This window comes from Lycium ferocissimum, chromosome 10 (genome assembly GCF_029784015.1).
Source record: "Lycium ferocissimum isolate CSIRO_LF1 chromosome 10, AGI_CSIRO_Lferr_CH_V1, whole genome shotgun sequence".
Taxonomy (NCBI): Eukaryota; Viridiplantae; Streptophyta; class Magnoliopsida; order Solanales; family Solanaceae; genus Lycium; species Lycium ferocissimum.
In genome coordinates, this window is record NC_081351.1 from 39695114 (window position 1) to 39767202 (window position 72089).

Genomic DNA, 72089 nt, shown 5'->3' on the forward strand with positions numbered 1-72089 from the left:
TTTGATAATTCATTCAAAAGTTTATGCCGGATCCTAAGATAAAAGTTTGCCCATTGTGCATATGCCCCACCGCATAACTTTGCGATGAATTACCAAAGTTATGCTCGACCCGCATACTTATGCCTTACAAGGTATTTCAGACAGAGCCGGTCCGCATAACTTCGATAATTCCTTCACAAAGTTACGCCGGTCCCAGATAAAAGTTTCGCTCATTAAAAGTATGCCCCACCGCTAACTTTGTGAAGGAATTATCAAAGTTATGCTGACCCGCATACTTATGCCATGTTCCGCCGATACGTACGAGCATGTTCCCAAGATAAATGTGAACCTCATAAAAGGTGTGTGATGCTGTCCGCACACGCGACCCAAACCTTGTCTTGCGATTTTTTTTTAATTTATGCCGAGCGGGGGTTCGAACTCGTAACCTCATTATTTCGGCGCTTGCAATGCGAAGCAAGTAAAATTAAAGACCAAAGAATACTATGATAATTTAAAAATTACAAACATGAAAAGTAAAATTTAAAGACCAATTTAAAAGAAGGGCACTCCGCGCAAAAAAATGTAACTAGCATAACGACTGGTACAGATATTTAACTATATACTAGCTAGTGCAACGTTCAGTTTGCACCATAATTTATGGAAACCTTGATATCATTTCATACAATTCTTCTAAAGTAAACAATCGTGCATAGCAAAATCTTGTAGAGTAAATTTCCTAAAAGGTCACCCATGTATTGAGAATTGCTTACAAATATCAGTTTTGTTCTTAATATTACCCAACGATCACTATTTTCTCAGAATATACTACACACACAAAACCGTTCTTCTCTCCTAGTTGGCATATCATGTCACACAAAATTCTAAATTTTTAATAAGAAATTTAAATAACTCATCAAATTCATTTAACTCAACTCAAACCCATTTAACCAACAACTCATCACACTGATATTGATTGCTGAACTATAATTCTCACTTAGCTTGGGAGGGTGAAACACAAACACTACCCTTAGAACAATCAACATGCTCGACAAATTGTTTATGCGCTGGTGAAGTCTGAGATTAGGTGTTAATTAGGAGCAAGTGTGGGCTTTTGATTATTTTTGTTTGCTCGCTTGTCTTGGTTGTTGAATGCCAGTACCTGCTACTGGGTAGTATGATTTTGAATTTTTCACACTCAAGTCTAAAAGTGAATTTAAGGGTGCAAAATGCAAAAAATTCATAATTGGGTATAAAAGCTACTCTTCTTTGACGTCTTCTAATCAGGTTAAATGAATATAAGACATGATTTGGTTGGTTCAATGGGTTTGGATTGAGTTAAATGTATTTGATGAGTTAAATAAATTTATCATTGCAAAAATAGAATTTTATTTGACATGGCATGCTAACTAGGAGAGAAGGATGATATTATGTGTTTAGTATATTCTGAGGAAATAGTAATAGTTGGATGATATTCTAGTCTTAAAAGAAATAAAAGTGATATTTATAGGCAATTCTCAATACATGAGTGACCTTCTAGGGAATTTACTCTCATTATTTATTGTATTGCTATTTTTGCATTTTCGCAGAACAATTTTTACATTTTTATTTACAGCATAACTACCATTGTAATAAAACACTCTTGATTGTTTACTTCTTTTCAGGATGAAGTTCCTCCAATTTTCCCCCATTTTTTGCTCCCTTCTCTTTCTTTAATCATTCCAAGTAAATAATAGGTACCCGCGTAGGTCCTTGGGTATGGAGTTCTCATGTAGGTGCACGCCATGTGTTCATTCATGCCTAGATTTTATTTAAGTGGAGAAGGGTAGAGAGGCAGGCCTATTATCCACCGAGTTTAACCTTGTGCTATCCAACAAAAAAGAACAAATGGAAGTTTTCATGTATCTATTCAGCCAGCTGATCAACAGGAAGAGACAACATTAACTTTGCCTAAATAAAGAGTAAAACATCTCTGTTCTGGAAACAGGCAATTTTCTCACAAAAGAAACTGTAGCATTCTGGAAGCAGGAAATCTCATACAAGAAACTGTAGCATTTTGCAGGTGAGGACAAGGAGATCTGTTTGTCCATCAGGATGAGAGCAGAACTGGTTCAGAATACTTATTACCAAATTTCTTGTAGATACTCCGCGGGGACAAATCAAAGTTGAAGCCTAAGGCAGAGAGAGATCTCAACATGAAATAAGCTATTACAAGATCAGTTGCCGTTAATACTCACAGTGACTTGATCGTGAGTCTCGTGACACGGGAGGAATGTGGGAGGCTTTCTCTTTTCAGTCTTTTGTCTGTAAGTTGAAAGCGATGGGAAAAAGAGAGAATGGGTAAGTGGTTTCCCTGATCAAACTAGATGTTACCAAGGAACCATGCATGGCACTGAATAGGGAGCAGCCGACTACGCCAAACAAGTGAAATAGGTGCATAAGGATGTCGTGCTTAGCCTGGAATACAAAACAAGATAAAAGAACAAATGCATTAGCCAAAGACTTCTAATAATCACCATGGAATACGTGTAGACATAGTTCCACCAGAAAGTATATACCATCCAATTAGTTAAATCAAAGATCTCCACCAAGAAAATTTGATATATAGGAGATCCCAACCGCCATTTCCATTCTAATCCAACAGAATTAAAGGTTGTTAAGTGAAGTTTACTAAAACCTAGAATGACCCTATCAGTTAAGTTCCCAAGTGCATCGAGAGCCCTTCTTCCATCACTATAAATGAAGATGTATTCCCACCGACTGCTCTTCGATCTTTTCTTTGTAATTATGATCCCAAAGATGGGTCATGGACATCAAAACCAAAAACAGCAACTGTTATCCGAAAACCTTCTTTGCAGATAAGAACTAGGACAACTGAATATCAACTACAACCATACAAATACCTCAACATAGCGATGAGAGCGTACAGATAGAGGCAGGTTATTCTGCCAAATACCTAGTGGTTCTGATATCTCCTTTGCAACTTTTTTCAGCTCCATGACAGGTTGCTACAGGCTTGGAATACACTTCTATGAGTAATTTTCAATTTCCACGCATGTTGCAGTATCAATTCTGACTCAAAGTGCTACTCAAGATTGACAAGGAGCAGAAATCGCATCTGGAGAACCAATCAAAACACAGTTTCCTGATCCTTTAAATTTTATCTGCAAGGGTAAGTTAAAGCATGTAAAAGAAGATATGGAAATAAATTGTGTGGTTATTCCTTCAATTAGGGATTTTGAAAAAGCACTGACCTATTAGATACAATAGCCAATTAAACAACTGAAGAGAAAGATACATTTTGTCTTTGCGTGAGATACATAATTTACAATGAAAGAACCAGCCCAGATGTACTACAATTCTCAGATATGGCAAAGGATGGGTCAATATTTTCTTGACTTTTTTCCCCAACGTGCATGAAGAATATTCTATGACACCTAAAAAAATTTAATCCAGGCCAACCCACTTCCTAAAGTGCTTCACATTCTCAATCCTCTGAATTTGTACGTCATTTTTAGCATCAGATACTTTTATCCTTAGGTAGAGACCCTTGTGATGCTTCAAGAACTCACGCCTATACATCCACTTGTCCAAATACATGCCATTCTCCTTCATCAAACCAATGACCTCCATCACCCTTTGAAAATAACCACCTCGAAGAAAATTCAACAGCAAGAACTCGTATAAATCCCTGGTATTCAAGTTCTTACGACTTTCCATGTTCCTTTTAATATCTCCCCACAGGATTGTAATTTCACGATACATCCCTAAAGAAGAATACCCATTAAGCAGATTCATGAAAGTTGACACTGTAGGATGGATCTTCATTACCTGCATTTTTCGATAAGCCCTTTCGGCATCTTCAACCATGTGAGCCTTCATAAAGAAGTAGATAGAAGAATTTAAATCGTGCATCATAAAAGAAACCTTGTTTTCTTCTGCCCTCATTTCTTCAACAATATGGTAAGCCAACTCCACTTTCTCCATAGAGCCTAATTCTTTCAGCTTATTCTTGCTTTCATTTTCAGCAGGAGCTGACAATGGATCAGATGCATTTATGACCACACCTGATTTTCTTAACTGCTTTAGTAGTGCCTCTGCCTCCCTTAGCTTATTTGTGTTGCAATATGCAGTCAAGAGAGACATATATGAACTAGTGTCCAGTGGACTTCCTTCAGAATCCAAATCATCCAAAATATCATGAGCAGTTTCAAGCCAACCCATGCAAATGCAAGCAGCAACCACATCAGAGCACATTCTGGTAGATTCAACTGAGCCCTTCTTCTGGATGCTACAGAGAAGCTTTGACAGCTCATTAATTCTCCCACCCCTCTTGTACTGTATAATAAGACTGGCCAACGCTCTATTGCTAAGGACAAGTTTCCCATTCTTATACATAACAAGCACCTGACTACGTCCCACAATGAAAACAGACTCTCTTGATAATGAATGCAGAAAAATTCGTAATTTCAATCCCATCCTCAAATTATCAGAGCCGATAGCAACAAGACATGGTTTAGGTGGTTGTGTCTCATCTCCGTGTTCATGATGCGACACTTGAGATCTATAGATATCCTGTATAAGTTCAGAAGCAGCATCGATATCATTAAACTTGAAATGCAAACTCAGGAGACTTTCATAGAATTGCTGATAGCGGGGGACCAATGAAGCTGAAACCTGATCTATATGCTTCTTAAATTTCTTTAATTCATCTCGCATACCATTCATCTCATGGATCAAGGAAATAATTGAAATAGTATGAGCATCAGCTCCCACTCCAACTTGGGCCATTAACTCAATAATCTGATGGCCTTTACTGGATGATCCAAATCTTGCACAAGCATCAAGAACAAGATTAAAAAGAAGCGTATCGTGTTTATTTAACTCAGTACAAGTGGATTTCTTTGTGGTTAATTGTCGAGAACTACCGTATATCTCAATCAAAATGTTTGACGACAGAATCATTCCAGTATCAGTCTTCACCATGTGAAATATTATCACCCCTAGCATATCAATTTGTGGGAGAATTCCTTTGTGCAACATCAGTCTGAGAACTAATGATGCTCGAACGGGCATTTGAGCTCTAGCCAACGATAGGCAGAGCTTGGTCATTAACTCTGTGCGTATTAACTCCCTTTTTTCTTTCGAAACAGACTCTACCATATTGCATGCCTTTTTAAGCCACCTAGAATCAGATGAGTACGCCAACTCAGTTAGAAGCTTATCTACAAGAGAGGGGTCGGGAAAACCATAAAGACGTTTGAAATCCTTGTAGGTTACCCAAGCCTCCTCCAAGTTGTGATTCTTCAATGCATTTTCAAGCTTTCCCAGCAAAACAATGTTAGATGACACTCCCCAAGATAGTGTCTCTGGCTCTCTACTGGAACAGAACTGTCGAGAAAACAGCTCACTTTGTGGTTTAAAGTTTTGATATGAAATGGAGGACACCGTTCCCAAATCGTGGGACCCATACGTGCTATTACAGGTCAATCTGATGGCATTTGAAGCCACAGCAACAACGGAAGAGTAGCTTTTTCTGAAGATCGAGCAAACTGCTATAGCTTTTCTTGAGGAGCATGCCATAAAGATAACACCATCCAAAAAATCACGTGTAATAGATTATGACATTGTATCCTGGAAATAATAGAACATACCAGAATCTGCACAAACAAAGCAGAAATACAAAAGAATGAAGAAGGAAAATAGTGTGATCGCCTCAAAACTAAATTTGCCACTAAAATATATGACAGAAACCACTGCAGTCGCATGATTCTATCCAATAATAATCAAAGAAATCATGTTCAAAGTAGCATTAATTGCAGGTAGTGCAAAGATTTTAACAAGCTGATTCTGTTGGCCTTAAAAACGTTTGAAACAGTCTGATAAAAAAGAAATATAACTACATACGAATGCGCAAACCATTATGTTTTTAAATACTGCAACCTATTCTTGATGTAAATATAATTGGTTTGCGATGATTGTAAATTGAATCGGTTGTTCATAAGGATCGAAAACAACATAACAGAAAATGATTTTTCTGATAAGTTCCAAGTGCTAGAAATGCTATATAGGAGGGATTTTCAGAAAATTGACTAATGTGGGGAGCAAATAATTATGAAAACTACAAAGAGAACAATGATTCACTATTGCAACACAGTTTGCAATTAGTATTTCGGCATTAAAAATTATTGGAGAAAGAGATTAGGGTTTACATTTACAGAAAAGAGAGAGCAACGTGCAAACTAACAACTCAAGTTCGCTTCGAACTGAGGTTGTTGGAGAAACAGCTCTTGTTCGATATGGGTGCCTAGTCTCCCTTGTGTTTTTCTACTTTGCTCGACAGACATTGCCGCTTTACCACTGTTTGTCTTTCCCCGAATAGCCCTTCAGATTAATTAGTTACTCCTCCCTGCGGATTCAAAAAAAAAATAGCGTTCATTTAACTTTTTTTTTCTTTTTCCCGTAAATAAAGTATCCTCTTATCAAATCAAAAAAGAATTAATTTTATCTTTACAGTATGCAAATGGCTAAGTAAACACTTTTTTTTATTTGGAGAGAGTGTCTTTTATAGTCCATAAAACAACAACAATATATTCAGTACATTTTTTTAGTCCATATACTACAGGCTATACTAATTATACATGATTATAAAATTATAATACATAAATTATAGTATGCATTAGGCATACACTTACTGTTTTTTATTTAAGCGGTTGGTGAACCGCTAATTGTCGAGCGTTAGGGTAGAGGACTAGTAGGTTGCCGTGCGGATTTCTTTTTTCCGTATCAGGAGTATTAATATATTTTTGCATTTGCTTATGCTTAGATCTCTAGTACAATCTAATTGTTTCTTTCACTTCGTTTATCTCATCTCCTGTTGATGTTACTGCTACATTTTCATTTTTTCGTGAGTTGAGGGTGTATTTGAAACAGCCTCCCTACATTCACAAGGCAGGGTAAGGCCTGCTTATACTTTAGGGGAAAGGACACAAATGGTCGTTGGGCCATAAATAATGGACACAAATGGTCGTTGGGCCATAAATAATCTCATACTTCTTGGCATCGTATTCCCAAAAATTAGCCCTCAACTATTCCCGGTAGCCAAAATGCGTAGCAAAGTCGCCACTAACGGGTGGCCGATCCATGACCCCATCGCTTTTTCTTTTTTCTTTTTTTTTTTTTTTTTTAAAAAAAAGTCAGACTTCGCCACTAAAGGGCTGCTACAAAAAAATCAGGCTTTTTAGTGACAATTAAAATAATCGCCACTAAAGGTTAAATATCCCAAAACATGTATAATATGTGTATATTTAGTAAGAAATATCCCAAAAAACTCTGAGGCGATTTTTGTATATAATATGTATCGTTTGTGTATAAAAATATGTATTAGTACCTATCTGTAATGTATAGAAACTGTATAAAATATGAATCACTAAGGCATGTATGATTTTTGTATATAATATGTATCATTTGTGTATATAATGTGTATTATAGAATAGAAAATTGTATCATTTTTGTATATAATATGTATCATTTTTGTATAGAAAGTGTATATATAATTTCAGCATGTGTATATAAACTATATCAGTCTTATATAGAAAGTGTATCATACGTATAAAAAATGTATCATAGAAACCGTATCATTGTGGTATATAATATGTATCACAATTGTATATGTTAAAAATAAATATCATAGCATTATTGTATAATATGTGTATAATAAATGCATAATTAACGTATAATTTATGTATAATAAATGTAAGATTAATTTCAGCATATGTATATAAAATGTATAATTCTTGTATATAAAGTGTATATATAATTCCAACACATGTATATATGCTGTAACAGCCCTTTAGTGGCTACGTAAGTCGCCACAAAAAGTCTTTTTTTTTTCTTTTTTTTTTTAAGCGCTGGGCTGGCCAGCCTTGGCATTATTTTGGGCCGACCGGCCATTTTTTGGCATTAATTTGGGCCGACCGGCCATTTTTTTGCATTAATTTGGGCCGACTGGACACCTAGTGAAATGAAGCCCAAACAGTGATTAAATGTGGGATTAGCTTGGCTGAGTGGACACACAGTGTCCTTTTCCCTATACTTTACCCTCCCAAACCTCACCTGGTGAGATTAAATATTGGGTATGTTGATGTTGCTTTGTTTGGATGAACGGCTAATTATGTAATTCTTCAAAATTATATTACTGGACCAATCAGTTGGCATTGAGCATTACTCGTGTTGATACAGTTGCATAAACTACTATACGTTTTCTTGGTTAGGTAACCATTAGGAGTTTTCTTTAGTAACTGGAGAGATTTTTCCACTGAGTTCTGAAGAAAAAATCCCTTACTTTTCTAGGGACTTCACTTGTTTGTATATATATATTTAGAAAAGAGTCCCTTAGGTCTTAACAAAAATTCAGTTAGTTTAGTTTTAGAAGAAAAAATTAAAGAAGAAAGACAGAAGAAGATTGAATGAAGGAACTATATCTCTTGTTTTTTGTTTTTTAACTTTATATTTGGAACGATTCATCTGCTAAGTTAGTTTTATTTAATTTAATAAGTTTTTAAAAAGGAGAGTGAGGGGGGAGTGGGGACCAGAAATTGCTTTAGATTTCAAAAAATAAAGGAACAAAAGAAAAACATCATCCTCAGAAAGAGTAGGAAGGTTGGTGACATAAGAAATGACTTTCGTTGACATTTGCAATAATTGTTGTTATTTTTTGTCTATCTTGCTTTTACCTCGTTGTAAATATTATGTATTGTTGCCGGGGTGACAGGCACAAGTAGGATACTTTCATGCAACTTTTTAAGTTTAAATCGGGTATTAAATTTAGCAAAGATAATAGATCTTTTTCAAGAAATTCTTTTTTGCCAACTAATATTTTTCATCAATCACCGATGTAACAGTAAAAAAGAACCATAGCATAGCTTACCACAACTAGCTATCATACATGATACATCAAACTCAAGAGACTAAATGCCTAAAAAATAGATCTTTCAACAGCTAAAACATAAAGCTTTGAAGAAGAGTTCTAATTCCAGGCTTAGCTCTACCAGCAATCACAGGAAAGATATACAAAATTTCTAAAACGCTTGTAGCATGTGGTAATAAAAACATGCGCAAAACGAACTGTTGATTTAAAGTGAAGGGCAATAGAGGTACACTTCCTATTAAAGGTAGGCTAAATGAAACGGCATATAACGATTACAAGTTAATGTTACAACAAGATAATATTAGAAGACATAAACACCATGGATCTGTATCACCGATGCTCTCATTCATTTCATTTCTCCTAAATTCACTTTCTATCTGCATCCAGCTTTTTACGCCGCTCTTCATATGATGCTGGAAAATGTTCTAATGTTAGTGGATATCAAAGGTACGACTATCATCATTACGAGTATATGCACAAAGTCGTATGCATTTGGCTGTTTATACATGCATCTGAATTATGAAGCACATAGAAAAAAAAGGTACGAGGAGTAGGAGTAAGGTCTGCGTACACTCTACCCTCCCCAGACCCCACGTTGTGGGATTTCACTAGGTTGTTGTTGTTAATAAGTGAACTCAACAATTATGAGATCATAACAGTTTCATTCAATACATACTTTAAGACACTAACCAAGGACAAAGTTCTCTCTGAGGCACAAATTATTGTTTCAACATTGTTTAATTGCAAGAACATGTTAATATTGATGTTTATAGCACAGTCAAAAGTCCCAAATTCGAACAAGCTTTATCAAATGACTGAAAAGAGATAAAAGACCCAGAGGAAGAAGAACTCACGCTCAGTTGGTCGAGACAATAGAGGAATGTGGGAAGCTTCTTTCTTCTTAGTACGGTCACTTGATATATTGTTGTCTGAAATTGAAAAACTCAATCAGCTTATTTTGCTTACCAAGAAGAAACAACTTCTATTGCTTAGAAATATGCTATAGGTGGATAATATCTACAATAACTTTTAAGTACAAGTACTGCATGACCTACCAATTTCAACACATGATGAGTGTAGCAAAGCTTCATGAAAAATTGCGGATTGAAGTTTATAACTTCGGCATTCCCTCTCCAAATGTTCATTCAAAGCCTGCTTTGTATCTGGGAAAAATGTCCACAAAGATGTTTGAAGTTTTTCCAATAATTGCAACAAAAGTTGTCTAACAGAAAAAAAAAAAAAAAAAAAAAAAAACATATGGTATAAATCACAACCAAGAACTAATATCAAAAACTGATGTCTAATTTTTCCACGAAACAGCCCCTTCGCCCAGTCACAGGGAAAGGAGAGAAGGGACTACGTAAAATGAAATGATAACCATAAAAGCACTCTTCTTTAACATTATATATAATCACAAAAAGCACTTCTCTGAAGAGAGGCCACTATGTTATGCCACCCACCAAAAGAAAAGGAAAGGATGTATAACGAACGAACTACAGCTCCTTATGGAACAACTCCAGAAAAAATGAATATTGATGAATACCATTCAACAAGATATTTTTTATTATTTGGTACCACTTCTTCAAAATAATAGACTCACAATCAAGTTCCCTTATCAAACAAAGAAAAAAAGAACTCACGATCAAGTTGACAATATCATCAGTCTACAGTGAATACAAAACAACAAATGCAATAGTGCCAAAGCTCCTCAATGAGACTAGAGTGCTGCTAATAGCAATTCATTGTTGTTAATACGGGGTTATGTTTGGGACAAATGGCTAAAGTTGATAACTCATACAGCTATGCTGACAAGATCCACGAAATGAGAATGAACCGTAACAGACATAAAATTAGAACATGATTTCCCATATCTAACATCAAGTAAAATAAAAACAGAGGAAATTTAGATTTCAAGGATCCTAAAATTTCTTAGAAAGAAAAATGGGACCGACATAAGACTAAATAATTCTGGATATAAACACCATTCAAATACCTGATGAACAAATAAATTTGAGACCTTCGAATTCACAAGATTGAAGAACTAGAGGTATTTCTGGGGCCATTGGGAACTGAGGTTTCCGTGGTGTTCTTTCAATATCCAGTAGCACATCTATTACCTACAAATGAATGTCATACTTGAAAACTGCCTTAAGATAAGATAACTGAATTAGAAAACATATCCATAAGATCCACTAAACACATAAAGGTTATACATAGACAACCCTGAAAGCAATGTCCAATTAGGACGTTGAGGAGAATTTGAGAAACACGCGCAGTGCTTAGAAATATATCATCAGAATCACGATTACACAAATTATCTATTTGTTTATTCATTTATTTTAAGATTGAGTCATCAAAGAGATTTCCACAGAGCAGAAAGCCCAAATCATAAATGGCATCAGTTGACCAGTGATCTGGTATTATATAACATTATCGCAAACTCCACAAGCTGCTTCAGTTTTCATCACAAGATCAATGAAACTTTAGTTACAACAACAACATACCCGTGAAATCCCACAAAGTGGGGTCTGGGATCGATAAAACTTTAGTTATTGTTCTAAAATAACCAAGAGGAAAATCATTATTAGAACATAGATTACGTACATTAGGGGACTCAAGACCCTGGCCGATCAGAAATAGTACGGCAACCATGCACCGGATTTGATGCCAAAGGAAAGCACTACCTTTGATTTTCATAATCATGAGTCGATCAGCTTTGTAACTACAATAAAAAAATACATAAGGCGCGAAAAGCATTTCAATATGTATAACATTCAAAAAAAGCCAAATATCAGTTTATGTAAAAGATTTTAGATGATGAGCAAAAGAGTACATCATGTAGGAAGGTGTTCTAAATTGATGATAATAAACTGAATAAAGATCCCACCTAATTATTACTGACCATATCAACTTACCACTAAAGAAATACAAAATAACTAGAAAAACTATACACAATTAAGTGCAAATAAATGACTCTTTGTAGTTTTACTCAGGGGCGGAGCTAGCATTGTGGTTACGGGTTCGGCAGAACCCAGTAGCTTAGGCTCAAACCCTGTATTTGCATTAAAATTTTCATTTAATATGTATAAATAATCTATGCAAAACCCGGTAAGCCAAAAAAAATAAATATATGATTCAGAACCATAAACTAAAAATCCCGACTCCGCCTCCGAATTTACTGGTGCATTCTAGGCGAAATATCACTTCTAATGTGTCATGCTTCCAGAGATCTACCCGCTCATTACAACAAGCAACACAAGTCAACTAGTAGGTCAAATCTCAGTCATGAAAACAACACTCTGCCTGGATAAATGAGCTTTCCTCTGCAACTCCAGTAAGTTATGCATTGCAGCTAGAAAACTTAAACTAGCAGAAGCCAGTATGCTCCCATCAAGATATACTGAAACGTCAAAGAAAAAAGTATTACAGTAGAAGAAATTTTAGATGAAAGTAGACTCAGGTTTTGAGTATGTACCAGAGAAGGGTGACACAACTGGTAAGTGAAGAAAGTAGGCTAGACAGTTCTCACTTTTGTTTTTATGACAGTAGTGCTCAGACCAGCTTGCGCGCACCTCGCTATTCTATCTATTACCTGATACCTCCCACCAACACAAGTACTGGGTAGCTCTGTTCACAAAGGCTTAGACAAATGGGAAGAAATCACCTAGTGTTTTTTTGTCTCTGCTGGGATTTGTGTTCTCCAAGATTTTCATCCACTTCATTGACCACTAGGCCACACCCTTGGCTGCAAGACAGTTCTCACTTAATAGATACCTTTAAGGGATGGATGCTAATTTACGTATAATTTTTGTTAGTGTTCATAACTGAGGGATGATCACTGTGTACATGGCATTTCCCCCTCTGGTTTTCTATCCTTTCCCTTTTTCTCCTTTTCTTTCCAATATTTTCTTGAGACAGAGGATGCATTCAATAGGAATCTATCTGAAAGTACATATACCAAAAACTCAAAGGCACTTGCAGAAAGAAGACAAAAGAATGCAGATTCAGCTAGATTAGATCCTTAGATATTCATAAAATGTTACCAATAGTTACCAAAAAAGGAAAAGGAAAAATAAAATAGTCACTATCTAACTATAATACCCAGTTGCATATCTGTGCATAATGTATGTCAGGTGACAACACCATCAGAGGAAAGCAAAGTCTGGATTTCTCAATCTCCACATCGCATCCTGTCTTAAGATATAGCCTTATCAACTTTCATGGAGACAGATATAGTATTCCCTAACAACACCATTTATCTACTTAATGTAGCAACTTTTTTTATATTTTGAAACAGAGCACCACAGATTCAGAGAAGATAATTTCAGAATTAAGACCAAATCAGGAGAGGAAATAAGTTAAAAATGTCTAAAAATTCCAAGAAGATCACACTGGTCTATTAATAATCCTCTCTCTACAAGTAAAGGCTAAGTAGAAAAAGGGACACAAAGTAGGCAAAGTACGGTGTCAAGCTAATAGTAGAAAACCTTTCATTGAAGGGGAGAATTTCAAACGATATTATGTGCCGCCGGTAGTTGTGCACATTGCCTGCATCCATTTTGCAAAAATTTCTGAAATCATGTTCCCCTAAGAATTTTTCAGCAGCAGTTTCCATGGCCTGTTGAGCAATTCAAGAGTGTTAAGCAGAAAATTAGTGGAGTAAATCAGCATAACCAGGTCAACTGATTTCAGAAGGAAAGGTACACACAGTTATATTCAAATTTCCCTTCCAAAAGAAGTACTTGTACACTCTGCTCAAACAACTGAACCTGCAATTATTGAAAGGCAAACAGACTGTTAGACTATATCAAAGTTGACTTCAAGGGCATCCAGGACATACTTTTTCAGGTTTAGTCATGAGTGCACCTAATATACCCCGAGACTCACATCAACTTGATACAGTGTGCCTATGATAAGTTGCCAAATATAGTTCAGCATTGCTCATTTTCACAAGAAGCTGAGATCCCTCATAAGATTCAGTACGGAGGTGTAAGAGTTCCCCCCTAATTTAAATTTAATCTGTGACTAATACAAATAAATATTGTGGATTGTATTCAGAACCTTATGTACTACTTGAATGCTTCTTCCTTTTTGGGTAATGGTGGCGCACCTCAACTATTCCACCGGGTACCTGCTACCTCCCGCCAGCATAGGTACCAGGTCTGGCCACCAAAACTTAGGCAGATGGGGAGAAAATCACCTAGTGTTTTTTGGTCTCTGCTAGGAGTTGGACCTTGGTCTTCAAGATTTGTACTCACTTCATCGACCTTTAAGCCACACCCAGCTACATGCAAAATATTCTGTCCTGGGCATTATCAAAAGCATGATGCTGAAGTCTAAAGCATGACACTTTGGAAAAGAGTTGGGTGTTTTTAGATGCTTTTAACCAGCAAATTGTAACTATCATAAAGATATCTGGGAGCAAAAGTTATACAAAGCAGTACAAACCTTGCACTGAAACCAATTGGAACAGGAGACCATCCCATAATGCGAATGTCATTTGGCAGGACTCGGTTTAGTACCCTTACGTAATCTATTTCTCCTATATGAAGAAAATGTAAACTTTGTCAAAAGGTAAGTAATAACAAAATGAAAATAACAGAGTGATAGTTGGATCTGCTGTCCTGTTTCTCTGTATCTATGGTGCTGGCACTATCCTAGTGGCTTTTTTCAATATACAAATTACCATTATCAACAACAAAAAAAAAAAAAAAAAAAAAAAAACAGATTGATACGAGGGAAGCCATCTACAAAAAGAAATAGGAAGATTTGAAGCTTCACTTTCTTTTTGCACATCGTTCAGAAGTCAACGTGATATGGAAATATTTGTGTCTTCGTTTTTGGTGGAAGATACAAGGTCATTTATCATAGTGCCATCCAAGAGCTCCAACATAATCAATCTCTAAAACTGGCCACCTAACAGCCATAAAACTACACTAGTAGAACTTGCATAAAAAGAAAAAGAGTGGCAATGTTGGGGGAAGGGAGGGTAACTGATGCTTCCCAAATCACATTACAGTAAGTACATGTCAGATGACAATCAGAAAGGCTAAACATAGTAGTACATTGAAAGGAGATATCAGCAGACCACATGATTCTTCAACAGAAATTTCCCCGGAATACTTATTGTCCCCTCCTGAGTCCCTATGGCTTGACCTTAAGAACAGAGCAATCACCTGCAACAAGTATTTGTCATGTTTTAAAAGACAAAAACAGAGTGTTATCAAAGATAAAAAATGCAAAAAGGAATAAGGGCGATTGAGGCTTTAAGACAAAACACAAATAAAGCACGGGCTTTAATAAACAAAGGAGCAAATGAAGAAAAAGATAAAAATGGAATTAAAGAATAATAATTATAAGCATAAATAACAAATGTATGGAAAACAATTTTAAAAAATTACAATCAAGTGAAATTTTAATTGTTTACTTTAGCCTCTTCATGACAATGTCCATTTATGATGAGGTGTATGCCTTAGCACCTTGATGACTTCACTAAAGCACCGACTAAGCAAGGCGAAGTGCTCAACTTATTTTGCACCTAACTTCAGGGTTAAGTGAGCCTCTGACAACACTTAAAATGATATGGTTTCAGAAAACTATCTCAAAAGGCACATAGAAGAAAAGGATTTGAAAGCAAGGAAACGGACAGGAAAGGGGGGGAAAAAAGCTTAAACAAAATTTGACATGAAGGTGCAGAACACAGTTTATAACCCACTGACTAATAGTATTAAAAAATGGTATGTCTTGTTATGGATATATACTTGAATGAATTGCATATGAGCCTTTTATCTTTCTACAGGGATCTTTGAAAATGTTAAAAACAAAAAAAATTGAATGCAAAATATAAACAACTAGCAAATGCTCAAACATATAACAAATTAATTTCTCTATTCAGCTTACTTGGCCAACAGATGAAACTCCCTTATCGGTTCTACCACATCTTGAGTATTGCAATTCCTTCTTGTCTCCAAATATGAGTCTTGTCCTCTCTAGAGCTTTGAAAAGTTCACCCTGTATGAAGAAAACCATCAGCATGTGCAAAGCAAATACTCTATTGAGATGCTAAAGTGCAGACAATAAAGTCAACCAAGTGCAACCAGTGGAGAAAAGAGGCACCAAAACAACTTGTGCTAAGAATAGTTCAAATTGTGAAATACAGGCAAGGAAAATAATGATCTCACAAAAAAGCACCAGATCATACTCTTTCATTAGCTTAAGTCTCTCAATTTAAAGGTTGGAAAACATAGACAACAACAACAACAACAACAACATATCCAGTTGGATCCCCCAATGTAGGGTCTGGGGAGGGTAAAGTGTACGCAGACCTTACCCCCACCTTGGAAGGTAGGGAGGCTGTTTCCGAAAGACCCTCAGCTCAAAAGAAAACAAGGAAAACAAGGAAAAAGAGTCAGATACGGACAAGCAAATCAAAACCATGTGAAAATGAGAAATAGCAAGAGCAATAAAGTCATGATAAAACAAACAAAGATAGACAAGACCAACACATAGAAGCAGGATAAAAATACTCCTAATACGAGAAAGGAAACCTCGCGGCCCCCCACTAGCCCTCTACCCTGATACTCGACCTCCACCCCCTCCTATCACCGGTCATGTCCTCGGTAAGCTGGAGTAACGCCATGTCCTGCCGAATCACCTTTCCCCAGGCCTTTTTTGGCCTACCCCTCCCTCTCTTCAGGCCTACCACTGCCATCCTCTCACACCTCCTCACTGGCGCATCAGCGCATCTCCGCTGCACATGGCCGAACCACCTCAACCTCAGCGCATCTCCGCTGCACATGGCCGAACCACCTCAACCTCCCTTCCCATATCTTATCCACCACAGGGGCCACACCCACCTTATCCCAAATCACTTCATTCCGAATCCTATCTCTCTCCGGTACGCCCGCACATCCATCTCAAAGATTCGCATCTCGCCTACCCATCTTCTGGACATGCGCTTTCTTAACTGGCCAGTATTCCGTCCCATACAACATAGCCGGTCTACCCACCCCTTTGTAGAACTTTCCCTTTAGAATAGGCGGCACCTTCTTATCGCACAACACTCCCGATGCGAGCTTCCATTTCATCCATCCTGCTTCAATACGATGTGTTATATCGTCGTCAATCTCGGCAGTCCCTTGGATGATCGATCCCAGGTACTTGAAACTTTCTTTCTTCGGGATGACCTGAGTATCCAGCTGCACGTCCTCGTCCTCTACTTGACCTCCTATTACCGAACTTGCACTCTAAGTATTGCCTTAGTCCTGCTCAACTTGAAACCCTTCGACTCCAGAGTCTGTTGCCAAACCTCCAGTCTCGCGTTAACACCGCTCCCCGACTCGTCAATAAGCACAATGTCATCTGTAAACAACATGCACCACGGTACCTCTGTTTGGAAAACATAGACTATGATTAATAAAAAGGAGCAAGACCAAAACATGTAGAACAGATTGTTGCATGTACATGGTTAATCTATGTACGTTGCATTAAATGCTGGCCTAATTGTTAAAAGAACATCATCTCAGAGGAGAACATAAGACCTCAACAGTGGGATCCATTTGAGCCTCCGAAGCAAAACCATAAAACCTGTAATGCAGCGTGAGAACACTGTTACAGTATAAACAAGCACTTGCTAAAATTTGTATAAAATTAAAAAATGCAAACTCCATCTAAAATAAAATGGTAGAAACTAGAAACACAATGTACATGCACCTTCTTCTTAGTTAACACTTAAATCACACTTAATCTGCATAAGGTGAAAAAAGGTGACCGATCCACCTGCAGCCATTAGCACTCCAAAATGAAATAAGAAGATCCATCCTAATACTTCAAGGAACCACGAGACAATGACGCAGAGTTATTAATAGGGACCATTTGGAGTTAGGATCAGGATGCAGTTTTAGCAATCAATGCTTAAGGTGGTTTTATATAACCCTTTTCCAGGTGAAATAGATGCCTTCATATGTGTAGAAGAAATTACAATCACAAAAGTGAAGTAATGCCAGATAAAAACATATTCCGCGAATTAATACACCTCTTTCAATATTCTACCTGATGAATACCACAAAATTCTTTTTTTTCTTTTCCTGGAACTCTTTTATCTCAAATTGGAACTTTTTTTTTTTTTTTTGATAAGGTAAATAATTTTAAATAAGATTGGAACTCCTTAATAAATGGAACTCCTTAATAAAATTATATCCCATAATATTTACAAATATCATCTGATACGTGGCTCACTTTTGGCTAAAGTAATAACAAAATATGATCAGACAAGATGATGATTGGTTAGTTCATAAGATATCTTTTGTGATATCCTTATTGATGGGAACTAAGAAGGATGAAGCCTGTGAATTAACCCAAATAACAGTAAGTACTATTTTGTTGCTTAAATCCAAAGCATTCAGCTGCTAAGCCCTACTTAAAGATTAGATGCTTCCTAAAGAGGGCTGTGTAATAAGTATTGGTTTGTTTGAGGTCTGTTAAGACTTAAATAAACTCTCCTGTATGAGAAATCTTGTCGAGGTCAATGCAATATAAGCTAAACAAGAAATCAAGAATCCTTTCCTCTTTTTCTTCCAGTCTTCAAGATGCATTTAGCTTTTCTTCAACTGTTTCCAATTGTTACACCTCCTTTGTACACCTAATCTTATGCTATATTACATTTACATCTATCTTCTGAGGAAGACGGTGATGCACTAAAGAGTTTTGTAACTTTAACATTTAGTAATCCATAGAAACTTGAAGGATATTTATGTTACCTCTTATTTTCTTCTTTAGCAATCCACTGAAATTTGTGTGATCTCATTGTTACCTCTTATTTTCTTCTTTTGGTCCCTCTTGAGATCTTATATCCTTTGTGCTTAAGATTAAAGAGATGGTTTTACAGGGTTAAAAGAAATTTAAAGACAAGTAAAAAGATCAAATTTATCGTAAAAAGATCAAATTTATCTTGTCCAAAACAAAATATTAGTAAACTGAAAATTATCTCTTCCAAAATATTCAAAACCACTTTTAGCCTTTTCTGCTCAAACATTTTTGCTCCACTCCAGTTCAAACTTTGCTGCTACTTATGAAGAGCTAATCCTTGGCAAATAGAAAATGAAAGTCTTTCGCATGTTTCCAACTAAGAACTTTCTTTCTCTCTTTTCAGTAGCTACATTGACAATGCAATCCTACTAAACAATTAGCATGATGTATACCTTGGACCAAAATACATGACCTTCAAAGCAACATATCTTTTCGAGTGATGCATCATTGTGCCATAACCTATAAACAGAAGCAGGAACATTTCAGCAATCTCCATTCCAAATAACAGTCTCAAAAAATGAAAGAGGAACATTTCAGCAGACTTCCAGTTCAAATTACATTATCAACTTGTAAAGATAACTAACACGTTACACTCTTTAAAATAAAATGATAGCTCATTCAGTTTTATAAAAAACTGTAGCAAAACAAATTAACTCTCTTCACTAATTTTAACACTTAAATTATGCATCACATTCCAAAAAAATTCTTTTATACGAACCTAAATCTCTGAGCTTATTTTTCTTCTTTCCATGGCCATCCAAAACTCCGCTCTTCACAACGACAACGCTACCATTACCTTTCTCCTTTGTCTACATAGCAACAACAGCATATTAAAATGAGATTGACATAAATAGACAAAATAATAGCCTGCAAATGTATATTTTTTGTATATTAGTGTACAATATACATTTTTTGTACATAATGATGTATATTTTTTGTATACTTTCGCTAGCGAATGTAATTATTTTTGGCCGACCGGTCAAATGTGTAACTTGCCCTATTAAAACTAACAAAGAATATTATAAAGGTGTCTGGATATTAGGAAGAAGAAGCAATAACCTTTTGGCAACTGCAATTCGAAAGGCGAGCAGATAAATTAGCATTTTCGGATTCCAATTCCTGTGTTTCAAATTGAAAATTTCAACACACAGTAAATAGTGATTATGGAACATTAATTATTTGAATTAGATTTTTTTTAAAATTATTAACAAAAGGTTACCTTGATTCTGCTTCTAAGAGTTTCGAGTTCCGATTGAAGGGTTCCAACGAGGTCCATCTCCGACACCGGATTTTTAATGGAGCTCCCAACTTCAGATTCGGAGCTCCGACTATATTTATATGGAGTATGAGTTAAAGGATTAGCTTGATTTTCTATTTACAACTTTTTAAGTTAGCTAATCATCATTTTAATTATGGTTTAGGGTTTAGACAAGTATCCTTGCACAAAATATGATACTCCCCTCCTTTTCAAAGTTTCCACTTAACCTTTTCCCCGAAAATAAACTCTTTGTAAAAATTTGGTATTTGGATTAAATTAATTTTAACTAATAAGACTTTTGTTTATTTATTGTTTTGAGTAAACAGGGATATATTTGAGAAATTAAATTTAATTCTTTCTTGATTCTGTAAGTAAACACTTATTTTTAATGGAAATAAAAAGACTAGATGGCTTATTTTGAACCGAAGGGAGTAATTGTAACTAAATAACTCTATCAACTTTAATATTCAAAAGCGTGAGGCAACTACTTACTCTAACTGGTAACTAGACCAGTAAACCAATATAAATTGAGCTTAATAATTTTCATTTTAGTTGAGGTTGAGTACATAAATGTAATATTGGACTAAAGTAAGGCCCGTTTGCCATACAATAAAAAAAAAAAAAAAAAAATTCACAATAGTGTTTGGTTAGATTACACGTTTGACTTTTTTGAAGAAAAATTGAACATGAATTTTAAGTTTGTGGAAAAAAAATCACTCATAATAATTGTCACGGAACCAGAGGGAGTAATTGTTCCGTATGTGAAACTAATCTGGCTTGGATCAACATGTGGTATACCGATATCAAATGATTAATGTTCATTGAAATATATACGGAAGTAATATTGTGGCTCAATAATACAACAAAATACCGAAATCCTGAAGCCTCTACCGAGTTAGGAAAAGATTTTAGCGTGCCCCGACATACCTTAATACTAAAATACCGTTGAATACGAATATAAAGATAAAGATATCAGCGAATTCGTGATTTACCAGAGAAGTAAAGATATGAAATTCATCTTGAATAATGAATAACATGTTTAATTCGTGACCTTAGGTCCATTAATAATAATATGCATGGCATGATGCCTAAGTATACGTATACATAATATGTGACCTTAGGTGAGGCCCGATGCCCCAAGGTATTTAATAACAAACCGAGACCGAGATATAAGGCGATAACATGATACCGATTCTGATTATGATGATAAAGCCGGTAACTGTTCATAATAATTCTAAATATTCATACGGAGAATCATGAGATGCAATTCACAGTCTATATTGATTACGCACTGAGTTCATGATATTCAAATTAATCACCATGAACGAATTCTGAAACTATAAGCCTAGAAGATAACGATTCACAACTATTCAAGAAGTTAGGGCTAAACCGTATTTTGAGTCAATTTACTTTACCGATAAGTATGAAGAATGAGGCGTAGGGAGAATCATGAACATTCTCGAACGTAGATAGTTAGCCTCACATACCTTATTTGCTTCTCAATCCTCAATCCAAAAATCACTCGAGAAGAACCCAAAGTTCCTTGTCTCATAAACTTTATCGGTTGGTTTTCATGAAAACCCTAGGTTAAGAACAATGAATTCTATCTTAGATTATCTAAATAAATGATAGAATTTGATTAGAATGGGTAGAAATTGCTTACCTTGATGCTTGGAGAAGTTGAGAGGAGGGAACTTTTTTTTAGGCTTTAGAGGAATGAGACTTATGAGATAAAACGAAATTCACGTCTTTTAATAGTCTTAGTGGGTTGCACCGTTTGCGGTCCGTAACACAGGGTTGAGGCTGTGTTACGGTTCTGTAAAACCCGTAACGCAAGTGAAATTTTAAGTTTTAAGGTTGGGTTACGGTGATACGTTACGGGCCGTAACGCATGTTACGGTCCGTAACGATGAACCGTCCTTTAGTCCAAAAGTTACGAGACGGTGATTTTTCAAGCGTACCCCTTACGATATGAATGACGGAAAAACACGTTATAATATGTCCTTTGAAAGCGTAATGCGGGGTTTTCCGAAATATATGTTTGATTTCAACACTCTCTTTCTTGGGTTTCTAACCTCCTGAGTCATGAATATGGTTTAGTACGGATTTTACGAGGTGTTACAATAATTCAACTTTATCAAACTAAATGTATGTTCAAACACAACTTAATTTTAAAATACAGCCTTCTAACTTTTTTTTTTTAATCAATTATCACGGTTTTTATGTCTTAATGTCTACTAGATATCACAATTTTATTTACTTTTGCGAAATTGGTATAAATATATAATTTTCATAAGGTTCATGGCATGATAGGGTGAAGTATGCGTTGAATACTAGTTATAAGAGTACTAGTCATAATTCTTTCATTTGTTCTTGCAGTTATGTGATTATTGACTATGAACAAGAAGTTGACCGTAAATGGATGTTGATAAGATTTATTAGTCGTTAATCTTTTTAATATACACTTTCTACATGTGATAAGTTACAGTACTACTAAAATTTTGATATGAAAGTAATAGGAGTATTGATTTTAGCTAATTCCTCCAATCAAATATAGGATTAATTTTACCCTAAAATATATATCGAGATAGCCCATTTAATCCTCGAACCAGGCAGCCAACCGCCCCGGCTAGTAAACTTCAAATATTGAATAGCTAAACTTATAAAAGAATACTTTTCTTTTATGAAAAAAAAAAAATAATAATCAACGAAGAAAAAGAACACATGTAGAGATAATCAAAGCTTTTTCTGTTAGAATGACAGTTGGTAGACCATAACTTCCCGTTTCAAGAGGCGCAACCTTAGTAATCTCTGTCTATTTCAGACCCATTAAGTCTTTGTCAGATCTCCTTTCTTGTCTAACTGTTCCCATATGACTATTTCTAAGCTTCTTCCTCCAAATGCCTAACAAACTTAACACACAATAATTGTAACCAAAAACTTGTATGGTAGAATACTCCAAGAATCTGAGCCTGTTTTGTCTGTTGCTTATTCATTCAGTACTAGTGAGTTTGAAACTTGTCCCGCTAGCAACTAAACTGCAGTTTTAGGTACATTTATTACTGTTTCTTTCCTATGTTCTGCAATCTTTTTCTTTTGGAAAATATTTGCATGATAGCTCATTCAGTTTTATAAAAAAACTGTAGCAAAACAAATTAACTCTCTTCACTAATTTTAACACTTAAATTATGCATCACATTCCAAAAAATTCTTTTACACGAACCGAAATCTCTGAGCTTATTTTTCTTCTTTCCATGGCCATCCAAAATTCCGTTCTTCACAACTACAACGCTACCGTTACCTTTCTCCTTTGTCTACATAGCAACAACAGCATATTAAAATGAGATTGACATAAATAGCCAAAATAATAGCCTGCAAATGTATATTTTTTGTATATTAGTGTATAATATACATTTTTTGTACATAATAATGTATATTTTTTGTATACTTTAACTAGCGAATGTAATTATTTTTGGCCAACCAGTCAAATGTGTAACTTGCCCTATTAAAATTAACATAGAATATTATAAAGGTGTCTGGATATTAGGAAGAAGAAGCAATAACCTTTTGGCAACTGCAATTCGAAAGGCGAGCAGATAAATTAGCATTTTCGGATTCCAATTCCTGTGTTTCAAATTGAAAATTTCAGCACACAGTAAATAGTGATTATGGAACATTAATTATTTGAATTAGATTTTTTTTTAAATTATTAACAAAAGGTTACCTTGATTCTGCTTCTAAGAGTTTCGAGTTCCGATTGAAGGGTTCCAACGAGGTCCATCTCCGACACCGGATATTTAATGGAGCTCCAAACTTCAGATTCGGAGCTCCGACTATATTTATATGGAGTATGAGTTAAAGGATTAGCTTGATTTTCTATTTACAACTTTTTAAGTTAGCTAATCATCATTTTAATTATGGTTTAGGGTTTAGACAAGTATTCTTTACTCAAACTCTCCACTTAACCTTTTCCCCGAAAATATTAATTCCTAGTAACAGTTAGGTATTTTGATTAAATTAATTTTAATTAATAAGATTCTTGCTTATTTATTGTCTCGAATAAATAGATGTAAATTTAAAAAAATAAAATTAATTTCTTCTTAATGTTATAAGTAAACACTTATTTTGAACCAAAATAAAAAAATAAAGGGACTTATTTTGGACCAGAGGGAGTAATTGTAACTAAATTACCCTATCAAATTTAATGTTCAAAAGAATGTGGCAACTTCCTTAAGAGGTGACTAGACCGGTAACGTGATTTACCATATAAATTTGGCTTTAATAATTTTCCGGGTGTGGTTGAGTTGGTTTGAGGCTGCATAAGGAAAAGGTTCAAACCCCCCCCCCCCCCCCAACCCCCCAATACCTTCTTAATCTAGCTCGCCGGGTTTATCCACAAAAAAAATGTCCAATATAGTGTTTGGAGTTCCAAAAAAAAAAACACATTTTAGTTAAGGTTGAATACATAAATTGTTATTGGACTAAAGTAAGATCCATTTGTCCATACAAATTTTTCGGGAAAAAAAAAACATTTTTTTTGCGCGGATTGAACTTCTTGAGTCTTTAAATTTCAAGTTCTTTAAGTGAAAAGAATACTGAGGTTCTAGGTTCAGTCGAACTGTGCATAAAATAAAATAAAAAATAATGGGCGCGTGTATCATTTTTTTTTTCAAATTAAATGCTTGTTCTTTAAACACAGTTTAGACTTTAAAATAACCAAAAGTGTCCTTTAACTTTTTTTTTTTTTTTCTTAAGGAAAATTATTACAATTTTATGTCTAAGTATGTCTCGTAGAACTTTTCTAATAAACTTATAAATATCTATAGTTATTCTTTAAGAAAAGTATTTATTTACTTGCCTTGCAATTTTTTTTAAAAAAAAAATTTGGTAAATTTCTGCACGCGAAGGGGAAAAGTTATTTGAGGGGGTTTAAATGATATGAGGAAAAATTTAAAGGCACCCCAAAAGAAGGGCAACCCTGGGAATTGCCCAAAAAAAATGTCCACTATAGTGTTTGGTCAGATTATGCGTTTGATTGACTTTTTTTAAAAAAAAAAAAAAAAAATTGAACCTGAGTTTCAAGTTTGTGAAAAGAAAAAATCAGTCATAATATTCATTTTTTTTTTCAAATTAAATGCTTGTTCAAACACAATTGACTTTAAAATACCGTCATAATTCAAAGTCTCAAAAATCAAATAGCAACAAAAAAATACTATCGCTTATTTACAAGAAGAAATGCATTAAATAAAGCTAAATCACTTGTTAGCTTTCTTTGATTGTGTCCTGAGATGTTCTTTCACTTGTTCTTTTCTTTTATTCGTGTTCATTTGGAGTTGTGTGATTATTAACAAGACGTTGACAGTAAATGGATGTAGAAAAGATTTATTAGTCATTAATTTATTTAAAATATCTTACCTTCTACATAGGATACGTTATACTACTAAGATTTTGGTATAAAATAAATGTTGACTTTAGCTAATCTCTCCAACCCAATATAAGATCAATTTAATCCTAAAATTTATACTGGGATAATCCATTTAATCCCTTGAACCAGACTGCCAACGGCCATGAGTCGGTTTAGTAAACTTCAAATATTGAATAGCTAAACTTATAAAGGAATACTTTTGTTTTATGAACAAAAAAAAAAAAGAATAATAATAAACGAAGAAAAAGATCATCACATGTAGAGAAAATCAAAGCTTTTTCTGTTAGAATGACAGTTGGTAGACCATAACTTCCCGTTTCAAAAGGCGCAATCTTAGTAATCTCTGTCTATTTCAGATCCATTAAGTCTTTGTCAGATCTCCTTTCTTGTCTAACTGCTCCTATATGACTATTTCTAAGCTTCTTCCTCCAAATGCCTAATAAACTAAACACACAATAATTGTAACCAAAAAGTTGTATAGTAGATTAATACTCCAAGAATTTGAGCCTGTTTTGTCTATTGCTTATTCATTCAGTACTAGTGAGTTTGAAACTTGTCCCGCTAGTAACTAAACTGCAGTTTCAGGTATTTGTTACTGTTTCTTTCCTATGTTCTGCAATCTTTTTCTTTTGGAAAATATTTGCATGAAATTAGAGAGATGATATTCAAGTGGAATGGCTAAGTTATTGTATTCGAACTTGTAACATTATGTTCGAATTATGCATCAACTTGGAGATCAACAAACCGAATATTAGCTGCCATTTCAATAATTTGAATCAATCTCAAGGTTGATCTCCTTTTTTTCTCTCCTTCTCATTGAAGTTTTCTTGTTTAATATTCTTAGAATCATTGCACAACTTTCTGCGGCTTGGAGTTGGACGAAGTTGATTTAGCAGAGAGACGAGTCGGCTATTCCTGGCTCATTATCAGACAATCACTTACTCACAAACTTTGTGCGGAAAAATAGCTTTGTCGATATGATACTTCCCATATCCTACTTCCAGTATTAATACAGTTCACAATTCCTTGGTGAAATTGGTTACTTTTGAAGATGGATTTTACAACCGGAAAGTTATCAAATGAACACCAAGAACAACTACGATCTGCTTCAGAAAGTGCAGATCCATTATCAGTATCCCCATTACAGATATCTCCAAAATCACCATGCTCCCCGAAGTCCCCGAAGTCCCCAAAGTCCCCAAAATCTCCAAGGTCCCCAAGGTCTCCCGGTGATCGTCACACCAAGCATGGCTCAGACAGGGGAAGTCCCCTTAAAAATAAAAAAAATTCACATTCCCCAAGAGATGGTCGTCCAAAGAAAGGTAACTTAATAGTCTTTTTTTATCTCACATTTACATAGCAAATTTTTTCAGAACGTCGCCTTTCAACTATGGTAGTAAGAAATTTAGATAAGATTGTAATAGTCATAAACTTAAATGATTTTTGTCATGCGATTTCTCTTGTATATTTTACCTCTTTGCTTCTTGTTTATCATTATGTTGAAACTGCATTTAGTGAAAAGTTTGATTTTATAGACCCAAACAAAGTATTTGTCGTACTGAGGATTCATATGGAATTAGCTTGGGATTGACATGTAGTAATAGTTGTTGTTGTTATTAATCTATTAATCGACTCTCTTATCATGAGATTTGTGATATACAGGAGGATGTGGAGGTAAAGGCACTTGGGGTGGATTAATGGATACCGATGATGTCCATGCTATTGACCCCAATGATCCAAACTACACTAGTAGTGAGGTATTTTAGCCACTATTTTTCTTAGAAGTAAAGTTTCATAAATAGCACATCAAATTGACTTATCCCTTTTTATCAGGATATTGAGAGAACAACAAGTACTAAAGGTATGGTTGCAGCATTTGAGGAATACAAAAAGAAGGCAATAATATTAGTGGAAGAATATTTTCAGAATGATGACATAACATCCACAGCCAATGAATTAAGAGAACTTGGGATGTCTTGTTATGACTTCTACTTTATTAAAAAGCTAGTATCAATGTCTATGGACAGACATGACAAAGAAAAAGAAATGGCAGCTGTTTTATTATCTGCTCTTTATGCTGAAGTTATCAAACCCCAACAAGTCTACAAAGGTTTCAGTAAACTCTTGGAATCTGCAGATGATTTCATCGTAGACATTCCTGATGCAATCGACATTCTCGCGTTGTTCATTGCAAGAGCAGTTGTTGATGATATACTTCCTCCTTCATTTTTAGCAAAAGCAAATTCTTCTCTGCCTAAAGATTCAAAGGGAATTGAGGTGATTAAAAGAGCTGAAAAAAGTTACCTTTCCGCTCCTTTACATGCTGAAATCATCGAGCGTCGATGGGGTGGAAGTAAGAATAAAACAGTTGAAGATGTGAAGGACAAGATCAATAATTTGCTTATTGAGTATGTGGTAAGTGGAGAGAAAAATGAGGCTTGTAGATGTATTAAGGATTTGAATATGCGCTTTTTCCATCATGAAATTGTTAAGAGGGCTATTATCATGGCAATGGAAAAGCAACAAGCGGAAAATCGCCTTTTGGACTTACTAAAGAAGGCTGGAGAAGAAGGTTTGATAAACTCAAGTCAATTATCAAAGGGGTTCAATAGGATTATTGACAATATCGATGACCTGTCACTTGACATACCAAATGCAAGGGTGATTTTTCAGTCCATAATTTCTAAGGCAGCATCGGAGGGTTGGTTATGTATTTCATCTTTAAAGTCGTTATCGACACAACTTGAAAAGCAAGAAATTGATGAAAAGCTTGTGAAAGAGTTCAAATTAAAAGCTATATCCATGATCAAAGAGTACTTTTTATCAGGTGAAATTGTAGAAGTAAGTAGGTTTTTAGAGTCGGAGAACAGTTTGTGTTTGGCAGAGCTAAACTCGATATTTGTGAAAAAGTTGATAACTTTGGCTATGGACAGGAAAAACAGAGAGAAAGAGATGGCATCTGTTTTATTATCATCTGTCTGTTTTCCAGCAGATGATGTGGTAAATGGCTTTGTAATGTTAATAGAAGCAGCGGATGATACAGCTTTAGACATTCCAATTGTTGTTGAGGACTTAGCGATGTTTTTGGCTAGAGCAGAAGTAGATGAAATTTTAACTCCACAACATATGGAAGAAATTGGGAGTCAATTTTTCGAGCCGAATTCAATAGGGAACAAAGTTGTACTAATGGCAAAATCTTTGCTAAAAGGTAGATTATCTGGTGAAAGAATACTAAGGTGTTGGGGTGGTGGTGGAAGTAGTACAAATGGATGGGCAATAGAAGATGTTAAGGATAAAATAAGAAAATTACTAGAGGAATTTGAATCTGGAGGAGATGCAAAAGAAGCATATAGATGCATAAAGGAACTAGGAATGCCATTTTTTCACCATGAAGTTGTGAAGAAATTATTGGTGATTATAATTGAGAAGAAAAATGAGAGGTTATGGGGTTTTCTCAAAGAATGTTTTAGTATGGGACTAATAACTATGTACCAAATGACAAAAGGTTTTGCTAGAGTTGCAGAATCACTTGATGATTTGGCACTAGATGTACCAGGTGCTGAAAAACAATTTAAAGTTTATGTTGAAAGAGCTGAGGCTGAAGGATGGTTAGATTCCACTTTTAGTTTCAATAGACTTGGACATCCCATGGAAAATGGCTTTTGCTGAATGATTTCTAAGGTACATTCTATTCTTTTAGTTACTTGAGCACAGTTTTAGTGTGCATGTACATGTGAGATATGTTGCTCGGACTCTTCAAAAATGCTGCAGCTTCCGTGTCAGATCCTCCAAAAATGCACTATATTTGAAGGAACCGACACGCACCTGTTGGCATTTTTGAAGAGTTCTAGCAATATAGCTTTTGAGGGACATGATAAGATGATCCTAATAAATTATTACTCCTATTATCTTGTTACGCTGAGGATGTGCTAAAGATAAAATATATTGTTATGTGACATTTATTAGAACATTATCATATTTGCCACTAGAAAAAGTACAAGGTGAATGCAGATCTTACATGATAACTCTTGTGGTAATTAAGTCTATGCATATGAATGCATTTATTAGAACATAATCAATTTTATTACTTGAGAAATCAAGTACAAAGTGGATGTAAATGTTGCATGAAACTCTTGTAATATGGTATTAACTTGTGCATATAGGTGCAAATCGCGAGGTGGGGGTAAAAATACCTTTATCTCTAATTAAATGGTTAGTTTGAATAGTGTAGTATGTCGGTTTTCTTGCCTTCTTGATCAAATGAAAGAGATGTGAATTCTATTTTAAATGAACGAGGACTTGGCTTGACCTTATATTTTTGGGTAAAATACAAGAATATAACAATGATTCTGTAACTGGCGAATGCCCATAGAACGTAAGAACATGATTTTATATTTCTCCCTTTACAATAGATAAATATTAGGAGAGAAGTCGAGTTCAAGCATATATTAAAGTTCAAGTGGTTCCTATATTTCACTAATTCAAATTGTAGGTTTGTCTTTTCCTTTCTTTTCAGGACCACATAATGTTTAGCAACATCATCCAAATTGTTCTAGCAAATTGGATTTCTTTACATGGACAATAGAGATTATAAAGGGGGAGACAGTCATGAATATGCTCTAAATTAAAGTTGAGGAAGCAGAGATGAAAGCCTAGAAAAATGCTTAGCAAAAGAGATCAATTACTTCCATCATCTTTATACGTCCATGTTGATTTTTGTCTTAAGGCTAATAATTTAATTGTTACATGTACTATTGAATTTTTTAAAACTATAATGTTAATTTTACCATTTTCAGTTTTTTGTACAAGTATGTTGAGTCAAATAACCTGATTGTTTTTTCTTGCATTTGAATGACTGAGGTGCCATTGTAAAAGCTCCAATTAATCCAATGCAAGACAAACAGTCAATCTGAGCAAGGAAGGGTAATCGATCAAAACTTTACTTATAAATTATAAAATAAGAGAATTGGAGTTGAATAAGAAAATAAAATTAAAATAATCAAGGTTTATATTCTAGTGATGAGTTCGATTTCCCATTTGCCTCCCCTCTCCCCATCCGATCACATTTGATAGAATCATTTTAAAGGATCTACTCATAATTTGACATTAAGCAATTTGAAAAGAGCATTGCAGGAAAACACAGAACAATTATATTATATTTGAAGTAAAATGAAGTACAACAACAACCACGAGATCTAGATTTACTACATAAATTCAAAGCTAGATAAGATCAACTATATATATGAATTTGCAAAAAAACATTTTGCTCCATCTAGGTAAGTTTCACTTATTACAAATTTTCAATTCCTAATTTAGGTAATTTCCTTAATACCAGAAGTCTACTTGTTTTTATTAGCACACAGATATCAAAACAAACTAAAAAAAAAAAAAATTTTTGATTTACCCATATTTATTTGTGTGTCATATATGCACATGTATACAATGAGAAATGGAGAAGATGAAGAAAACTGTGGGACTAGTGAGGAAATAACTTAAAGTTAGAGGAGTGATTTGTAAAATGTTAGTTAGTTACAGCTGTACAAATCAATTAGTTAGAAAATATTTTTGTTATATACACTGTACAGTTCACTTTTGACCAATACAATACAACGAGATAATTCTCTCTCTAACTCTCATCTCTCCTAATTTTTCTCTTCAATGTTTTACCTTCTTCATATTTGAATTCTCTTAACATGGTATCAGAGCAGCCGGGTTATTGTAGCTAGCTCAGTGTTAGAATAAGATTGAACTATTAAGAAGTACAGTTTGAAGAACTTTGATGAACTGTGTATGTTCGTCTGTTAATCCAGAAGTTGGAAAATGCATTTCAGCCTAAATTTAAGTGAAATTAGGTCTAAGTAACTTCTTACAAATCGAAATCTGTTCAAAATTGGGGATTCTAGTGAGATTCAGTTGTTTGTGCATTACAACAACATTTCTAGCAATTTTTTGTTTGTAACCTAGTGAAATCTGCTATACTCGATCAAAGTTATGGCGATTGATGAGGAAATAGATACTAATGCTACCAGAGTCAATGTTCAGAATCAGAACACTCAGAATGATCAACAATCTGAGCAAATTCATCACAATCATCCGTTGTATATCCATCCTTCAGACACTCAAGGTTCGGTTCTAATTTCAGTTTTACTTCAAGGTTCTGAGAATTATTCCCTGTGGAGCAAATCTATGAAATTAGTATTACAAGGCAAAAACAAATTAGGCTTTGTTCTAGGCACCTGTAAAAAGGAGATGTATGATCCTAGCCTACATGATACATAGGACAGGTGTAATGCTATAGTTTTGGGATGGATTATGAACACTGTGGCTAAGAACTTGTATAGTATAGTGATTTATGGTGCTGATGCTCATAAGGTGTGGGAAGACCTTAGAGAGAGGTTTGATAAAGTAGATGCTTCTAGGGCATTCTACCTCCATAAGGAGATTGCTACTTTGACACAAGGGACTACATTTGTGTCTGTTTATTTTTCTAGGCTTAGGGAGCTATGAGATGAATTGCAAGCACTAATTCCTCCTCCTTGTTGCCCCTGTCCTAAGTCAAAGAAATACATTGAACACTTCCAGCTACAAAGGTTATGGCAGTTTCTCATCGGCCTAAATGAAACCTATGATAATGCTAAGAGCCAAGTACTGATGACCTACACTCTTCCCACCATAAACCAAGCCTATGCTATGATTAGGGGTGTTCACGGTTTGGTTAAAAACCGAACCAAACCGATTAAATAAACCGATTAATTTTTTCTGGGATTTGGTTTGGTTTGGTTTTTAATTTTAAAAAACCGACGATACTTGGTTTGGTTTTGGTTTTATTAAAAAAAAAAATGAGAAAAAATCGAATCGAACCGACAAATTATATATATAATTTTATAATTATATTTATGTAATTTTAATTTTTATAAATAATTTTAAGTATCTTATATATATATATATATATATATATATATATATATATATATATATATATATATATATATATATTTTTTATTTACCATATCTAAAGAGGTAGTGGACTTTAGGTCATAAGCCTGTTTATTAAAAGAATGAAGCCATTAATCCAAACTTTTTAAGTGAGAGAGAAATAAGAAAAGATTATTTTAGAAAAACTTAATCTAATCGGCTAAGTCATTATCGTTGCCTCCTTCAATTATATATTTCAGTACACAAGAGGTAAACCAAAATTATTTTGCTGTAAATGAGTTCCAGTACTTTGTATTTGTTGTTGCTAAATAAAAAAGGCACTATCTTTATTTTTCTATAGTTCTTTGTGATTCCACAAGTTGGGTTAATAAGTTCTATACTTATTTGATTTATAGTGATTTTAAGACAAGGAAAAAAAATAAATCGAATAGAATGAAACATTTATACTTTGTTAAAGTATTGGACATAACTACGTAAGGTTATAATTTTAGTTTCTTTATACAAATTCCTTCTAGTTATATAAGGAACAATGTTTGAATTCTCTTGCCTTTAACATGCTCATGTTGCCAATTGCCATGCAGTTATTTTAATGATTTTGGGTTTACCAAGAATACTAACTTTCACAAACTCTACATAAAATATTGTTGCAGTACAATTTATATTGCATTGTGTTTTAATGTTTTGCTTCTTCTTTTTCCAGATGGAGATAATAGAGGTTGAAGATCTTGAGATGACTGTAAAACACACTCTAAATACGCTAGCACCAGCGATACCTCGGATACATGGTAAAACTCTTAATACTTCTACTGCGTGCAATCCTCCTAAAAAACAAAAAATAGGATCATTTTACGGAAGTTATTGATAAAAAGGGTGACAAAATTGTGGTCAAGAAGACTTTGCTTGCCCTAGTAAGAATGGGACTTCTAACCTATGGGCACATTTAAATACTAGGTGCAACAAATCCCCTTTCAAATTTGTTGATAGGACGCAGTCAACACTAAAAGTTAAAACTATTAAAGGAGGGGAAAAAGCAGCTTTGGAGAGGGTTGTTTATAATGTTGCTGAGGTTAGGAGGGCCATTGCTGAGTTTGTTATTCTTGATGAACAACCATTTAAAGTTGTTGAGGGGGAAGGTTTTAAAAGATTAATGAGGGTTGTTTTGCCTAATTATGAGTTACCTTCTCTCATCACTGTTGCTAGGTTGTGTTTGCAGATTTATCAAGAAGAGAAAGAAAAGCTTAAGAGGCTTATTAAAGGCCAACGAGTGTGTCTTACTAGTGATACGTGGACATGAATACAAAATTTGACTCATATGGTCATTACTGCCCAATTTATTGATGATGATTGGATTTTGCAAAAGAAAATTCTTAACTTTTTTCAAACACCAGATCATAAGGGTGAGACAATTGCTAAAGGAATTGAAGCTTGTTTGATAGATTGGGAGATTGATAACCTATTCGCAGTGACGCTAGATAATGCTACAGCTAACAATGCTGCAATCAAGCACTTGAAAGGGAGAATTAATCATTGGAAAGGTGTCATTCTAGGGAATGAGTTTTTACATGTTAGGTGTAACGCTCATATTCTAAATTTGATTGTAAAAGAAGGGTTGAGTGATCAAAATGAGTCTATATCTCGGGCAAGGATTGCTATGAAATATGTTAAGTCTTCTCCTGCAAGATCTGATTCCTTTAACTCATATCTTTGAGAAGGTCAAACTAGACACTCATGGCCTTTTGAGTTTGGATGTTGAGACAAGGTGGAACTCAACATATTTGATGTTAGATACAGCTCTAAAATTTGAAAAGGCCTTTTCAAGAATGTATGATGATGACCATAAGTACTTCAAATATTGTCTAGATTTGAGGGGAACAGCAACACATCCATCTTCTGATGATTGGCAAAATGTGAAAGTGTTTATCAAGTTTCTTGAAATTTTCTACCAAATCACTTTGAAATTTTCAGGAACTTTACATGTTACTTCTAATTCTTTCTTCCATGAGATCTTCAATCTTCAAAGCTATATTGTCAAATATTCTAACAGTGATGATTCTCTGTTGACTAATATGGCTAAGAAGATGAAAATAAAATTTGATAAATATTGGGGCAATTTTGAGGATATGAACATGTTGTTATTTACTGCTATTGTGCTGGATCCTCGATATAAATTGAAGTATGTGAAGTACCTTTTTGACAAATATTATGATCCTTTGGATGGAATAGAGAGGTCTACTAAAGTGATGGATGCGTTATCTCATTTGTATAATCACTATAAGAATTCTCTTTCTGGAACTTCAAGTGGAAATATTGGAGATCAAATTAGTGTGACGAGTCGAAGTCTTTACGCAATACATGATTGTGATGTGAAATCACAATGGGCAAAATTTCTTGAACATGAGGTTAATGTTGATAATAAATCTGATCTTGAGAAGTATTTGATGGATGATTTGGAGAAGACTAAGGATTTAAATATCTTAGTTTGGTGGAAAGCTTCATCCGAGAGATATTCAATTGTCTCTAAGATTGTAAGAGATGTGTTAGCTATTACTATTTCTACCGTTGCATCGGAATCGGCTTTTAACGCTTTGGTGGTCGAATTCTTGTATTTGATTGCCGAAGTTCTTTATCGACAAAGAAGAATTTGAAGCTCTTGTTTGTAATTGACAATAGTTCACGGTCAACTTCTAAAGAATGCAAATTTGAAGATCTTTTAGAAGAAATTCAAAAACTTGAGATAGTTGAAAAAGGTAACTTTAGATGGTTAACTTTGTGAATAATTTTATATTTCATCATTTAATGTCTAATATGATAAAAAAAATTCCAGAATATTCAGGCACTGCTTTGAGCATTGATTAATTCAGAAACTCGATTAAGGAGGATGATGAAATAGTGTGACCGTGTTCTGGATTATCTGGTTATAGTTTAAGTTTAAATATTGCTTTCAAATGGAGTGAAGCAAATTACAAGAATGTGTTAGCTTTAAGGTTTTTATTATTTTTTATCTCAGTTCATCAAATGCATCCAAATTTATTTGGTTAATAAGTGAGTTGCAGGGAATGAGTTGGTCTTTGTGTTTAGCCAAGTATTTTTGCATACAGTGGTTCTTTTTCTAGTTTGCCAAGATTTTTAACTAAACAATGTACTACTACTGTTCCACATTCGTCAAGGTAATATATTTCCTCCTTGTCAAACTGATTTTGAAGTACCATATTCATGTTTTGGCTAAAAAAATTCAATGGTTATAATTTTTGTTTGCTAATCAGAAAGCCTATGTGCGTTTTTAAAAAGAAATAATAATTCTGCAGGCTTTGTTTATTTGCTTATCTTGAGCAAGCTTACTTGCTCACACTTCTTTCTTTGGGATTTCAAAATAGTAGTAAATTAAAGAATTAGTAATTCTGGTTTGGACTTGTTGTGATATAGTTGTAAAAGGATACACATTTGTGTATGATTAAAAACCCTAAAATTGAACCGAACCGAACCGAACCGACTACAACCAAACCGATGGATATTTATTACATTTGGTTTGGTTTGGTTTGATTTGGTTTTGTTTTTAATAATGAAAAAACCGATTATATTGGTTTGGTTTTGGTTTTAACCTAAAATCGACCCGTGAACACCCCTACCTATGATTGTGAATGTGGAGAGTCAAAGAAAGATTAGACACAACCATGGTTCAGGACTGATCAATGATGCAGGTGATACTAATGCCACTATGACCTTGAGAGTCCTACACAGTGATCTATTGCTTGTATGTCCAACGGAGGTGGTCAAGGTTGAACCTGTTGCAAATGTTGCAAGGTTGAATTCAGATGCTAGTTCATCAGGCAACATATCAGGCATATCTGCTACAATAGGGAAAGAGACCTATTTTGCTTTCTGTCTAAGTTAGTTGAGTCTAACTGGATAGTTGACACTGGCGGCTCTAATCACATGGTGCACAATATTAATCTACTCAAAAGGCTTAAGGTGTTGGATGTGAAAGATAAGAACAAAGTAAACTTACCAAATGGAAAGCAAGTAGACATAAGCCATAATGGTGATGCTTCTATTCTGCAGGATAAAACTATTCAAAATGTCCTGTATATACCAGAATTCAAATATAATCTTCTCTCAGTGTCAAAAATAACCAGGGCCCTAGGATGTCTTGTGGCATTTTTCCCTGATTTATGTGTCTTTCGGGACATCTCAAGTGGGAAGGTGCTAGGGATTGGTAGAGAGGATGATGGCCTCTACACATCTACAAGCGAATAATGGTGGTCTACCTAAGGAGAAGCAAGTGCAGTATAAAAGTGGACCTTCAACTTCTGTATAATTTTCTGAGCATTTTACTTCTAATAATGTCAATATTAGTAGCATGATTGCTGAGAATAAAATGTGTGATATTTCTCTGTGGCATAGGAGACTAGGTCATGCTCCCATTTCAAGGTGTTAGCTCAGATTACTTTGTTACCTAGTATGACACATAAGGATCATCACTGTACTATTTGTCCTATTGCAAAGCAATCAAGATTGTCATTCCTACTAGCATAACTCAATCTAAATGTGTTTTTGACTTGGTACATCTTTGATGTGTGGGGTCCTTATACAATGCCAACTTATGATGGTAAAAGATATTTTTTGACTCTGGTTGACAACTACTCTAAATTCATTTGGATCTTTTTAATGACTACTAGAGCAGACGTTGTTGTTCTTATTAGAAACTTTCTTCTTATGATAATAACTCGTTGTTTATTTGTGGTATTAAGTGTGCCACAATGGAATTTAGGATTCCTAAATGAGCAGTTAGTTTCTTACTAAAGGATTATCGTACTCCGTAAAGGAGAAGCTCTTTGTGTTTATACTCCCCAGCAGAATGGGTGGTGGAAAGAAGACATAGAACTATCTTAGACATGGCAAGAGCCTTGAGATTTCAGGCTCATATGCCCTTGAAATTTTGGGGTCATTGTGTCTCTACTGCTGTTTACTTGCTTAATAGGTTACCTAGTTCAGTTTTGGGTGGTCAATCCCCTTATGAAATATTGTTTCATACTCCTCCATCTCCAGAACATTTAAGAGTGTTTGGTAGCCTGTGTTATGCCTCTAAGGTCAAAGGTGATAAGTTTTAGTCAAAGGCGGTTCATACATTCTTCTTGGTTGTTCTTCTCGAGGAAGAGGCTACATTCTTTTTACTTAAGTTCTCATGATGTCTTTGTTAGTAGAGATACTGTTGTCAAAGAAAATATTTTCCCTTTCAAAACTCCTCACTATGATGTCTCTCCTCTCTTTCCTGTTTTATCCCTAACTCCTGATGATGCCTATGATCCTCCTCAAAATCCAACACCTATAGTGATGCCTTCTCCACCTGAGGCTCCTGTTCCTACAGATATCTAAGTTGATCTTTTGCCTGAGCCTGCGTCTATCCTTGATTTACCATCTGTTCCTCCTGTTGATGTCAGAAAATCATCTAAATCCACCAAAACTCCTGCCTGGATGGCTGACTATATCATTCCCTCTAAACCTATTACCTCTGCTCATTCTCTAGGCAATTTTGTCTCCTATGATCATATCTCTTCTCAGCATAGGGCATCTTTGACTGCATTCTCTGCTATTATTGAGCCAAGGTCTTTTCTTTGAAGCTAGTAAGGATCCATTTTGGATCAAAGCCATGGAAGCTGAACTTCTTTGCATTGTAAGACAATCATACACGGTCTTTAGTCGACTTACCCTCTGATAAGCAACCCATTGGTTGTAAATAGATGTTCAAAGTCAAGTATAAGTCCTCAAGAGAGGTATAAAGGTACAAGGCTAGGCTAGTGGCCAAGGGCTATATGTTATATCCCGTACTTTGTACGTTGGAATATTCTAAGTGGTTGCGACAAGTTATGGGTAAGGCTATTTTTCCGACTTTGTTGTAAGACACAAGTTGCTTATGAATGTTGTTGGATGTAAATATTAAGGAATTTGGGGTTAAAAGTGAATTATGAAAAGTTAGACATTTCATGAAAATTTGGGGCCAAAAATGAAGTTTTGGAAACTTAAAAATTCATAAAAAAAAAAAGTCATGTGGCCATGCACATGAAACTGGTAGACCATGGAGCCACTTGGGTGTATAATAAGCTTATAAAAGATGATTAATTGATCATCTTCATACATTATGATCACGCCTTAGAAATTTCAAGAACCATGGAGAAGAAAGAGAGAGAGTCCATTCGGCCACACCATGGCGAATTTTTGTCCTTAAAAATTTGAGCAAGAAAAATTATTTTCTTCTAGTTTCTCTACTAATTGGAAGGTGCTCGTCAACGTGGAGGGGTCGTTGGAGCAAGAAAAACGTCCGTTTGTGCGATTGGCAAGCCTAGCCGAGAGGAGAAGTTGAATGGAGAAGGTGAGATTTAATCTTGTTTACATGTTTTCATAGATGGTTTGTATATGTTGTGGTATGTAGAAATGAAGAAACCATGAAATTATGATTGTGGAAGGTTGGCCGTATATGTGTGTTTGGCCGTGTGCATATAGTGGTGTGTTGAAGTGATGAATTAATTGTAGTTAGCATGTTTGTGTGTTGTTGTAATGTGTAGAAAATGAATGAAACTCATGGAATGATATATGTTGAGGAATTTGTGTAGGGGTTGTTTGGTATGTAAGAAATGAATTAATGTTATCTAGTATTTTGGTTGTCGTTGTTATGAATTTTATGATGTAGAATGAAGGTTAATGATCAAGTTGAAGTTAAAAACCGTGTGGGCTGATTTGGAGTTAATGTGATTTTATTATAGTTTCTTGGATTTGTGAGGATAATGTTGTCAATGTATGAGTTGTTAGTGTAGTCGATGAATTTGGAAGGAAGAAAGGTATTGTTGATTGTTTTCTTGTATTTGGAGGGGTTCGGGTGGCATGGTGGAATGGATGGGCTGATTTGAATACTTTGCGGATAGCTTGAAATGTCCTTGAATCTTGATTGAATGACCTCGGATTATTATTTGAATATGTGGGCATTGGCATTGGCTTGATCGTATGTAGTTTATTTGAATATAAATGAAATGTTGTCGAATTGTATAGAAAGGACCTATTAATGTTAGAATGCGTTTGGAATTGCTTATTGATATTGTTGATGTGGTTGTTGGTATTGTTGTTGATATTTGTGGTTGAGTTCTCGGGGTTGATGACTTTATAGGGGAAATCTTTTAATTTACGTAGACAAAGTGATGGGTTGGAAATGAATTTTTTTTCGATGCTTATGGCTAATGTTCGATGCCTATTGATGTTATTGTAGATCGTGAGAAGCCGAGACGTAAGTTCGGATTAGCGTAGAAGCGAGCTAAGGTATGTAAAACTACTCTTTTCTCTTTGGCATGTCTTATAGTAAATAAGCTATGACACGGCTTCTCGAGGTAATTCTACTCCGTGATCCGAGCATGTCCATGATTCTTGGCTCTCTCTTGATATTCGTATTCTTAATGTAATCGAATTATGGTTCTTATGTCTTTCGTATGACTATATGTTAGAAGTTGCACAAAAGTTTTGTCTTCAAAAGAATTTTGTTTTTAAACGAATCTGAAACTACGAACTTCCGTAACTTTCACAAACGAGCTCGGATCGCTTCGAAACGCTCATAGGAGGTTCCATAATGTATAACACCCCCGACCTCCATAGGCGGGCTCGGATTTGGGTTGAGACCTATCCGTGGGGCCCGAGACCTTACCATGATTAGACTTAATGATTTTCTAAAAAAGACTTAATGTGATTATCGTTTGAACCCCGAGTATGATTATTTATTTAACGAGTACGAAATGAGAATTGTTATGTTTATGATTCCAATATGAAGTTATGATCCTTAAGGTTCGGTTTGATATGTGCCAGGGGCATTCGGAAAGAAACGTGATTGGGCTATTGTCCTAATTTGTAAATAATGATTTGCTTTGATTAATTTATTAAGTTTTTGTAAATGGTTGCATTGCATATGGTTACATTGCATATGGTTATAAATATTTTGAATTGCATATAGATCCTACGATTCTGCTCGTGCACGCTATTATTACTTCCTTCGCCGAGTCCCGGCCATCGTTATCGTGCGCACAATTCGAAGTATTCGAAGTATGATGAGCGTACGATATGGTATGATATGTTTCGAAGTATGATGTGTCGATGCACGCCGAGCCCCTCTTTAATAGGCAGTATCGTGTATATATGATATGATGTTATGATGTGTGACGGAGATACGGAGATATGCAAAACTTCCGAAGTATGATGAGTTGTGGCGCCCAAGGCAGGAGGGGTGACCACGTTCCGTCCGCCGGGTCCTATCACGGGCCGCATATGATATGTGATATGACAATATGTTGATATGATGACATGATGATTTGATAATATGATAATCTGATTATATGAAAATCTGATGATATGATAATCTGATGATATGATAATATGATGACATGATATGATGATTCTGTTTACCGAGTCCCTCACTAGAGGGCCGGGACACGCCATATGTTTATACGATGATTTTACTCACCGAGTCCCTCATTAGAGGGCTGGGTACGGTACATATGGGCGATGATATAATGACATGATTATGATATGAATTTTACTTCCGACATATGTATATGCATGATAAGTGTTTTCAAAGGCAAGTTTTATGGTTTTCTATACTCTTTACTTCAGTATGATCCAGCTTACTGTATTTTCCTGCTTTACATACTCAGTACATATTCCGTACTGACCCCCTTTCTTCGGGGGCTGCGTTTCATGCCGCGCAGGTACATCCAGATGAGCTGAGCTAGTAGTAGAAGATGTTCCAGCTGGATTGGCGAGCTCCATTTCCTCCGGAGTGCGGCCGAGTCAGAGTATTTATGTTATGGCAGTTTGTTCTATGTGAGAGACTTTGCAGACAGAGTCCGTATAGTACGTGTTGGTTTTGTAAGCGGCTCTGTAAGCCGTTGTATTATTGTGTATTGTATTACGGGTTTTCTATGATTATAGATTTTATTTGATTTGATAAAGACGAAAGGCATGTTCGTTTTCTGAAAAACTTTCAGTATGTACTTATGTCATGCTAGCGGGCCCAGTTTGGTTATGAGTATTACGAGAGTCCGTGGGTTCGCTCGGTCCTAAATAAGGGTCGAGTGCCCATCACATCCTATCGGATTAAGGGTGTGACACTATAGCCAACAAGAGGGGTTGGACTATTCTGAGACATTCTCACCTGTAGCTAAGATGGTGACTGTAAGGTCTATTGTTGCTCTAGCTGCTTTTTCTGAGTGGTATGTGTTCCAGATGGATGTTCATAATGCTTTTCTTCAAGGTGACTTGGTGGAGGATGTGTTCATGCACATTCCTGATGGCTTTGCAAGCCAGGAGGAGTCACAGAGGAAAGTGTGCAAACTTCACAAGTCATTATATAGCCTCAACCAGGCTCCTAGACAATGGAACCTGAAGTTAACTGAAGCCTAACAGATATGGGATTTGTGCAGTCTCACTATGACTATTCCTTATTCGCTCAACAGAAGGAAGGTAGTATTTTGATTGTTCTGGTTTATGTAGATGATCTGCTGGTGATTGGAAGCAATCTTAGACTAATTGAACAAGTGAGACAAGATCTTCAAACTAGGTTCAAAATGAAAGATTTGGGTGAATTAAAATACTTCCTAGGCACTGAATTTGCTAGGTCTGAAAAGGGGATTCACATATGCCAAAGGAAATATGCTCTTGAACTAGTCTTAGAAATGGGGTTGAATGACTGCAAGCCATCTGGTACACCACTTGAATTTAATCACAAGATCACTGATTGAGTGTGACACTTTGTTTCAACCTGAAGTAGATGAATATGATACAATATTGTCTGATAAAAACAGCTATCAAAGGATTGTTGGTAGGCTGCTATACCTGACCATGACCAGGCCTGATCTGGCATTTGTGGTGCAAGTCCTTAGTCAACATATGCATGCTCCTTAGTCTTCTCACATGGAAGCTGCTAAGAGGGTGGTTAGATACATTAAAGGAGTTGTTGGCCTTGGTTTGTTCATGCTTACAGCTAGCAGTATGAAGTTGACTACATATTGTGACTTTGATTGGGGCTCACGTGTTGAAAAAAGAAAGTCAGTTACAGGGTATGTGGTGAAATTTAGAGATGCCTTGATATCCTGGAAATCTAAGAAGCAACATACAGTGTCCAAAAGCTCAGCATAGGCTGAATTCAGAAGCATGGCTTCTACTGTGGCCGAGATAACTTGGTTAAATGGTTTGTTCAAAGAACTGGGCAGAAATTTGGAGTTACCAATAACTCTATTTTGTGATAGCAAAGCTGCTATACAAATTGCAGCTCATCCCATCTTAGCAAAAGTCATAGACAGCCCCCTAAACTTTTTCACATATTCCTCATGGCTACCTAAACCCAAACTTGTTCCAATTTGACATCTAAACTACTCTGGATTTGTACCACATAAGCACCTTTTGCCTACATGGCGCCTCGTCTGTGCTGCACTCAAACTAGTCGCGTGAAGGGCATTTATATATTTACGGGCCAATCAAAAAATGACATGTCAATAAATAAAAAAAGCCAAAATCGGAATTTAAAAAAAAAAAAGAAGGGAAAAATCCCCTTGTCTTCCCCAATTCTTCACCGGCCAAATCCCCTCTCCACTGCCCCATGTCACACCCCTTTCCCATCTTCTCTCAAAAAAAAAAAAAGAACTAGCAAATGAGATAGAAAGCTAAAAAGAACACCCTCTGTTCTTAATAACTAAGAATTCAAGCTAAAAGATCACTTAACTCAAATAACGAGAAATGAAGAACCCATTTTTGACTAATGATTCGTAACGACGTTTGGATCTTGCATTTGGTTAACAAAACCAACTGTTATACCAACTCCAACTATAATCCCAATTACAACACCCAAAACAAATGACATCCTTGGGGCTTTCTTCTTCTTTCAAAGCTCCTCTTTGTTTGTTGAACTAGTACTTTTTTCTTTTCAAGATTCGATAAAGAAGAAAACAAATACTAATAGAAAAAAATTTCCATTAAGACCGAGAAGAAGTTCATCGAAAAATAAAAATCGAATTGGGTCAAAAAGTTTTCCGGCGAAAATCCATTTTTTCCGGCAATATTAGTACAACTCTGAAGTTGTCTTCTTTGAAATTGTCAAAGCACTCAAACCTTAAATAACCCACAACACAAGAAGAACAAAAATATCAAAATAGATTTCCATTGTTTCTAATTGTACCACATGGTTGGATTTCTAATTTCCTTTTGCGGTTACGAATGGGGATTTTTGAGTTGAATTGTGTGAAGTTAGCGGGATGAAGAAATTTGGTATATATGAGTTTGGGGCTAGCCCATTGTTTCCGGCGAAACTCCACCGTTTCCGGTGAATGGATCAAATGGAATGGAGAAAAATAATGGGGGATGGCTGTAAATTGTAATCCATGTGGGTTAATTGTAGATTGTTTTTTTTTTCCTATTTAAATTAGTTTTTTCTTTTCTCATAATTCATCCTTTAATTATTATTGTGGGCCAAAATGCCACGTGTCATCTTCTAATTAACATTAAACACATCATCGCGAGTTGTACACACTCTATAATGGTAGCTGATAGTCAAAAAAGTATCTAAGTGGTATAAATTCGGATTGATTTAGGTGCCCAATAGGTACAACCCTCGGTTTAGGTACCCCAGAGGAAAATGTGACAAAGTTTAGGGGGCTATCTATGACTTTTGCCTTCATGAAAGGACTAAACATATTGACATAGATTGTCATTTTTTCAGGGAGAAAATTCAAGAAGGACTGATTCAGACTCAACACCTTGGAACCAAAGAACAACTAGCAGACCTACTCACTATGGCTCTATGCAAACCACAGCATGAATATTTAGTATGCAAGCTGGGAATGAAGAACCTGTTCTCATCCATCAGCTTGAGGGGAAGTGAAGAAGACTGTGGGACTAGTGAGGAAATAACTTAAAGTTAAAGGAGTGAGTTGTAAAATGTTAGTTAGTTACAACTGTACAAATCAGTTAGTTAGATTAGTTAGAAGGATATTTTTGTTATATACACTGTACAGTTCACTTTTGATCAATACAATACAATGAGATAATTCTCTCTCTCTCATCTCTCTCAACTCTTCTCTTCGATGTTTACCTTCGTCATATCTAAATTCTCTCAACAGAAGAGCCGAATACGATACATAAAATTATAAATAGTAGTTATATAATTGATCATTTCGCATGGCGGGGGGGGGGGTAGGGGTGGGGCTTGTGGAGCATCGAGTATCAAGCAAACAACATGTATATAAGGACAACATATAACAAAGGAAATGCTCCTTGATACTAGTAAATAATTTTATATAAATATTTACTTTTATTTTTTAAGAATAACAACGAACAACATCCATGAGCCTAAAATATCATAGTTTTAAACTATTTTTTGACTTCTAATAGAACCTTTTAAACTCGACCTGGAGGTGATATGTCATTTGACTCATAGATTTTTGTAATCCATCTTCAAGAGTAAGGACAAAGTGATGATTCCTGTTAGTTAGAAACAGGAGTTGAAGGAGATTTAATTGGATCGGAACCTTTAGGAACGGATCTCTTGATATCAAATTCATCATTTCTCTATATTTGAGAAAACTGGAGTTGGAGGAGGTTCTTGTTCATTTGGACCATTAGGAACACGTCTCTTGATATCAAATTCATACAATTTCTCAATATTTGACGGATGCTGTTTGTAAAATGGAGTTGGAGGAGGTTCTTGTGGATCAGGACCTTTAGGAACACGTATTTTGATATCAAGCTCATACAATTTCTTTGAATTGGAGAAAATTGGAGTTAGAGGAGGTTCTTGTTCATTTGGACCATTAGGAACACGTCTTTTGATCTCAAACTCATACAATTTCTCAATATTTGATGAATGCTTTTTGAAAAATGTAGTTGGAGGAGGTTCTTGTGCATCAGGACCTTTAGGAACAAGTCGCTCAATCAAAGCACAATAGCAAGATGTAAAAGATAACATAAGGCTGATAATTCCAAGCAAGTTTGCTTTGGCAAGCTCCATTTTCTATAGGATGCTTTAGCTGTATATCAATATTTCTACACTTCTTATAAAGGAGTAGACCTCACCTGGTGGGATTATACTAGATATATTATTGTTGTTGTTCTTATATTGGAGTTTTATCGGACTTATTTGCAACTTCTATTAAAAAATTCAAGGTAGTAGATTGTCAAATCTACTGGAATGGAATTAAAATAATTTTGTTAAGCTCTGCTTTCTAAAGGAAAGTTTGGCCTCACATTTAGTTTATCATTTTTAGGACTTCTGTGGGCCTTATTTGCAAATTCAATCAATAAATTTACAGAAAAGAACTTAATGATAATAAACTCTTTACCTTAAAATGTTGAAGTTAAGTCATATCATGACTAGATTTCTTTTTGTGTTTTAAGAAGTAATTAGCCTAACCAAAACCACGTGTTCATATGGAAACGAGAAAAAAAAACATTAACTCGTTGACCAAGTTTGATTATGTAAGCCTCATTTGCAAATTCAATCAATAAATATACAGAAAAGAACTTAATGATAATAAACTCTTTACCTTAAAATGTTGAAGCTAAGTCATATCCTGACTAGATTTCTCTTTGTGTTTTAAGAAGTAATTAGCCTAACCAAAACCACGTGTTCATATGGAAACGAGAAAAAAAAAAAAAACATTAACTCATTGACCAAATTTGATTATGTAAGCCTCATTTGCAAATTCAATCAATAAATTTACAGAAAAGAACTTAATGATAATAATCACTTTACCTTAATATCTTGAATTTAAATCATATCATGACTATATTTCTTTTTGTGTTTTCAAAAGTAATTAGCTTAACTAAAACCACATGTTCATATAGAAAGGGGAAAACATATTAGCTCATTGACCAATTTTGATAACGTAAGGAACAACAACTTTAGTTTCTCGAACTTATCTTTGACGCACGCTGAATATTGGTAAAAAAGTATAATAAATTTGATTATTCTATATACGCAGGATGAATAACATAATTCAATTCATTATGAGTTTGATTGCTCAACCTTCGTTTTTGCCTGATAAGGTTTATGATTTAGAGCACAATGAATATTTTAGGCTCATATCAACGATAAACTCCCGGTTACACATTCCTCATATTTAACTCACTAATCAAAATTTATTTGATTTTTTTACATTATCATATTAATTCAGATTCCTAGAAACTTATACCTAAAATTAAATAAAAACTCATAAAAAGTTAAAAGAAAGGAAAAATGCAAACATGCATGAATCATGATGCATGCATTGATAATATTTGCCGGAAGAACTATTTTGTGATTAATGATGCAACTTGAGAAGATGGTCTCTTGTACAGTTTTGTTAAGACTGTTATTCCTTCAGTGTTTTAAATTCCAGCATGTAAAAAATGTCTTGGTTGCTTCCCCCAAGCTTAGGCAATCCTTTTAATTTCTCATCATTTTAGATTGTATAAAGAACAATGATAAACCAGTCCTGAAATCTCTTACTTTCTGTGTTGCTGACTGCGGGGACGAATTTATAGGGGAGATTATGGGACACGGGAATTCATGGTCTCTCTGCAGAGTTATATTTATGTACATATTTTTTATGGAAAAGAGCCAAATATACCCCTATACTATTAGAAAAGGATCAAATATACCCTTCATTATCTTTTAGGTAAAATATCACATCTTAATTATCTTTGAAATTTAAATATACCGTTACTGTTATATTTTGGCACATATATATCCTTTATTTCAACGGAGGGGCGATGTCATTATCACATTATGGCAGTTTGAATTATACCCTAATTAATTAAAATTTAACCCATAACCCGATATCCAATTAAGACCCACACCCATACTCGGAAAAATTCGGGTCAAGCTTAAAAAAACTTCTTCAAATGGCTAAAGAAAAGTATATTTTGAAGGAGCAAGACAATTCTGAGTTAAAGCTTGAAAGGATTTTAATTTACATTGTCAACTTCGTAAAGATGAAGGTCAACAGATTCAACTTCTTTTAAGGGAATGTATATAAAAAGGTTGATACCCGTTTACTTTTATTGCTGTTGAAGCTCTTAAAGAAATAGCAGCTCAATTGGGGTAAAAAGACTGGGAATTTAAGCTAAACCCTTGTGATGCTAATCCGAATTGGAGCACACTGAAAAGGAAAGATATGCCCCTGTATAATAATACTCTCGTCTGCAATTGCACTTACCATGATAATCTTTGCCATGTGCAATGCATCTATGTCTCCATTCTCTCTCAAATAAATGAGTTTTGTTAAGCAATTGCACATTTTTTCCCTAGTTAATCTGATAAAGTAATGAAAATTCCTGTGTTAATATAGCATTGTATACTTTAAAGTTGTTTAGTTTTAGACCCTTTACTGAAACTCTGTTAGGAAGAAGCCATTGAAGAAGTTTTTCCAAACTTGACTCGAATTTTCCGGGTATGGATATGGGTCTTTTAATTGAATATCGGGTTATGGGTTAAATTTTAATTAATTAGGATATAATTCAAACTAGGCCAATAGGATGATGACACGTGTCCCTCCGTTAAAATAAAGGGTATATATGTGCCAAAATATAACAATAAGGGTATATTTAGCCCCAAAGTATAACGATAAGGTATATTTGGTCCTAAAGTATAGCGAAGGGTATATCTGATCTTTTTCTAATAATACAGGGGTATATTTGGCCCTTTTCCGTATTTTCTAACATTAGTATAATATTAACCGTTGGCAGCCTGATGCCCATGCTCCAAGAATGCTAGATCAATTCCCATTTAATACATATTTTCCTTTTTTTTTTAGTAGTGCAATACTATAAATCATAAATCCACCTCTGAATATGCTGGGGATGGATATTTTTTCCCTGTGCTTACTTGCCACATGCTTAGGATATTATTTGCTTACTTAAAAATGTGCCAAAAGGATGGGTGAGCCAAGGTGAGATCGTGGGTTAGCGTTTAGACTGGGGGTAATTTCCACTCGATGTGAAATCATGATTTCATATTTTGATTTTAAATTAACGTTTGTTTATGTAATTTGTACTAAATTTTTTAACCTCAACTTCATATCATGACTTCAAGCAAATTCTCCAAAAAGCTATGATTTAGGATTCTAAACAATGATTAAAAATTATTTAAAAAATGTAGAACTTGATCCATAAGTTTATATTTTGTAAAAAAAAATCCATAAGTTGGTAGATATTTTACCAATCATGTTTATCAACCATTTATATCAAATATTAAAAAATTTGCAAGTTGGAAGCATATATATAACAAATTTACCGTTACCAACTACATTCACTTATGCAACTCATGTTCTGAAATAAAATTGGATCATCTTAGGTAGCGTATTAACTTTGTTATTTACTATGATTTGATCATTTCGGTAAGCTTATATAATAATTGAGAAAGTTTTAATGAATTATAAAGCTTGTTGGCTCTTTATATTTTCGTCTATAAAAAAAAAATATAACTCTAAATTATATGTCCAAACAAAACTTAAAATGCTCATATCATAATTTCAAATTATGTCCAACTATGGGTAAATTTGGCCGGATAGTATTAACAAGGTAAGTAAATTTGGTCCTTTTTCCGTTGAATTATTTCAAATACGGTACGAACCCAACCAAACGAGTGATGCCCATATTTATGTACAGTCCCTACCAACATTCCCATTGATATTCAAAATTGAGGAAAATTAATTTACACTTGCTGCCACTGGCTCTCACCTGCAACTTCTCTTCAATGGCTTCTAACAAACTTCCAGTAATTTTAGTTCTGTTCTTAGCCATTAGGGTTGAAGCTATAGGGGTGAACTGGGGCACCTCAGCTTCACACCCATTGCCACCGTCCAAAGTAGTGGAGCTGTTGAAGGCGAACAATATCAACAAAGTGAAGCTATTTGACACTAACTCAGAAATCATGGAGGCTCTATCTGGTTCAAACATTGATGTGACAGTAGGCATTCCAAATACCATGCTTCGTAGTTTGAATTCTTCCTTGAAGTCTGCTCATAGTTGGGTCCATGATAATCTCACCCGCTACTTTTCTAATGGAGCCCGAATACAGTATGTTACAATTACCCTTTACTTTCTTGTTTCCCTTCTGGGTTGCATATTTTGCACTTCTTAGTATTACTCTCGTAGTTTCTTGTCCTTCGATTTCTGCTTTCTTGTTTCCTCTTTTCAGACTGCTCTATCATGCTTTTTATAGAATTTTTAAATGGTTTATACGTTTCTGTTATGCCTTTTATCTTACTGCTTGAATTGCGTGTGCCGAGGGTCAACCAGAAACAACCTCTCTATCTCCCAAGGTAGGGCTGGTGGTAGTGTGAGGCAGTTTAAATTAGTAGTTGAAAAACTAGTTTGGTAAGAGAAACATAATTGAAATAGTTAAATGAATTGACTTCCTTTGTGACTAGGAGGGGGAAATGGGTTAGTCGGATCGGAAATGGGCGGGTCGAAAACGGGTTAAACAAAAAACGGATAAGATATCCACCCATATTTAACAACAACAACATACCCAGTGAAATCCCACAATGTGGGGTCTGTGGATGGTAGAGTGTACCCAGACCTTACCCCTACATTGGAGCATACACAGACCTTAGCACGCCCCATATTAAATACGGATAAAAAATGGGTTATCCGACGAATAACACGGATATCCATGACTTCAGAAATAGTTAGGTGAGAAGACAAGCTAAAAGGCAAAATAAGCTTTTTTTTTGAGACTCTAAAAGGCAAAATAAGCTTAAATACGAACTCATGAAAAAATAACTAAAAAAATGGGTATTGATAATATCTGGATATCCATATTATCCATCTGGATATCCATATTATCCATCTGGATATCCATTTTATTAGTGGATAATATGGATAATTTCCATATTTGATCCATTTTTAAAAAATTCGGTTATCCAACCCATATCTAACCATATCTAATGGTTCAGATTGGATAGTTACTTGTTTTTTTAACCATTTTGCCAGCTCTATTTGTGACCTATGTATCTGAATATTGGAAGTAGAGCAGAGCAACATAATTTACGGAGTGGTGTCAAACATTTTAGAATGGAAAGAGTGTCGTATAAATTGCAATAGGAGTCTTTTTGCATTTACAATTAATTGCTTGTTCTTCCTGCTATTTTAGTTTCTTATGCCATCCTAGATATCATGCTTAAAATGTGAAAGTGATTTGGGGTGAGAGTTGCTTAAGACCTCAGGCATGTTCCGTAAAAAACACTTACACAACATGTCTGAACTATGTTGCAGCTGGCATTAATTTTGAACAATCATAGTGATGCTTGCTGAACAAATAGCAAAATATTAACTTATGACTAGTAAGGTACTAGGGATTGAGGCATAGTGGTAGTTTGTTTGTACAACTATGCTAGAAGTATATTGTCAAATTGTCATAATGTAACGGCTTCAGAGAAACGTGGAGCTCTTCCTCTGAATAAAGAAGGATGGAAATTGCCATTGCATCTTTTTCCACAAAAATTCCACATCGCAGGTGGCAAACATTTTTTTCCCGCAGGGTAATAGAATTCATACAGGGAAAATATGATAGTGCAGCCAAGAGCTTGTGGACCAGAATTTTTTAGTGGACTCTGAGCCACTGGTTGCTGTTGATTGTTGAAATATGTTCAATTTGATTTTTGCCTTAGACTTGTCATACTAACACATACAAGACTACTTGCTTCTTTACTCCTTGCATACAACATAAGCATGAATTCTTATAGACTGTCAATCCTTCACAAAGTACTAAATGTTAGCAATCTTGTTATGGGAAACTTAATTCAAGAGCATGTCAAGTTTAGAAATCATTAGAGCTTCAGACCATTTCTCTGAGTTCAGCTGATGTCTTGTTTTGCCTTATTTAGTTTTCAGATCCTGCATAGTAGTCAACATAAAGTTCATACAATACTTTAAAGTAAACATGTGATGTTTTGTGGGTATATAACTGGATGCTCACCCGATGCTAGTATGAACTGTACTTTCTTGTTGACTTTTTGTTTGATCCCCTGCCTCACTCCTCCAGTGGACTGCTTTGTTGTTAATTCATTTTTCCATTACTTCTACGGAGGGGTTGCAAACCCAAGTTACAAACTAATTCTGGAAACGAAAAAGAAGAGCATAAAAAGAGAAAGAAGAGATGAAATCAAAAATTTCTCCATGACTTTCTTATCTCAGTATATGGAATCTGTATTGATCCAACTCCTTTATCCGTTTAACTGGTTATTAACTCTAAATAATATATTATTGTACAAGCTCAAGCTCAAGCTCCTAGATTAATGAAATCTCCAACAAGTTTCAAGCTTCATTTTTTAGATGCTAAAGATTATCAAGCCGTAGTAGCGTTATACACATTCTGCTGCTTGTGTGCAACCATTTGTTCTGAAGGCAATTTACTCAATTAGTATTTAGTTAATGCTGGAGGAGCTTCTATAAAATTTCTTCACCAGAGAAGCTTAATATGTGGAAGAGAGAATTAGTTTTTGCGTAGTGTTCTTAAGCTCCCTCGACAGACGAAAATGCTTTCAAGTCCCAAATTATGAGTTATGTGCTCATGAAGTAGATAACGCTAATCTGGTTGATGGATGTTCTGTGTAGCGGCATGTAATAATTGGTTGTGCAGGCGACAATTGAAAGCAATTGATGCTTTAATCATTCAATTGGCTTAGCTCGTGATTGCTGTTATGCTTGCAAAAGTAGGGCTTTCGTTGGTTTTACCTACTATTGAGAACAATGTTTGCAAAATTTTGTTGCAATTGAGAAATCATCGTAAACTTGAAGAAGCGAGTGTGACATGATGGTCATGTGGCTCATTGAAGTACATACTATCCCAGACCTCAGAAGCAACGGGTTGACAAATAAAAGGGTCATTCCGTTGCAAATAAAACTAGAATTTACTCTTTTGACATTGTGCAATGCGGTTTCTTGTCCTTGATGATGAAATTATAACTGATTTTTTTATTCTCAGATAGCATTCCATATCTGTTGCCATAATATCCTTTGAAAAATCGAAGATTGAGAATTTTTCTCTTAAACTTCACTTTATATGTTCACACACTTTGTAAGGTACATTGCCATTGGAGATGAACCATTCAATCAAATTTATGGTGAGCAGTTCCTTCCTTTTGTTGTTGGAGCTGCTGAGAATATCCAAACTGCATTGACCAAAGCTAAGCTGGCTGGGAAGGTGAAACTAGTTGTTCCGTGCAGTTTTGATGCCTTTCGGTCAGAATCTGGCTCACCGTCAAAGGGGCATTTCAGAGCAGATGTAAATAGAACAATGGCTGAACTCCTCAGATTTCTTAGCAAACACCAATCTCCTTTCTTTGTTAATATTTCACCCTTCTTCAGTTATCGTAATAACAAGAACATTTCCCTCGACTTTGCTCTCTTCAAAGAAACTGCACGCCCTCATAAAGACAATCACAGAACCTACAAGAACAGCTTTGACTTGAGTTATGATACCCTTGTTTCAGCTTTATCCTCTGCTGGCTTTGATAAAATGGATATAGTCATTGGGCAGATTGGTTGGCCAACAGATGGAGCTGCCAATGCTACCTCATCCAATGCTCAGGTTTTCATGAAAGGCCTCGTGGACCATCTTCATAGCAGAGCAGGAACACCATTAAGGCCTAAAGAACCACCAACAGAAACCTTTATCTATAGCCTTTTTGATGAAGATCAAAGAAACTTAACCTCTGGAAATTTTGAAAGACACTGGGGTCTGTTTACGTTTGATGGCCAGGCCAAATACCAATTTGATTTGGGGCAAGGCTCAGGAAAACGAGCAAATGCCCAAAATATCCACTACCTTTCTTCCAAATGGTGTGTTGTGAATAACAATCAAAACATGTCCAACGCAACTGCACGGGCTTTGGAGGCATGTTCTTATGCTGATTGCAGTGTACTGTCACCTGGAGGTTCTTGTTTTAACCTCAGTTGGCCTGGGAATATTTCTTATGCGTTTAATAGCTACTATCAACAACATGATCAAAGGGCGGATAGTTGTGACTTTGGTGGCTTGGGCTTGATTACCACAGTTGATCCCTCAGTGGGTACTTGCAGATTTATTGTTCAACTAGGCACATCCAATTCAGCTCTCCATCAGAAATTCACTATGATCACCATAGCAACCATTTTGTTATGGCTAGTTGGTGGAGGACTTTGATGGACTTGGGCACTGGTTAAAGTCTTTTTGCATGGCAAAGGGAATCACTGTTAATCTCATTCAAAAAGCGTGTTTATCCTGTATCTTTCACTTTTTTTTTTATTTTTTTTGACTTGTTCAATTCAGTCTCAATTTCATGTAAAGGTTGTTTAAATGAGGCTCACCTGAAAACTTTTGCAGCATTTTGTAGAATTACGTCTGGATATTAGCATGCTGGATGAGGTTTCTGGTTTAATTTGATTCTTGATTCTCTATGGTGTATACCATTCTGCCAACTTTTTCTTTGTTCAGATTGTTGTGTTCTTGTGTATCTTCTGCCCTTGCTTTCATTAATGCTCATCTTATTTGCTTTGGGTTGGGGGGGCGTACCGGTAAACTCCGAACCAGCTGGTTTTTTTTGTGTGGGTGCAAAAGATAGCGATTATATTAGATTTAGCAAAAGTGAGTACAGGGAGTGGAGGAGCTTAGAGTATGCTCCTGGTTTTGTATGCTAGCTAAACTATAAGGGGTCGTTTAGTTGGGAAACAAGTTATCCTGGGATTAGTTATCCCACCCTCCCACAGGGATAAAATAACACTACAATCCCGGGATAACTAATCCCGAGATAAGTTATACCGCGATTTTATCCCAACCAAAGGTGGGATAAACTCATCTCAAATTTAATACCGGGATTATTTATCCCTTATCCCTCATACCAAACGAGCCCTAACAGTCAAGTACATTGGGTGTAAGTACATTTTGGGGAACCCGGGGTTGTGATAAGGTACAAAAACTAGAGCTTGGTGCTGAATTAATTCTTTGTTCAGATTGTTGTGTTCTTGTATATCTTTTGCCCTTGGCTTCATCAGTGCTCATCTGATGGTGGAGGGTTACCAGTAAACTCTGAACCAGCTGAATCTAGATTGAATGTTACTGCTTTAACCTCCATGATTCTTGGCCAGTGAGTGAAAATTCTATTTAACCTAATCGCTGGAAGTCTTTGTAAGTTGCAATTACAAAGTTAACTGTGATGACAAAAGGTTTTGCTAGAGTTGCAGAATGACTTGATGATTTGACTCTAGATGTACCAGATGCTGAAAAACAATTTAAAGTTTATGTTGAAAGAGCTGAGGCTGAAGGATGGTCAGATTCCACTTTTAGTTTCAACAGACTTGGACATTCCATGGAAAATGGCTTTTGCTGAATGATTTCAAGGTACATACTATTCTTTCAGTTACTTAAGCACAACTCCAGTCATGTCCTGTTGAGCTATATTGCTCGGACTCTCCAAAAATGTTGCAGCACCCATATCATCCTCCAAATATGCACTAGATTTGGAGGATCCGATCGACACGCACTTGTCGACATTTTTGAAGAGTTCGAGCAACATAGATTTTACGGGACATGATAAGGCGATCCTAATAAATTATTGTATCTCTTTCTTGAAATGTGCTGAGGATAAAACATTTTGCTATATGAAATTTAGTAGAACATAATCATATTTTCCATTAGAAGTAGTACAAGGTGAATGTTGATATTGATAAATCTTGTGGTAATTAAGTTTGTGCATATGAATGCATTTATTAGAACATAATCAAGTTCCTTAGTACAAGGTTGGTTTCAATATTGTTATTTGGATGTTCCCTTCCCTTCTCGATCAGACGAAAGAGATATGAATTCTATTTAAGTGGATGAGGACTTTGCTTGACCTTGTATTTTTCGGGTCAAAGGCAAGAATTTGAAAGTGAATCATTAAGTGAGAATGTCCATAGAACATAAGAATATGATTTTGATATTTTAATTTTTGAAATAGATAGATATTGAGTGGAGTTCAACCATATATTAAAGTTCAAGTGGTTCATATATTTCACTAATTCAAATTGTAGGTTTGTCTTTTCCTTTTCTTTTTCAGGACTACATATTATGTTTAGCAACATCATTCAAATTGTTCTACCAAATTGGATTTCTTTACATGGACAATAGAGATTATAAAGGAGGATACCATCATGAACATGTTCTAAATTAATGTTGAGGAAGCAGAAATGAAAGCCCCAGAATAGTGCTCCTCAGAAGAGATCAACTTGCAACATTTTTCTAGTTATAGGATATATCTTCACGCAATAAATTATGAGAACTGCAAGTAAATTGTTTTGCAGTGTGATTGAATTGTTACATGTACTATTGATTTTTTATTTTTTTTTGAGATATAATAATTTTCCATTTTCAGATTTTTATACCATCATGTTGAGTCAAATATCCTGATTATTTTTTTCCTGCACTCCAATAAGACTTGAGGCGCCATTGTAAAAGCTCCAGTTAACTCAATGCAGGACAGAGAGTCAATCGATAATTGAGTGAGGGTTCATGAATCAAATCTTTACACACAAATAATAAAATAAGAGAATAGAAGTTGTATAAGAAAATAAACATAAAACAATCAAGGCTTATATTCTGGTGATATTTGACTTTTCACACAATCAGTTCGGTTTTTCTCATTTGCCTCCACCTCTACCCTTCCAGATCATATTTAGTTATCTTTAAAGGATATAGTCAGAATTTGACATTGAGCAAATATAAAAAGGGCATGCGTGCAGACACACAAATCCAAAGCTAGATAGGATCAGCAATATAAATTCGCAAAAATCATTTTGCACCATTTAGGTAAGTTTCACTAAATACAAATTTCCAATGTCTAATTTAGGTTACCTAATACCAGACGTCTCTACTTTTTTTTTTTTTTTATTAACCCACAAATATCTAAACAAACTAAAATAAATAAAATAATTTTATTTTTGATTTACCCATATTTTTTGCCTTTGGGGTACCACATGTGGAAAAATTTATAAAGAATTATACGATTCTTATCATATATAGTATTTTTCACGGGAAGATTATTTATGCAACCTTTACATATATATAGACAGCAGATCTAACAAAGGAAAATACTTCTTGATACTAGTAAATAATTTTATATAAATGCTAATTTTTATTTGTGAAGAATAACAACTAATAACTTCCACGAGCATAAAACATCATAGTATAAAACTATCTTTTAACTTAATACACCTATTTAAGCTCGACCTGGAGGTGATTTCTCATCTGATTCATAGAATTTTTTTATTTTTTCAGTCCATCTTCAAGAGTAAGGAAAAAACGACGATTCCTATTGGAAATAGGAGTTGGAGGAGATATAATTGGATCTGGACCGTTAGGAACAAGTCTCTTAATATCTAACTCATACAATTTCTCTATATTTGACGAATGTTTTTTGGAAATTGGAGTTGGAGGAGATATAATTGGATCTGGACCGTTAGGGACAAGTCTCTTAATATCAAACTCATACAATTTTTTTATATTTGACGGATGTTTTTTGGAAATTGGAGTTGGAGGAGATATAATTGGATACGGGCCAGTTAGAAACAAGTCTCTTAATATCAAACTCATACAATTTTTTTATATTTGATGGATGTTTTTGGGAAATTGGAGTTGGAGGAGATATAATTGGATCAGGACCACTGGGAACAAGCCGCTCAATTGAGTCACAGTAGCAAGATGTAAAAGATAACGTAAGGCAGATAATTCCAAGCAATTTGACTTTGGCAAGCTCCATTTTCTATAGGAAGCTTTAGCTTTAGAATGAGTGTAACAATGTTTCTACCCTTCTTATATAGGATTTATTGTTGACTTCCATTCAAACTTTCAAAGTATGTAGATTGCCAAAATCTAGTCACATGAAATTAAAATGAAAATAAAATAATTTAGTTGCCTCTATAGCAATCTCCACTTGCTAAAGAAAATTTTGGCTTGCAATTTAATGCATCATTTATAGGCCTTATTTGCAAATTCAATCAATAAATTTATGGAAAGGAACTGAATGATAATAATCAGTTTACCTTATATCTTGAAGTTAAATCATATCATGACTAGATTACTTTTTGTGTTTTTAAGGTAGCTAGCTTAACTAAAACCACATATTCATATGGAAAGCGAAAAAAAAAAAAACATTAATACCAAACTCATTGACCAAGTTTGATTAGGTAAGGAACAACAACTTTTAATTCCTGGAACTTATCCTTGATGCACCGCTGATTATTAATCAGTATAATGTTTAAGAAATATTGATTATTCTATATTCGCGCGATGAATAATATTAATTCATTTCATTGTCGAATTCCAACTATATTCTAGTGAAATGCTTGACTTTAAATAAAGAGTATATAACTCTATAAGATATACCCCAATTGTAGAAGTTACGGGGTCATTTAGTTCATTGGATAAGGTGAGATATTTCAGGATTAAGTTTGGAATTAATTTTATATAAATTTATACCTTCAACTAAACAAAGTATAGATTTAATTCCCAAATTTAGTCCTAAATAGCCCTCCTTATCCCTTCAAACTTGGTGTTATTTCATCTCATCTAAGAGGTGTAATAAAAAAAATCAAAAACTATAATCCCGAGATAACTTAGTCCACGAATGGGATTGCTCAGCCTTTATTCTTGGTTATCTTTTTATGTTGTAACATGTAACATACCTTATTTTCAAGATTTCAAATTCATATTTTAAAGAATTAACTGTAGTCTCTAGATATTCTTTGAATAATCTGATAATATAAAACTTATTTACACTGATGATGTATAAAAATTAAACTCGAAATTTTTAGGCTCATATAAACAAAGAGTATATAGTTCTCTAGGTTATATACACATTGCTAATATTTAACTCATTAGTCATAATTTATTTGAATTATCAAATAATTCAGACTTCTATAAACGTATACTAAAAATCAAATGAAAACTCCTAAAAAGAAAATTGAAGAAAATATCGACAACCTCTTAAACATGTCAGTGAACTTCATTTAATCATTTGAATCACGGTATGTTCTGATTGAGCACCTAAATATATGATAAAATGTTTCTATTAGACATTTTCGATCATGATTTTTAGAAAGCTTTTGTCTTGTTCTCAAACGCTCATTATGTAGATAACTTAACCACTTAAAATATGTCACATCATTTAGTTATGCGGATTAACCTTAATAAGCTGTAAAACCTTACGCGTGTTCCAATTAGCGTTGATGTATAATTAAAGGAGAAAACATCGATCTTTTATGCAGTTTAAACTTATCCATGTAATGGTCGTTGTGAACATGCGCAAGAAATTAAAATTCAAAATATGAGTCGGGAGCGCTTAATAGGAACACTTTATCATATGTATTCATATGCTCGATCAATTGGAACATGTCATCGTTTGAGTGTCTAAATTAAATTTACAAGTTAAAGCAGTCGTCAATCTATTTAACCAAAGAAAAATAATGCGAACACGCATGGTACATGCATTACTAATCAATATTAATAATTTTTGCATAACAAAAAAGATATAGAGAAAATGATATAAATGGTCCCTTAACTATGATGGTAGGTTCATAATAGTCCCTTAAGTATGCAGTTAACAGTTTTGATCTTTTAAGTTTTGCCATAAGTTAACAAAATGGTCCTTAACTATGACGGTATATTAAAAATAGTCCTTAAGTATGCACTTAACAAGTTTGTCCTTTAAGTTCAACAAAAGTTAATACTTTTAGTCTCGGGCAAAATACTTATCGAACTCTGTTTGTTAGATTTGACGAGAACTATGAGAAGAAAAAGAAAATTAGCGAGAATTGACGTTTAGAGATACACATTACTAAGAAAAGATCAAATACCTTGGAACAAAACCAACAGACGTCCGTCAACTATAGGAAAAAATCGAGGAAAAACTGTAACACCTCGTGCATTCGGGCTAAGATTTGACTCGTAAGACGGGGGTATAATGAACCCAACATGAGTAGTGTAGAATGGGTGTTTTAAACTCAATCAAGCCATAAGAAGAGTCCTTGGGCAAAGTAAAGTCGGAAGCTACCCTATGGAGCATGTTTTCAAGTGAGTTTGCACCAGGTCTCAATTAAAGTGAGTCTACGGAAAAATATATACATAATTTGGGAAAACTTCCTCTTGAAAGTTGTAGAACTTTGAAATACCTTTCCAACGGTATATTATGGAGGTAAAACGGACATTTTTACAAAAGGTTATGTCCGTTTTACTATAACAGTATTCAGCCGATTTACGGCAGAATTTACGGGCCGTAAATTTTTGTCCAAAAATCACAGACACTGTTACTAATTTACGATAAGATTTACGGCCCGTAAATATGATTTACGGACCGTAAAATGGGCCTAAAGTGAGCGTAAAACAGGTCCGATAACAACTTTAAAATTTCGTTTTAAGGCTTTTTCACTTTATTCTTCACATCCCCAAGTCCTAGAACGACCATTCTCTCTTTTCCTCATCCTCGTACATCAAGGTAAGTCCTTCCCATGTATTCCCAAATGAATCTCAATGATTATACATGAATTCTAAGCGAAATACTATGTTAACAACCTTGGGTTTTCAAGAAAACTCATCTCAAGGTTCAAGACTTTGGAATTCTTCTTCAAATATTCAGACTTTTCTCAACTTTTTGGAGCAATTGAGGTATGTAGGGTTTCTATCTATGTGTGGGAACATCATTGTTCTTCCCCACGCCACGTTCTTCCATAATTATACGAAAGCGCATCAAAAACTAGGGTTCTAGACATGTTCATGATAACCCTAAGTACATGTACCATGCTATACCATGTTTGTATTAATAATTAGTTATTGTGTTCTTGATATTTCGTTTTGGTTATTGAGAATCTGTCCATAATCCATGAAAACTCATACTTTGCATTCCATGGGTTCTTAAATGCAAGATATGAACCATGATGCTTATTTTCATGAAAATCCAACGTGTCTCCATGTTTTCATACATGTATATTATGAAATTATATATTCATGTTATACTATAGTTACAATTCATGTCTACAAATCGTGTTTAAAAAAATCACGGGCTCAGATGCCACCTATTTTCATGTTCATGTTTTTGAGAGTTGCACAAATTATCGAGAAGACTCAGATAGCCTGAAACTACGCTTGCCACCGTAGGATAAGGATCGCTTCGCCCAGTTAGGACGATTCCTTCATGTTTTGTTGATTGGATCCTTTCGTGTCATGTTTATGTCTCATACCCCTGGCAAGGTATGAGATTGATCTGCTGGTCGGGCCAGGTACCAGACTCCACGCACCCACGTGGTGATTCATGTTGTTGGTTTTATTAATGCTCTCCCAACTAAAAATGCTTTTACTCATGTTATATATATATATATATGTGTGTGTGTGTGTGCGCGCGCGCGCGTGTGTGTAAAAACACTCATGTGAGATGATAGTCATGTTCATGTTCAGCTTAAAAATACATTTTCAGTTTTAGTTCTATTATTTTCATGTGCCTTGCTTATTTCATTTAGTTGCTTTACATACCAGTACAATTCGAATGTACTAATATCCCTTTTTATTTGTCTGGGGGCCTGCATTTCACGATGTAGATTTACAGGACGATAGATCAGCTCGTTAGGACTCAGCATGTATCAGCTATTCGTGAGCCCCATTCTATTCGGGGTGTTATCTCTATTTATGCTTATTTAAGTTATGCTTTAAAGGTATGCCGGGGGCCTTGTCCCGGTAAACAGTTTAGCAGTCAAACTCTTGTTAGAGGTTTCATAGACTAGTTAGTTATGTTATGTTAGATATTCAGAGTCGTATAGCCATTTTGGCTTAACATTATCATGTTTATTCAGAATATTTTCGCTTCATGTTTTAAACAAGTATTTTTCATTACCATTACGAGATTCCATGATTATTCAGATTATCCATGTTTTAAAGTATATGCTGTATTAGTTCATGTCCATGTTGATTCAACAAGTTATGTGGTTTGCTCGATCACACGCAGCAAGGCACCAAGTGACGTGTTACGCCCAGGTCATGGTTCAGGGCGTGACAAAACCAACAGACTTGATAACGTCAGAAAATAGTGTCTCAAGACACAAAAATGGACAAAATCTGTCGGTTAAAACCGAGGAGTCCATCGGCTAAGTAAAATACACAAGATTTTAGAAATAGCAGAAACTACAAAAATAGTCACTACTAAAAACAAGCGAAGAATCGATGGACGAAAATTGACTAATAAAATCGAGGGACACTATCAGAAAGTCAATATTTATATTAAAAAAAATTTGTACGAAAACCGACGGATGTCCGTATGTTATTTTTGGCCAAAATGCGCCAATTTTTTTTTTCTCACTATAATGGAAGTACTTATTTTTATATCGGGTTTTCAAGAAAAATCGATTCTAGTGTATTTTACCTAGCTGATGGACTCCCTCGGTTTTAACTGACAAAGCCCGTCGATTTTTGTGTTCCGAAACCCAATTTTTTGACATTAACAAGTCTGTTGTTTTTTCTCAGTTTTGCACTATAATCGGCGGACGTCCGTCGAGTTGTTTTCCGAAACACTATTTTTGATATTATCAAGTCTGTTATTTTTTCTCGATTTTGCCTATAACCGATGGACTTTCGTTGATTTTGTCTCATGGTATTTGGCCCCTTTTTATTAGTGTGTACCTCTAAATGTGAGGTCTCACTAATTTCATCTTTGTTTTCATAATTCCCGTCATATCTAACAAACAAAGTTCGATAAATATTTTGCCGAAGACTAAAAGTGTTTACTTTTGCAAACTTAAAGGACCAAAACTGTTAAATGCATACTTAAGGGATTATTTTAACCTATACCCTCATATTTAAGAAACCATTTTTGTTAACTTTGTATTGTCAATAAAGGACCAAAACAATCTTATCTTATATATATATAAAAGCGAGGATATATATATATAATGCAGGGTTTTCATTTTTTATTTTTTTTTAGAATTTTGGCCTTTTAATTCTTTTTAACTCCTATTAGTTAATTAGTCAAAAAACAAACTGACGTATCCTTTCGGCATATTTTTATGCCGTTTCCATAGACTGTCTTTTTAAAGCAGTAGCGTCGTAACTTTGCCTCTATCTCTCACTTCATTATTGCTACATTAACCCACGACCCTACTCCTCACTCCTTATCACATTTATGCATTTTCTCGACTCATTAATAGCATTGATCTACAAGACAACTGGGAAACGGCATCGCGTATAAGACACCTCTATATAACAGCTAAGATTTTTTTCGGAACCGAACTTTTATGTTATATTTTACTTAATATAACAGCATTTTTACTTATAACGGCAACGACCAAGTTTATGACGAGAATTGGGATTCTTTATAAAATTACCCCATAAACTATACGCTTTTTCGGGTAATATAATAGTTGATTATCTTTATAAAAAAAATAGAATATATATGGTTACCAATAATAAGTGTATAGATTTTGATCAAATAGTTAATTTGATACTTTAATATACTATATTTTTAACAGAATATTACATATGAATGCATATTTGTAATCTAAGAATATCATTGTCTTCTATAACTTTATTTAATATATATATGAATGTCATTTTTTTATTCAATAAATAAAAGAGCTTCATGGAAAAATATTTAATTTGATTTTTAATATTCTATATTTCTATAGATTTAAAATGTTTGTCTTAGAGCTTAAAACTTTATACATTCGAGTTTATGAATTTATTGAAATTGTATTAACTTTCTTAAATGTTTAGTTAGTGAAGTATTCATATCTTTGAGATTTAAATTTTAAATAATTTTCTTATATTTTTTATAATATTATAAAAAATAAAAAGCATAGGTTTTATGCATCTTTTTTCTTCTTTTTGAGGAATAAGCCACATATTATTTTAATGGCAAACTCTCGACTCTTAACACCAAAAAATTTCACCTTGTCTTTGGGATGACTTCTTTGTTATAGAGGGGTTTTCATACACTTCTATATTGATCTGTTTTAATATACGTAAAACAGTTGCTTTTGCCTTTATGTTTTTACACTGCCATTTCTTTCTTCATTAATGAGATATTAATACAGAGTTTCTTCCTCTTTATTTATCCTTATTATTAATTTACTTTTTGAATTTTAATAGTACTTTGGCTTCTATTTTTGGGTATACTTCTATGTCTTTTAAAATTTTCTCTGTTGTGCATATATGATGTCACCCACTTATTGTTTGCCCTCTTTAAATTTTTATAATTATTATAGGAATGATATGGGAAGTTAATTGAGGAAAAAAAAAGGGCATTTTTCAGAAGAATGATAATTTTGGAAAAGAGATTCGAGGAGGAAAACTGAGAATTTAACTAGTGTGGAGAGGAAAGTAAGTGTTCTATTAATATGTTTTCTCCATTATTTTTAAAGAAATTTTTAAATGTAAAAACATAAATCTTTATCATCTTTTACCTCAATGTTTTTGCTTTTTATTCCTTTTATTTGAACCCACTAATTCCCTATAATCAACATTAACTTCTCCATAATTAGCATTGTTAAAGATGATACATACCTTCACAGAATTTCCCAAAAAATCACCCAACTCTTTAATTAAAGAGATAATGTATTCATTCAAAATTCTCTTTAAATCTATCTAATTTCTTTATTCTATGTTACTTTATCATTAATTACTTCTATTTTATCTCACTTTCGTTTAATTTCATGAATAAATGATATATATTTAGAAAAGTGATCTCTTAAGACATTTAAAGCAAAGTTTGACAACTATAAATGAAATTGGGCCTTGGCCATCTAAGTTAATTTGGGTATTAATAAAGCTCTGATACTTGATAATAAACAAAAAAAAAACAAAAAAAACAAAAAAAAAAAGGGAGAGAAGTATCAGCATAGTTCCAATGAGAAGAAAAAAAAACAAAAGCTACAGGGAAAGAAAGTGAAGAAAAGAAGCTTAGACTATATATATATATATATATACATATATAATCCAACTAGTTTCTCCAAGACTTGCAATGTTTGACATTCATCCTTTTGTTTGAATAACAACTAAGATTTAGAATCAAAAAATTGAAATTCTCTTCTAGAGTTCTAAATTTGGTCATAATTTTGTTGGTATTTCGAATAGTAGTTTTTTTATCCTCTATCTCCATTCAATTGATTAGCATACATAAGCCCACATGTGACTCGAATATTGCTTTATATATTTTAGATAACTAATTTTTGTTTCGAATTAGAGTTATTCGACAAGAGTACGGTGGTGATAATTCATACGTAGTTGATTTTCTTTTTTATGTGTTTTAAATTCGTTTTCTTGCATAGAATGAGATATTAACGAAGAGATTATTTTCAGGACAAGCAACATTTATGACCTTATATATTAAAATACATCAATTCATTTTAATAGCGGATGTTCTTGAACTATGCCATTTATGAGTTGTTATAAATTCTTCTTTTTGATACGTATATATGATGATATACTTATTTGGATCTCTTTTAAATTCTTTATAATTGCATTATGAAAAGGAACTTTCGGAAAAAACTATTGCCACGAATTCATGTTATCTAGGAGATCGATATAATTGAACTATTGTGTTGAAAGATGGCTATGGTAAATAGCGTTAGAATGTTTTCGATCCATTATCCCAATAAAGAAACTAATTATTTAACTAGTTTAAACAAGTTTTCATAGATGTATTGTTCATTGGTTTAAAGGAGATATCTTTTGATGATTTTACAAATGATATACCTTTTAATTTCATTGATATTACTATATGTTTTATTTTCCACGGATAATTAGGAAGTGTTTAGCAAATTTCCCAAAATCACCCAACTCTTTTTAAAGAGATAATGTATTCATTACTATATATTAGTTTTTTTTTTTTTTTTGCTCTTAAATATATCTTATTTTGGCTTTGTTAGTAAAGTATAGCTTGGGCCTTATAATTAATTACTATTTTATCTATTGTTCGTTGGATTATTTCTTGGAATGTTGATATTTGATTTTTTTTCTCCAATAAGAAATTTTTTAAAAGCAAGCTTATGTCATGACCTTATTGACAACACCTTGAATTATAGTTCAAAAGAACCGTTGGAATCTCCACACATATATGTATTTCATAGTAGTTTTTTTTTGTCCATTATTATTTGAAAATTCTTGCTTAGGTTTCATTTTTTTTTCTTAATTTTATTTTCTTATTTATCTTAAGAAGATGAAAGTGAATGAGAAATAGTTGAATGTATTTTGAAGGATGGTAGAGATAAGAAGATCAATGGAAGATTTAAGGAGAATGAAGGAAAGATATATATTGAATATTGTTGTAGTATTACAGCTTATTTAAAGATAGATTTAATTTTCATTGTTATATGTTCATCTCAATTGGAAGTGTTTATCAAAGAAAACTGTAGATAACTTTTTTGTGCTTATTTCTCTTTTGTTGCTCTCTTTTTGTGTAGTTCTTTCCTTCCTGTTAATCTAAGGCTTATGTTTATTACCAAATTAGTTCAATTTTTCATGCATATTATAATTGTATTATGCATTTTCTTTATTGAAAAAAAATTATTTAATCTAAATATAGGAATTAATTTAAAAAATTTAATAAGATTTTGATAGTTAATTGCATAATTATGGGACAAACAATTAATTGCATAATTATGGGACTATTTTGGACCTATCCTCATATTTAACTAGCACATAACATATTAAACTCCAAAAAAAACCTTGTATTAACGCCTCCGACCACCTAGTTCTCTCCCTCCTTTTTTCACGACGACAGCAAACATGGGAGAGATCGAAGAAGCATCTGAGGTTTCTCCACTTTTACCAAACCCGATAACCGACCCGATCCCTTCAACCCGGACTAAATCGGTTCGAACCAAAGTCCCTGAGGTCAAAATCCACTTATATAAGCAAGGTAAGGGTCCGATTGACGAATTTACGTCATCGTTAGGTGGGTGGGACCAAGACCAGCTGGAAGTTCGTGATATTCTAGATAAATACGGGTTCAAGTCGGTTTATGCATTCAAACCGGTTACGGGTCGGGGTGTTCCTATTAGATTTAACCCGCGTAATGGACGATCTATTCTTACTTATAGAGATGGATCTGAAATATGTATTGATGGAGAGCCTAAGGTACAATCAATTCAACACAATTTACTTACACTCTGTTTGGATGGTTGTTACTTATTATTTCATAACGTATAATATTAGTATTGTATTGTACTCTCTCTGTGCCAATTTATGTGGCACACTTTACTTTTTAATTTGAATGTCACCTCTCAATAATTAGAAACAACTTTAACTTTAATGTTCCTCTTTTACCCTTAAATGAAATGATTAATGGCTACACATGAATAGATGGAGTTTGTTTTAGACTACAAATTTCAAAAGTCTTATTTTCTTTCTTAAACTTTGTGCTTAGTCAAACTGTGCCGTATAAATTGGGACGGAGGGAGTATTGTTTTGATGAATACAACATGTGGTTAGATTGTATCGTTATATAATGTCACACATCAACAATTTGAAGAATAAACCCACAAGAAAAGTAGGGTGCAGAGTAGAGCTACTATATAAAAATGAAAAAAATAAAAAAAGTAGGGTAAACTGGTAAAGGATAAAATAGGATTATTAGATAGGAGTAATAAATAAAGACAAAATGAGAAAAAAGAAATAAGGTAACGACGCGATCACACCAAGTCAGTCGTTACACAAAAATAGGACTTTTCGTAACGATGGATTTAACGATGCGATACAATAAAAGTTAAGTAACAATCAAAACAAACATTATATTTAATCTAACAACACATAGGTAAAAACCATCCAAACAAGGTTGTAGTTTTGCTAGCGAGATAGTTATATAGGGATTATAACACATGAATTGTTTTGCAATAAATATTTAATGTAGCGATAACTTTTATTGTATCGCATCGTTAAATCCATCGTTACGAGATAGTTATATAGGGATTATAACACATGAATTGTTTTGCAATAAATATTTAATGTAGCGATTGTTATATAGTGAATAATATGTAGAGACTTGTTATTTGATTTCTAATAGTAATACATGAATTGGTATGTAGGGATTGCCTAGATTAAGTGCATTTTTGTGTCCTGTTAATACACAGACTCTTTATCCCCTATTTTTATCACACAGTAGATAGATTTTCACATATAACTAATGCTGGTATTATCGATGCAACAGTTTAATATTGTAAACCAAACGTTGCAATAGTTATGCATAGTCCTTTACCAGAAATCAAACTTTCTATTAGTTTCCCAGTGATTAAATTAGTATTGCCCCCCGGTTTATGTTTGAAAACCAAACCTTATATTATTTATGCAGTTTTTATGTTGGTATTGTTTCTGCTTATGCAGCCTACCAAACAACTCATAAGCGTCTCTCTACTCTCTGTGAACTAGGATAGAGTTTGGCCATCTTAGAAGATCTATGAATTAGGAAAACTTGTCTCTTTGGAGCCATCTGAGACCAGCCTAGGGCTTATTTGAGAAGTTTTAACTTTTAAGATTGGGTGGTTATTCACTTTATAGAGCGGATGGTTTTTGCTTTTTAGAATATCATTTTATTTTTACGAATACTTGGGAAGGGAGCTAGGTTCTCAGGAAAAACTTTTTACACGTCCTAATACTCCCTCCATTTCAAAATGTTTGTGTTGCTTTCCGTTACCAAAAAAATGTTTGTCTTACTTTCCTTTTTAGTCTGTTTAAAAAAGAATGTCTCTTCCTTTTTTTGGCAACTCCTTAATTCCAACTTTTCATATGGCATGCTAAAGACCACAAGATTAAAGAGTATTGCGGTACATTATACATATTTTTAATTATACATATCTTTAGTTTAAGAGTCTTCTTTACTTTCTTAAACTTCGTGCCAAGTCAAAATTAGACAATTTTTTTGAAATGGAAATAGTATTTTAGTCGGCACCTGGAAGGGGCCCTTTCAAGAATGCGTGAGGTGAAGTGTCCTTTGAGAAATGTCACAGGGTAAGAGTCAGGCTTGATTGCTCGAGCTTGAGAAAGCGTCTCTGACTTGTATGCCTCTGGTGTGAGGCTTTGAAATGTCTTGGAGGTCTTTTCCATTTTAATGGATAATGTTGATGTTTAGAGGGGGCAGTTAACCACCAGAGGAAATGGATATCCGCTATAGGTTTACCAAGTAAGAAAATATGGAACGGACGTTGCAATACTTCCTCTGGAAATTAGCAGCTAGGGGAAATGCATACTCTCTCTAGGTTTAGCAGACAAAAAATATGGATCGGTTAAACTAAGAATCCTCACACCTTCTGATTTATGTTCATATGCAGTGTAATTTGTATTTCTTTTAGAAGGCTCAATAGTTATTTATTGATTAGTCGTTGGAGTGGATAAGCTTTTATTTTCAAGGTGCCACTTAGTTCTTTCTCTGTTTTAAAGAGCTCTACCTCAGGCAGTTCCCCCCCTTTTTTTTTTTTTTTTTCCTAGAGAGCTTTTTGTGATCAGAGCCTTCATAATACTTAATAAATCAGAAATCAGAATCTGAAACTGAGAATCTCTGGAAAGGAAGCAGAAACATGCATTTCTCAGTCCAAGAAAGCTGAACTAGATGTGGAAATGTCATAAAATGACTTTACCAAGGCATTCTTGTCACTGCAATGACCATATTTACGCTCAAGCATTAGCATATTTCACATGGTTCTTCACAAAATAGATTGTTATATGCATATATGTGATGTTAATAGTTTGTCTTCTTTGATTTTAGGACTCCTTGATCCAACCTATTACCAGGATATTGGTTGGTGTTGCAATCATCGCCATATTGATAGTATTTGTGATGAAAGAGTCTCCAGAATGGGCAAAGAAGTTGAACCTCAGTGGTGGAAATATCCCGCCATGGGTCCTTGCCGCTGCGGTTATCTTGTTCACACGCGTGAGGAAGAGGACTAAGGATTTCTTTCAAAAACGCCAATGATGAACTGGTGCCACAGACAACTGAATTTTCTCAAAAATTTGCATGCTTTGTTTGTCTTTTATGCTACAGTTTTTGGATTCACGTTGTCTAATCTTATAATCCAGTCGTGTACATGTAACATGCCATTCCCCTTCTTTTTCTTGTTGGAGAATTTTTGTTATCAACCTGAATGCTGCGGCAATGACTGGATTCTAGATTGCTTTCATGATGATATTATACTATCAAACGCGCTTTCTCACCACGAGTGAGACATGTATGAAAATAACACCTTGACTCGAGCTTGCTAAGATTTCTGGTCTTATAGTACACGTTGTCTCCAATTTGGAATTTTTTTTTCGTCTGTCTGATAGGAGTAAGATGGCAACATTCAATTTGGTTCAAAATTAGGGAGTGTTAATTTTTTCCTAGTTTCTGTAGTTCATTCATTGGAAGTCTGATGCGGGACTGCAGAAGACATCAGACAGCAATCACAAATCTCTTTCGGCTACAAATAAGTTGGTACGTTCAGGAGAAATCAGAAGACCTTAATTGCCTCGTATTGAACTCCGAGTAATCATTTTCGTTAACTCACATTTCACTTTTCTCATGACCTTTTTTTTTTTTTTTGGTGAACTTTTTTAAGCAATACAAGGTGAATCAACCCGGATCCATGTCTAAATAAATAAGTATATAATATTGGTGTATATTGTAGTAACGTACAAAAAAAGAGAGAGAAAATACAAGACATAATACTTAGAGAACTCTTTGTAGAGTTGTCTCTTCAGACAAGATAAAAGAAGCCGTCCTAACGTTAGGAAATTCTCATCTTCGAAATGTACGCTATTTTGAAACAGAACAAAAACGCTCTCTCCACCTTCTCTCATTAAAAGCTCTCTTCTTCTTGTGTGAAATAATTCGGTGGAAGATTATTAAGAAGAACAAAGTGATCTTTTATGAAACATTGGAATAAACTTGTCTAACCCATATACGATATAATTTGTGAACTTCTCGTTGTAGTTTGTGTTCATGCATGTCATTGTATGGATGACTAGTGAAGCAACTGTGGAAACCTTAGAACTGTGTAATGTTGATTCTTGTGAATTTTCCTTCACTGCCTCTGAAGTTTAAACTAAAGATATCTTATCTGTTTACATTGAAGATTTTTTGCACTTAGAAAACCGAAATACCATTCAAATGATTCATTATTACTTCAATTGACCAATCTTGGTAGGTGCTCGATTAATCTTCCTCAAATTATGCTCCAAGTATGGTTTGACTTGCAACTATTGAATTGGAAGTCATAGATTCGTGGGTCAAATGAAGCAAACAGAAATTTGCCCCGAGTTAGTTTATTGCTCCCGGGAGGTAGGCATACAGAAATTATTGTACGTCAAATAATATCAAACGTATTGGTTTCAGAAGATGGAACGTCTAATGTTTTTTTACCCGGAGAAGTTATTGGATTATTGCAAGCAGAATGAATGGAGCAAATTCAAGCAATACACACATCACTCATTTAATGTTGTTTATTAGAAAAAGGACTTTGAAATCAAACTTAAGCCAGGTACATTACTCGTGCTTTGTGGCTGGTTTATTTTGACTCACAATGTCAAAGTCTTGACTGCGTGAAACTATCAACTAATAAGCATATGACAATACGGTGGAGTCTGCTGATTGAATTTATTGCTGAATTTGAAGGATTTGCATTGTCAACATACTTGACTAAACGAAGACTAACAGACCAAATATAGTCGTGTTTTAAGGTCAAATGACATGTCTCGGTGAAAATACTGAGTCGATCGAGTTAGGAAGCTAGCTGATGAGCGTCCAATTCAGCACTAGTTTATCAAGAGATGTCAAATTGGCGAGTTGAATTGTATTTGGACACGCAAAATGAGCTGAATTAATTTGGTCATGTTCTCACGGATTAATCTTGTCACCCCTCAAGTCATCCAATTTTAAGACGGTTTCGTTGGAGACGGGGTTCTATTTTAGTTTTAGGCTCATTTTTACAGAAGGCCCTAGTCAAAGAAAAAACATTTTTTTGCGCCTGCCTTTTTTTTTTGGGGTATTTTGCCCTCATATTCGCTGCCTTTGGGTGCCATTTCTTCATTAGTGTGCCAGACGAATACCTCGAGGGCTCCTACCAACCTGCACGTACAAATAAAAAAATAATTACGTAAGACAGAGCGAAAAAGGTGAGGTTTGGATCCGCATACACACCTTAGCGAAAACCAAAGCTATTAACGCATCCGCATAACCAAGTACCGCCCCATGCGCAAAAACTTTTCCCCACAAGATAGTTTACGGCGCCTTACGCGTACTTACAGGCGCATAACCAGTACATGCCCCATAAGGCATAGACTTGCCTTATAAGGCAAACTTTGGGCTAGATGTTTCTTGTATGAAGTGCTTCCGCCTTACGTCATACTTTAAGCATGCCTTACGAGACACACTTTGGGCGACAAGATAACTAAACATATGCCCTATAAGGCGGAACTTTTCCTTAAGGCATAACTTTAAAAGTTTACTTGAAAAGTAAAAAGAAAATAAAATATATCCTCGAGGCGTTGTCTACCCCTCAAAATGACGTTTTAGTTATGCTTTTAGTTAAGATAACTAAAAGTGCCGTAGGGGGAAAAGAATTAAATTCAAACTCCGTCTTGCAAATTTTTTTAAAATTTTTGACCGAATGGGGGATCGAATCCGAACCCATGAATTTTAGGCGAAGGGAAAAAATTAAAGACCACCAATTTGAGGGGCAAAAGTTCAAGAACACCCCCAAAAGAAGGGCAATTCTGCGAATTGCCAAGA

General features: G+C 34.6%; 5 protein-coding genes and 1 long non-coding RNA gene across 11 annotated transcripts; 3 read left to right on the top strand and 3 right to left on the bottom strand.

The window, feature by feature from the left end:
* Positions 1-1861: 1861 nt before the first annotated feature.
* LOC132033821 (pentatricopeptide repeat-containing protein At4g17616) lies at positions 1862-6354 on the bottom strand. 3 transcript variants are annotated; one of them, XM_059423929.1, is made up of 4 exons: positions 6189-6354; positions 3231-5636; positions 2933-3140; positions 1862-2433 (listed from the first exon to the last, which is right to left on the bottom strand). In XM_059423929.1, exon 2 carries the CDS (start codon positions 5557-5559, stop codon positions 3424-3426), a length of 2136 nt encoding a protein of 711 aa, XP_059279912.1. In that variant the 5' UTR covers positions 5560-5636; positions 6189-6354; the 3' UTR covers positions 1862-2433; positions 2933-3140; positions 3231-3423. The 3 variants fall into 3 exon arrangements, with proteins under 3 accessions (XP_059279912.1, XP_059279913.1, XP_059279911.1); XM_059423930.1 differs by having other exon boundaries at positions 2880-3140; XM_059423928.1 differs by having other exon boundaries at positions 1862-3140.
* Positions 6355-8950: 2596 nt separating this feature from the next.
* On the bottom strand, positions 8951-20104 carry LOC132033827 (uncharacterized). 3 transcript variants are annotated; one of them, XM_059423937.1, is made up of 15 exons: positions 19932-20104; positions 19772-19831; positions 19431-19521; positions 19105-19171; positions 17446-17491; positions 15806-15916; positions 14994-15081; positions 14354-14447; positions 13614-13674; positions 13393-13523; positions 11510-11627; positions 10899-11022; positions 9961-10068; positions 9760-9834; positions 8951-9318 (listed from the first exon to the last, which is right to left on the bottom strand). In XM_059423937.1, exons 1-15 carry the CDS (start codon positions 19986-19988, stop codon positions 9272-9274), a joined length of 1278 nt encoding a protein of 425 aa, XP_059279920.1. In that variant the 5' UTR covers positions 19989-20104; the 3' UTR covers positions 8951-9271. The 3 variants fall into 3 exon arrangements, with proteins under 3 accessions (XP_059279920.1, XP_059279922.1, XP_059279921.1); XM_059423939.1 differs by lacking the exons at positions 19772-19831; positions 19932-20104 and adding an exon at positions 18664-18764 and having other exon boundaries at positions 19431-19475; XM_059423938.1 differs by lacking the exons at positions 19772-19831; positions 19932-20104 and having other exon boundaries at positions 19105-19221.
* Positions 20105-23190: 3086 nt separating this feature from the next.
* Positions 23191-23930, bottom strand: LOC132033829 (uncharacterized). The gene is made up of 3 exons (XR_009408877.1): positions 23695-23930; positions 23535-23594; positions 23191-23284 (listed from the first exon to the last, which is right to left on the bottom strand). It is a non-coding gene; the product is annotated as an uncharacterized LOC132033829 (long non-coding RNA).
* A 1620-nt stretch (positions 23931-25550) lies between these two features.
* On the top strand, positions 25551-30190 carry LOC132033823 (MA3 DOMAIN-CONTAINING TRANSLATION REGULATORY FACTOR 2). 2 transcript variants are annotated; one of them, XM_059423932.1, is made up of 5 exons: positions 25551-25980; positions 26240-26717; positions 27058-27152; positions 27229-29076; positions 29888-30190. In XM_059423932.1, the coding sequence occupies exons 2-4, from the start codon at positions 26447-26449 to the stop codon at positions 29062-29064; spliced, it is 2202 nt and encodes a 733-aa protein (XP_059279915.1). In that variant the 5' UTR covers positions 25551-25980; positions 26240-26446; the 3' UTR covers positions 29065-29076; positions 29888-30190. The 2 variants fall into 2 exon arrangements, with proteins under 2 accessions (XP_059279915.1, XP_059279914.1); XM_059423931.1 differs by having other exon boundaries at positions 25554-25980; positions 29912-30190.
* An 18775-nt stretch (positions 30191-48965) lies between these two features.
* LOC132033824 (glucan endo-1,3-beta-glucosidase 9) lies at positions 48966-53811 on the top strand. Its single transcript, XM_059423933.1, has 2 exons — positions 48966-49410; positions 52420-53811. Exons 1-2 carry the CDS (start codon positions 49088-49090, stop codon positions 53519-53521), a joined length of 1425 nt encoding a protein of 474 aa, XP_059279916.1. The 5' UTR covers positions 48966-49087; the 3' UTR covers positions 53522-53811.
* A 12259-nt stretch (positions 53812-66070) lies between these two features.
* LOC132033825 (uncharacterized) lies at positions 66071-69585 on the top strand. The gene is made up of 2 exons (XM_059423935.1): positions 66071-66466; positions 69087-69585. Exons 1-2 carry the CDS (start codon positions 66116-66118, stop codon positions 69294-69296), a joined length of 561 nt encoding a protein of 186 aa, XP_059279918.1. The 5' UTR covers positions 66071-66115; the 3' UTR covers positions 69297-69585.
* The last annotated feature ends 2504 nt before the right edge of the window (positions 69586-72089 follow it).

Excerpts from the sequence above, each read along its gene's own strand:
- LOC132033827 (XM_059423937.1), bottom strand. The coding sequence starts at position 19,988 with ATGGACCTCGTTGGAACCCTTCAATCGGAACTCGAAACTCTTAGAAGC. Across the intron at positions 19,832-19,931 it reads CTCTTAGAAGCAGAATCAAG|GAATTGGAATCCGAAAATGC; the intron begins GTAACCTTTTGT and ends TTTGAAACACAG. Across the intron at positions 10,069-10,898 it reads CAAATTTATTTGTTCATCAG|ATACAAAGCAGGCTTTGAAT; the intron begins GTATTTGAATGG and ends CATTTTTCCCAG.
- LOC132033825 (XM_059423935.1), top strand. The coding sequence starts at position 66,116 with ATGGGAGAGATCGAAGAAGCATCTGAGGTTTCTCCACTTTTACCAAAC. Across the intron at positions 66,467-69,086 it reads GTATTGATGGAGAGCCTAAG|GACTCCTTGATCCAACCTAT; the intron begins GTACAATCAATT and ends CTTTGATTTTAG.
- LOC132033823 (XM_059423932.1), top strand. The coding sequence starts at position 26,447 with ATGGATTTTACAACCGGAAAGTTATCAAATGAACACCAAGAACAACTA. Across the intron at positions 26,718-27,057 it reads AGATGGTCGTCCAAAGAAAG|GAGGATGTGGAGGTAAAGGC; the intron begins GTAACTTAATAG and ends TGTGATATACAG. Across the intron at positions 27,153-27,228 it reads CAAACTACACTAGTAGTGAG|GATATTGAGAGAACAACAAG; the intron begins GTATTTTAGCCA and ends CCTTTTTATCAG.
- LOC132033824 (XM_059423933.1), top strand. The coding sequence starts at position 49,088 with ATGGCTTCTAACAAACTTCCAGTAATTTTAGTTCTGTTCTTAGCCATT. Across the intron at positions 49,411-52,419 it reads TCTAATGGAGCCCGAATACA|GTACATTGCCATTGGAGATG; the intron begins GTATGTTACAAT and ends ACACTTTGTAAG.
- LOC132033821 (XM_059423929.1), bottom strand. The coding sequence starts at position 5,559 with ATGGCATGCTCCTCAAGAAAAGCTATAGCAGTTTGCTCGATCTTCAGA.